The sequence below is a fragment of the Cavia porcellus genome, unplaced genomic scaffold (genome assembly GCF_034190915.1).
Source record: "Cavia porcellus strain 051 isolate PalLab524CR breed Dunkin Hartley unplaced genomic scaffold, mCavPor4.1 scaffold_25, whole genome shotgun sequence".
In the NCBI taxonomy this organism is placed as follows: domain Eukaryota; kingdom Metazoa; phylum Chordata; class Mammalia; order Rodentia; family Caviidae; genus Cavia; species Cavia porcellus.
The window spans coordinates 41,128,598-41,200,686 of record NW_026947508.1 but is presented as its reverse complement, the minus strand read 5'-3'; the positions used below and the strand labels follow the sequence as shown (position 1 = coordinate 41,200,686).

General features: G+C 39.0%; 1 pseudogene; it reads left to right on the top strand.

Annotated features, from left to right (window-relative positions):
* Positions 1-18,162: 18,162 nt before the first annotated feature.
* On the top strand, positions 18,163-69,388 carry LOC100715458 (cytochrome P450 4A6-like; annotated as a pseudogene).
* The last annotated feature ends 2,701 nt before the right edge of the window (positions 69,389-72,089 follow it).

Sequence of the window (72,089 nt, the reverse complement as noted above, 5' to 3'; positions counted from 1 at the left end):
GTCAGAGAACCTGTATATGCCTTAAGCCTCAGAAGCTATTTATCTCTAACAAAAACCAAACCAAAACCACAAAAACTACAAAACCGTCTAATTTTTAAAGTTCCATTTCACAATGCCAGCTATAATTATAGTAGGAGGAAGTTTGCAAAACCACACTCACAAATTGCTCCTTCTCAGTTGCAGCCCAAATAGACCAAACTAGTTAGGGCAGTCTGTAAGCTGAGCTCCAGCCCTCTTTGCTGGAATGGGCTAAGGCAATGTTTGTTGTGGGGTAGATTCATTGCTGTTTTCTCAGAATTCTTGAAAAAACAGGGATAGGGGCAGGACTAAAGTTGGAGCCACCCTTTAGTTTCTCTCTTATCCAGTCTGTGGACTATTCTCTGCTATGGGATGCAAGTTCTGAAAATCTCATGTCTAAGTGCCAGCAGCATAAACTCCAAATGCTCTAAACAGGGCAGAGGCTGCTGGACTCATGAGGTTTGCACTGGGTTCAAAAGCCACAAATAACCAGCTTTCTGCCAGTCTACCTGTAGCTCTCCTAGTCCCAGCTCCCACTACCCCTATGAATCCATACACAGCTCGTTCCTTTCCCTGTAACAATATTTTTTATTTCCATTTTTTTAATGTGGAGGCAGTTTTGGCTTCCTTCTGACAGAGCACAGTCCCTTCTGCCCATAAACCAGAGCTTATCTGGGAGAGCACACATTTCATTGCCCAGAGTTCTTAGCTGATCTGTATTACTACCACTATTTTCCTGGGCCCAAAATGACTCTCAGGGTAGGCATCTTCTGTATCACTGAAGAAAATGGTCATTGCGTATTGGAGACAACAAAAATGCAAATGTTTCTGTTTTCTGTAAAGGCCGCCCAGACCAAGAGAAGTTTCTTCAGATTGCTGTCCATCATAGTGGTACTGATTGTTGGGTCCCAGGGTGGATTCTTGCCACATTCTTGGTGTCCTGAACAAAAAACTGGGTGAGACATACATAAACTGTAGTGAGGATATTCATTTCTTGAACATGAAAAAGAAGTACACAGTACAGAGCAAGATCAAACCAGTGAATAGACTGATAGTGACCATAAGGATAAGGGAATGTTTTTTTATCCAAAATTCCTGGGTTGGCTTCTTTCACATGCAAGTAAGGCATTGGAACAATTATCTTTTCAAGAACTCACAAGACTTAAATTGCCCTATTTAAAGATTCATTTGGCTTCCCACAAGATGTAAATTAAAAATTGAAAATAGCACCTTTCTGACTGGTCCTGCACACAGCATGAGATTCAAATGAAGGAATGAAAATATCACTTTCTGATTGGTTCAATGTATAGTGCTCAGGAATCATGTGATTATTATGTTTCTTGTGTTCTGAGCATGTTCTCTGAGTTTTTTTTTAATTTTATTTAAGGAGAAAAGAAAAAAAAAGCAGAGAAAGGGTACAAGTTATACAGATTTACAGAAAAAAAATAAACAGTAGGAAATCACTAGTTAATGGATTACATATTGTCATCTTAGAAATAATTGTTCAAGTCACAAAATTAAAGCTTGTAAAGTGGACATTCCAACAATGATACTGCAAACAGTTATGTTCAATGATCCAATAAAACTCTGTGATATCATTTTTCTATCTTATACACTTAAATATAGATGCAGTTATATAGTTCAGAGCACTTTCTTTTCCTCTCTTTTGTACAATGACTATTACACATTTTGGGTTTCATTGCTCCCACGGTTCTTATTACTTTTTTGGAAGAGGGTAAAACCAAATGTGACATAACAGAACAGAATCGGTCAAGTCAAAAGAGTGGACATAATAGATAATGTAAAAACATAATACAAGGTGATCAACAATGGTTACCATAATGCCTCCTGCTATCTCTAATAGAATTGCCTATATCATTAGTTATAATACAATTGAACAAAACCGTAAAGAATAAAACCGACAAAACCAAAACATTGGAGACATTGTAGGTCTTCAAAAGTAGATAAAAGTCAACGAGAATGGGTGTTATAACGAATCTCATTATCTTCACAGCTGATGCCTAAACTTTCGAACCTGATACTATCCAGGAAAACAAAATAGGGGAACATCAGTCAAAACCAAGATGGTGAGAGTAATACAGGGCTTTAAATCGAGATAATGGAAAGTCAAAGTGGGTTACTATAATATATCCTGCTATTTTTTCCCTTTAATTAAAAGGATAAAAATAAAAAAGATAAAAGAGGGCATAACAGCGAAACAGCGCAGATCAAAACATAACCATTTAAGCAGAATAGTGTTTCACCACCAGATAATCCTGACCTAAAAGTAGTTACCATATTGTCTCTTTCCTTGAAATCCTTGAGTACAACTTCATATACTGTAGCATTAAGTATATCAAAACAATGTAAAACCATTTAAGAGAATGACAGCATTACAGAATATTTAGAATCGACTAACAGAAAATGAACCATGGTTTCTGTATAATCTCCTTGTCTTTAAAAGGTTTTTGCTTATACTATCGTACATAATAAAATCCAATAAGATACAACCTATTTAGACCATTGGAGACAGAAGAACAAAAGCTAGATGAGACTTCAAAACAAGATGATACTAAATCAGTATTACCTATTAAGATGTCATTTTCTCCAAAATAGCTGTTCCTATCATCCAATCTTCTCTGCCTCATTTCTGTTGAGCTCTTTTTCTGTCAGTAGCTGTCAGTTTGTCTTCTTCATTTTGTTCTCTGCTCCATTCGTTGTGGCCTCCCTGCCACTATTTCTGGATTCTTTGTATTTTTCTTTTTTTAGAATATCCTGCAATACTCTTTGTAGAGTTGAATTGGTGGTTGCAAATTCCCCCAGTTCCTCTTTATCCTGGAAGCACCTTGTTTTTCCATCAATTTCCAGGGACAGTTGTGCAGGATATCTCAATCTTGGCTGCAGATTATTATCTTTCAAAGCTTGAATTATTTCCCCCCACGCTCTTCGTGATTTGATGGTTTGTGCAGAGAAATCTGCTGTAATTCTGATGGGTGTTCCCTTGTAAGTGGCCTGTTTCTTGTCTCTGACAGCTTTTAATATTCTGTTCTTGTATTGAATTTCTGGAATTTTTATTATTATATGCCTGGGTGTTGCTCTGTTTGGGTTGTAGGTAGCTGGGGTCCTGTATGCCTCATACATCTGAGTATCTTTACCTTTTGCTAAATTAGGAAAATTCTCCTGGATTATTTCTGTGAGTAGTTTTTGTAGTTCACTTGTTTGTGTCCCTACTTCTTCTTTTATGTTCTTAATCCTTAAGTTATGGATCCTCTTATCATCTTCTTGTCTTTGTATTATTGCTGTTTGTTTCTTTGTTATTTTTAAGAAGTTTTCCATTTCATTCTCCCATATTACAAGTCTGCCCTCCAGTTCAGATAGTCTGTCCTTAGTTTCTTTCAAGCTGTTATGCCAGTCTTGGGTAGACTTCTTGATTTCTTGATAGTCCCTTTGCACCTGCTTCACATACTCAATGCTTTCTCTGTTTTCTCCATCAAGCAATTCTCCCCTCTTTTTCTGTTCTTCCATTCCACCATCTGTTTTTTCTTGGGTGGTGCTTAGCATTTCTCTAACTATTCTGCATACTTCTAGCTTCAGGTCATTAATAACTTCATTCCTGAATTGATCTATGAGGCTCTCTATATGGCGCTTTATGTCTATTGGTGCAGTGTCCGCTATTGCTTGTTTCTCAGAATTGGGGGCTGAGGAGCCTTTCTTGTTGCTGCCTCTTTCCATATTCTCTGTTCCTTATATATGCAAGCTTATATAGGAGACCCAGCTTCTCTCCCTGTCAGCCACAGCCTGATCGAATTGCGCCCGTTAGGTGTTCCCGCCCACCGCAGCACACCAGGGAGTTACGGACCAGGCAGCCTACGCGGGGGTCGCCCCTCCCGGCCACCGTCAGGCTCTGGGATCTGGGTTGGGCCAGCCTACCGGGTCCACCAGCAGCGTCACGCAGGCCAGGCACTTTTCACCAATCCCGTCCGAGATGGGGATGTGTGGCTGGAGTCACCACCGCGCCCTACTCCTGCAGGACTGCCCGGGCCCAGAAAGTCCTCCGCTGTAGTCAAACTTGTAGAGTGTCAGTTTCTCTCACTCGCCTCACCACAAGTCAGTGCATGCCTCCCTGCCCGTCCTGTTTTCGACTCCGTTCGCAGACCCCCGTTCTCAGAGCTTCCATGCGTCTCTCTCCTTGCCGAGCCACTGTAGAGGCGGGAAACCCAAATCGCGGCTTCCAATGGCGCAGGGTCCAGCCTCCACACTGAGGCTTTTCTGTTCCTGTTTTAGCACCAGGACTGCATTCCAAGTTGTTTTCTCTCAGACCAGTTCGTTCCTGAGTCAGCAGAGCATATCTCCACCTGCTTATGTCTCCTTACTCCACACCCTTCCTGACTTCTGAACCAAGCCTTTCAGAGAGCCTCCATAGTATCTGTTATCTGTCTGCCATGTTCTCCCCTTCTCTGAGTTTTTATTACTTTGACAGATTCTTTCTAGTTATTTGTCTGGTTTGCCCAACCCATAAGTTTCTACCACATGCTGAGTCTGCATATTTGCCAGGTAGCACAGTCTGCTTTCTTAAAATACTCTGGGATTCTGTCAGCCTGATGAAGGGAATCTTTTCCTTCCTCACCAAACCTCCTGCATTCACCCGGTTATTGACTTTATCAAGTTGCACCCCAGTGTTTTCTAATGGCCCCCATACCTCATCATGCAGATGCATGCTGGTTGATTTTGTTTAATCACTGTAGCTATATATGCTGTTTGCTTTTAGCCTGCCACTTATATTTATTTCTACAGGTATATCTTTCTTATGGTGATTTCATTTCCTGTAGATATATATACAAGACTGTGGCAGTGGGATTGCCTGGTATATGCCTTTTTAGTTTTTTGAGAGGTGCACATACTGAAGAAAATTTTGTAGTATATTTTATGATATCATCTTTATTAATAAACTTCTGCACTTGCAGAAATAAAATTCATTCACAATGTAGAGTGCAATTTATTTACAATAACACTCTTTAATCCAATTGATACATTGATATATCTGTAATTTACATTGTTCATGCTGCACTTTATTTTCCACCTAAGTCATGGCAATTTGTTCATAATTTTTTGCTCCTTTGTGTTGGAAAAGCATGCATCTTTTTAGAAAAGTGTGAAATTATGTTAAAATAATATTAATAAAGTATTCCTCAAGAAATAACATATCTTCAAGTGAGATTACTTTTCTTGCTGTTATAACCTAGTTCTAACCCTTGTGCCTCATTTCTGTTTTGTATGCGCCGCTCAGGCCCCCCCCCCCCGCTTCCCTTCCTATCTTTCTAGGTTAAGTTTCAATTTCCTGAGAAAGGTATAAAAGCCTTAGGTATCAGTTTCCTGTAAACCCCTCCCCTACCCCTCATCCAACTATCTGTAATAAAATGTGCTGTTCTTTAAGAAATGTTCTCCTTTGTAAAATTATTAAATCTTACCTAATTGATATGTTAACCATTGTTGCCCTCTACAAATAACAGATGTGGTGCTAAAATAAGCTAACAGGGGTTTTTAATTACTGCTAGACTTCTCTATTCTCTGCTAAGGGAAAGAAGATGTTTGCCCAATCTAAACTTGCTTGTATGCAGGGAGACTTGCCTGTTGCTCTCAAATGTTCAGAAATGAGTCTGGGGTCTTGCTCCCATCCCGGATGAGCCCCCAAATGTAATAACTCAGACCCTGGTATAAAATCCAAGGAAGCAAGAGACTGAAATTTCGGGAGCAAAGGCTTTATTAGGCCAGGCCTGGTTACGGGTCTCCAGGAGCCAATTTGGAGACTGTGTGCCAGAGATTGAAGGGAGGACTTTAAAAAAGAGGCTGGAGGAAAAGGGGGGAGAAACAAAGAAACCTGCAGAGCCATCAATTTTTTTGACCCGAATCTGGAAACTGTATAGCTGTCCACTTAGTTCTGACAACCTCGGGAGCCTTTGGCACCTTTTGAGTTACTCCCATCCTGCAGATAAGAATTATCTGCAATAACATTTGGAGAAGAAAGTAGAAAACTAATTATCTCAGGACAGCTTGTTAACACTAACAGGTGGGAAGGGGTCGAAAGTTATAAGAAGCTGAAACTTAAGGCTTCACAAGGATTTGGAACTTAACCCTTTTGGTGCATTAGGGTTAAGCCACAACATTTTCCTGTAATTTCTTTGAAGCTAAGACACATTTTATGACAGACCACCACCGGGTCAGGAAGAGGTCACCAGAAACCCAAAATCTTTATGGCCTAGCCTAGATAGATAGGTAAGGGGGGGAGGGGAGGCAATAAGGTGCCATACAGAACAGAAAACAGCGGTTATGTTTTTGTTTCTTTCTGGGGAAGGCAATCAAGGTCAGGTAAAGGGTTATGCTAATAAGCAAATCTTCCTGCACACAAGCAAGTTACTTCAAACAAGCATAAATTAGAGGGCCATCTTAGTTTTTTTTTAGCTCTTTAGTGGAGAATAGAGACACCTAATAGTGATTAACAACCCTTGTTAGCTTGTTTTAGCACTACTTCTGTTGTTTGTAGAGGGCAACAATGGTTAACATATCAATTAGGTAAGGTTTTACAATTCTTTACAGAGAAGGGCATTGATTAACATATCAATTAGGTCATCCAAAGACATAAGAAGGAAAACACATGCAGTAAGCCCATGTTACAGGTTTTGTTATAATACACATATAACGAAGCTATTTTCTTAGAGTACAACAAAAACAAATCAGAGTAAGAGGTACAATAATAGTTATCATAATGCCTTTTGATGTCTTTAAAATAGCTGCAGATAACATAGTAAAATCAAACAGAACAGAGTAAAATAGAAATAATAAAAACAAAATAGTGAATGCAATATAGAGCTTCAAAACAAGCCTATAGTGAATGTAAAATTGCTACCATAATATATCTTGTTATCTTTGAAAGAACTGCTCCTACAATCAGATTTGACATAATCAAACAAAACAAGAGAGAGTACAACCAAACCCAATAAAACAATGGAAACCATATAGAAGTTCCAAAACAAGACCATAGGGAATCAACAGTGGCTACAACCCTCAGAAGAAAATCCCCCCTAGATGTCACACTGTGTACCACTATCCTCTGAACCCCTCCTCAGACCACTGGCCTAGACCTGCAATTTCAGTGAAACACCAAAGCACCACAGGCATCCAATTGCATTTTACCTCCATAACTGTCATCACAACCTGTGTTTCTTCTGATAAGCTGGTCGCTTTTGGTGGGGTTGGGTGTGGGATATGCTACTTCTTGTTTGTCAGGCTTTGGGCCAGAAGGGGCTAGGGTCTGGCTGTTACAGTCTGGCAGGGGTGCATTCATGGCACTGCTTTCCAGACTGGGTTTGCTTGCTTGCTAATGTGTCCTTTGTTTCCTCTACCCCCAGACTGCAAATGACAGATTTTTTTTTTTTGGTAACTTCAGGTCTGAGTTTTTCTAATATTTTATAAAAAATTAAGAAGTCTTGAAAAACTTAATATTTATTTATTACATTTAGTTTTACATGAAAAATTGCCAAAAACTTTACATGTATATATATTTAATTGATTAATCTTTGATTGTTGGCTTAAAACTATAGACTCATTCAATTAACTTAATACAAGGTAGATATTCATTTTTGCATTGCAGCAAGTAGTTCCTGTATGGTTTGGTTCCTAGTCATGAATTCTCTACCTACCCCTACGTCTTCAAGATGTTTATCTACTTTGTCTTCCAACAGATTTAGTGTTTCTGTTATAATATCCAGATCTTTGATCCATTTAGATTTTAGTTTACTATATGGTGATAGGCATGGTTCTAGTTTTAATTTTCAGCATATGGAGAGCCAGTTTTTCCAGCACCATTATTAAAGAGACTGTCACTCTTTCAGTGAACATGTTTGGTTCCTTTATCAAAGATAAGGTGGTTGATTGTGTTGTGGTTGTATCTATTCCATTGATCTTCAGATCTGTTTTTATTTTAGTACCATTGATTTTATTATGGTAGCTTTGTAGTATAACTTCAAGTCAGGGATTGTGATGTCTCCTGCCTTGCCTTTGCTGCTTAGAATTGCCTTTGCTATTCTAGGTCTCTTCTGGTTCCAGGCAAATTTTAGGGAGTGATTTATCTATACCTATGAGGTATGGTGATGGTATTTTTATTGGGATAACATTGAATCTGTATAACAGTTTTGGGAGAATGGCCATTTTTGCAATATTTATTCTTCCTATCCATGAACAAGGGATGACTTTCCATTGTCTGAGATGTGCTTCAACTTCTTTTTTCAGGGTATTATACTTTTCCCTGTATAGATCTTTTACTTCTTTTGTGAGATTAATTCGTAAGAATTTCATTTTTTTGGATGCTAGTGTGAAGGGTGTGGCTTCTCTTAGTTTTCTCTCTGTGATATTGTTGTTAATGTATAGGAATGCTATTGATTTTGTATCCAGCTACATTGCTGAATTTATTTATCGTGTCTAGGAGTCTTTCAATGGAGTTGAATGTAGTTCTATGTAGAGTATCATGTCATCTGCAAATTATGATAATTTACCTTCCTCTTTTCCTATCTTTACCCCTTTTCTTTCTCTCTCTTGTCTAATTGCTCTGGCTAGTGTTTCCAGTACTACGTTGAATAGGAGTGGTGATAAGGGATATCCTTGTCTTGTGCCTGATTTTAAGGTAAAGACCTTCAGTTTTTGGCCATTTAATATGATACTGGCTGTTGGTTTGTCATAGATGGCCTTTATCATATTAAGTTAAAGACCATCTATTCCAATTTTCTGTAAGGTTCTTTTCATGAATGAATGTTGGATCTTATCAAAAACTTTTTCTGCATCTACAGAAATGATCATGTGATTCTTACTTTTGGCTTTATTGATATAGTGGATTGCATTTATTAATTTATGTATGTTGAACCATCCCTGCATACCTGGGATGAATCTCACTTGGTCATGGTGTATAATCTTCTTGATGATTTGCTGCATCCTGTTTGCCAATATTTTATTGAGGAATTTTGCATCTATGTTCATTAGGGAGATTGGCCTGTAGTTCTCTCTTAGCTGGGTCTTTTCCAGTTTTGGTACTAGAGTAATATTTGCTTCCAGGAATGACTTAGGAAGAATTGCATCCCTTTCAATTTTATTAAAGAGTTTGAGGAGTGTTGGCATTAAGTCTTTTTTGTATTTCTTGTATAATTTCTTGTATAATTCCACACTGAATCTTTCTAGGCCTGGGCTCTTCTTTGTAGGTAAGGACTTAATTACAATTTCACTAATAGACATTGGCTTATTCAGCAGTTTTACATCTTCTTGACCCAGCTTTGGTACTTCATATAATTCTAGGAATCTGTCCATTTCTTCTGTGCTATCGATCCTATGAGAGTAGAGGTTTTTGAAATAGGTGTTGATGATCTGTATTTCCACAGAGTCTGCAATGATTTCACCTTTTCCATTCCCTATTGAATGAATTTGAGCTTTTTCTTTCCTTTTTATCAATAAGTTTGGTTAGGGTCTTATCTATTTCATTTATTCTTTCAAAGAGCCAACTCTTTGATTCATTGATTTTTGGATTGTTTTCTTAGTCTCTATGCATTAATTCCTGCTCTGATTTTTATAATTTCCTCCCGGCTTTTGGCTTTGGATTTGACTTGCTCTTTTTCTTTCCAGATGTTTGATGTGTAATATCAGGTTGTTTATTTGTATTCATTCTGTTTTCCTGATGTGGGAACTCAGTGCAATAAATTTTCCTCTGAGGATCACTTTCATGGCATCCCACAGACTCTGGTAAGTTGTATTTGCATTTTTGTTTGTTTGTAGGTATTGTTTAACTTCTTTAATTTCCCCTGTGACTCACTGATTGCTCAAGAGTATATTATTCAATTTCCATGTGTTTGTGGGTTTTTGCAGTTCTTTTATCCTTAATTTCTAGTTTCATGGTGCTATCATCTGATAATATGCGTGGGATAATTTCAACTCTTTTTCATTTACTTAAATATGTTCTGTGGGCTAGTATATGGTCTATTTTAGTGATTGTCCTATGTACTGCTGAGAAGAATGTGTATTCTGATGTTGTTGGATGGAGCACTCTGTATATGTCAAATATACAAATCAAGTCCATTTGTTCACAGGTGTGATTCAGTTCTTTTATTTCTTTGCTGATTTTCTGTCTGGTTGATTTGTCCATTGGTGTCAATGGTGTGTTAAGATCTCTTGTTATAATTGTATTACTGCTAATTTGGTTTTTTATTTCTGTTAATACCTGTTTTATATAACTGAGTGCTCTGGAATTTGGTGCATATATATTTAAGATTGTTATCTCTTCCTCTTGAAGTTTTCCCCTAACTAGTATGTAATTACCTTCTTTATCTTTTCTGATCATTCTTGTTTTGAAGTTCACATTGCCTGTAAACAGAATAGCTATCCACACTTTTTTGGGGGGGAGGAGATTCCTGTTGCATGAAGTATTGTTTTCCATCCTTTGGCTTTCAGTCTCTAAGTTTCCTTTTGGATTGGATGGGTTTCCTGTAGACAGCATATGGTTGGAGGTTGTTTCTTGATCCATTCTGCCAGTGTTTCTTTTAATTGAAACCATTTACATTAATGGTTATAACTGTTACATGTTGGTTTATTATTGACATATTATCTTTCTACAGCTGCATCTTTGTCTTTCATTCTGTTTAATTGTCTGCCCTGCTTAGTGACTTTTCCCCATGTGTGTCTAGACTGTCTTTCAGAATTCTTTGCAGGGTTGGTTTGGTGATCATGAAGTTCTTCAGCTATTCTTTGTCATGGAAGTATCTGATTTTTCCATCCATTTTGAAGGACTGTTTTTCAGGGTACATCAGTCTAGACTGGAAATCATTTTCCTTTAGGATCCGAAATACTTTATTCCATGCCCTTCTTGACTACATTCTTTGTGTTGAGAAGTCTGCTGTGATTCTGAGAGGTTTTCCTTTATAGGTGATCTGTCTTTTGTCTGTAACAGCTTTTAGTATTCTATTGTCATGTTGGATTTCTGGGACTGCGATTATATGTCAGGGTGTAGTTTTATTTTGGTTATGGGTATTTGGAGTTCTATATGCTTCAGTAATCCTAATCAATTTCCATTCTCATGTTTGGGAAATTTTCAGCTATTTCTTCCATAAATATCCTCTTGATATCATTTGTGTTGTCCCCTTCTTTTTCATTTATCCCTATCAATCTTATGTTGTTTTTCTTTGCATCATCTTGCAGCTGTTGAATTGTTATTTCCTGATTCCTTGTTATTTTTAAAAGACCTTTCCTTTCCTGTTCACTACCTGCAATCTTGTCTTCGAAGTCTGAAATTGTATCTTCACTTTTATTGAGGCAGTTTTGACAACTTTCAATGGAATTTTTGATTTCCTGTATATATCTTTGAAAGTGCTTCATGTATTCTGTTTTCTTCTTATATTGCTCTAGGGATTCTATCTTCTTATATTGCTCTAGGGGTTCTATCTTTTTGTTTTGCTCCTCTAATTTTTTAACTGTGTCTTCTTTAGATGTATTCAGTTCTTTTTCATTACATTTATCATTTCTTCTTTTACTGGGAGATTATTTCTAATTTGAATTCCTTTAAAGCTTCCCAGAGTTGCTTCTTTATTTCAGTTGTTATTATTTCAGGTATTTCAGGTGTATGGCATATATTTTCTTCTATGTATATGGCTCTTCAGTTTTCTTGGGATGGGCTTGAGATTTAAGATTGCATTTTTGTCCTTTGTTTCATCATTTTCCTATATTTCTGTGATTCAAGTGATTCTCCAAAGCTCCCCCCAGGTGTGTTGGAAGTTGTCTCTTATGCCCTTGGGTCCTGAGACTGAATCAAAGTTGCTGAGCATGGTTCAGTCAGGACCACATGACCTCCCATGCCACCTCCATTGTCCCAGAAAGCTGGGTGGGCACCTAATCACTGTGGATGATGTTCCAAAGCTCTCCCTGGGAAAGTGCCAATGTGCCAGAACTCACTTCACATGCCCTCAACTCCCCTGATTGAAGAAGGTCGCTGGGCATGGTCTAGTCTGGCTGCAAAACCTCCCAAGCCTAGTCTAGCATGGCTGGAAGCTGAGCGGGTCCTTGAACACTGTGTATTATGATCTTAAACTGTCCCAGGGCCTGAGTTGTTGTGCAGGAACCCATCTCTGGTCACCCAGTTACCTGGATTGTAAGGTCACTGGGCATGGCCCAGGCAGGCTGAGAAACCTGCAGAGCCCAGTCAAGTGTGGCTGGAAGTTGGGTGGATCTTTAACCACTAGGAGCAATGATCTTCAACTCTCCCTGGGCCCCTGCCATTGGTGTGCAGGAACTCATCACTGATAGCCCAGCTCCCTGGACTGAAAGAAGATCCTTCCAGAATATTCTTATATTTTTGGAATTCTTCCAATCTCACTGGTGCTACTGTTGAAGCCACATATCTGAAAATTTGTTATCTATTACAAAAACAGAAGGAATATTGTCTCATATATTTTCAGCTTTTGACCCCCCAAAACTTTATATTCTTACTGCATATCTGTGTTAGCTAACTCAGCAAATCAAATACTGTAAGTGAAATGAGATTGCTACACATTCACCTAAACCAACTTTGACAAAAACACATGAGTGAGCTACTAAAATGCTGTTGGCAGTAATGTAAACTAGTACAACCACTGTAGAAATTAGTATAGAGATCCTTCAAAAAACTAAAGCTAGAAATTCCTTTTCCCCAGGTAGTTCCCTTCTGGCATTTCCCCCAAAGAGTTAAAGACACAATGTCACAGTGAAACTTGCCTCCCCATGTTTTTTTTTTTAATTTAAAAGAGAAAAAATATCCACAGAAAACAAAAAACAAAAGAGACAAACTTACAACAACAAGCAACAAGCCTAAAACAATATCAATGTATGTTTTTAAAACAAAGTGATATGAATTTAACAATGGTTTTTATGTCTCCCCATGTTTATTGCAGCATAACTCAGAATGACTAAACCTTGGAAGCAGCGTATAGTCCATCAAAAGAAGAGTGAATCTCTTCAAACTTGGTATTTACAATGGAAGACTACTCAGTCATAAAGAAAGATAAATTTGATTTATTTGTAGGAAAATGAATGGATCTTGATATTGTAATACTAGATGAAATAAGCCAGACACAGAGGATTAAGTATTTTATGGTTTCTCATATATAAGAAGTCTAAAATATAATAAAAAAACAGCAAAAAGGACAGAAATAATGCAGAATTTAAAAATAACAGGAAGAAATCAACATTATTTAATATATTATACCAGAGAGAGAGCAAATAAGCACCTCCCAAGAACCAGCCATGGTGTATCTTGGGGGACTGACCAAAAAAGCAATGAGTCAACCTTCCTGTATAGCAGTGCAAGTGAAGCACAGGAGTGCCAGGAAGAGAATAAGTCATTGTCTCTCATGAGCCTAACTCCTCAGGGGCTGAGAATCAAATGCCCCCACCCCCACCCCTATCCCTGTTAACAAATGGATGGCTTCCAGGACATCCAGAATTGATAGCCAACTAAGGCACACAAAGCAAGTAAATGCTTGTATTGTTGGGATGATTATGCTAACCTGGGGCTAGAGGTCTGTACATCTCTTGGAAGGATGACAGTATGCAATATTGGTTTTATAGTGTTCTGTTTTTGGTTTGATTTTGATTTTGCTATACCTGATTTAATGGACAACTGTTGTGAAGATAACAAGATGTATTCTGGTACCTACTACATTTTTGGAGTGGGTCTTTGAATTTGGAGGCTTGCTGTTTTTCAACTCTCTATATTTTCTGGATTTAAGTCCTTTGTCTGAGGGACTGCTGGCTAAAATTCTTTCCCACTCTGCGAGTTTTCTTTTCACTTTGTTGGTGATTTGTTTTGAAGTGAAAAACTTTTTAATAAGATGAGATCCTGATTGTTGATTCTTTGAAGTACTTCCAATACAGTTTCTGTTTTGTTCATGAACTCTTGGCGTACCTCATGTATCCAAATTTTCTAACTAATGTCTTTTCCAGTAGATTTATCATTTCTGTTTTAATATTTAGATCTTTGATTCGATTTGATTTTAGTTTAGTGCATGGCGATAGACAGGGGTCTATTTTCAGTCTTTTGTATGTGGAAAGCCAGTTTTTACAACATTAATTATTGAAGAGACTATCCTGCCTCTAGTAAACATATTTATCCTCTTTTTCAAATATAAGCTCTGTCTCCATCTTCTAATCTGGTCTATTGACCCTCAAGTCTTTTTCTTTGCCGCTAACATACTTATTTTGTCACTGAAGCTTTGTTGTATAATTTCAAACCACAGATTGAGATACCTCCTGCCTTTCTTTCATTGCCTAGAATTGCCTTTGCTATTCTAGGTTTCTTCTGTTCCCAAATAAATTTTAGGAATATTTTCTCTAGATTGGTAAAGTATGGTGATGGTATTTTCATTGGGAATGCATCAACTCTATACAAGAGTTTTGGGATTATGACCTTCTTCACAAACATTGTGAATACTACCCAAGTAGTATTCCATTGTATAAAAATACCACACCTTTTTCATCCACTCTGCAGTTGACGGGCACTTTGATTGTTTCTAAGATTTAGCTATCACAAATTGTGCTGCTATGAACATGAATGCACATATATCCCTGTGACATGATATTTTCAATTTTTCTGGGAAAATACCCAGGAGAGGAATAGCTGGATTGAATGGAACTTTTTTGAGGAATCTCCATACTAATTTCCACAGTGGATGCACCAGTCTGCACTCACACCAACAGTGGAGAAGTGTTCTTTTTATTTCTCTTTCTTTTCTGATTACTCTGGCGAATATTTCTCAAACTATATTGAATAGAGTGAAGGCTTTCAGTTTCTGTCCATTTAGTAAAATGTTAGCTGTTGGATTGTCATAAATGGCCTTTCTGAGATTGAGGTACATACCGTCTTTTCCAAGTTTCTGTAGGATTTTTTTCATGAACAGGTGTTGGACTTAATCAAAAGCTTTTTCTCCATCTATTGAGATGATCATGTGATTTTTACTTTTGGCACTGTTGATGTGTTGTATTACATTTATTGATTTGCATATTTGAACCATCCCTTGCATTCCTGGAATAAATCTCACTTGATCATGGTGTATTATCTTTTTGATGATTTGCTGCATTCTATTTGCCAGTATTTTATTGAGAATCTTTGCATCAATGTTCATTAGCAAGATTGGTCTGTAATTCTCCTTTCTGGTTGGGTCTTTCTCTGGTTTTGGCACCAGGGTAATACTTGCCTCCAAGAATGATTTAGGGAGGACTGCTTCTTTCAATTTCATTGAGGAGTTTAAGGAGTATTGGCATTAAATCTTCTCTTAACTTTTTGTAGTATTCAGTCATGAATCCATCAGGACCTGGGCTTTTCTTTGTTGGCAAGCTTTTAATCATGTCTTTTATTTCAGTAGCTGATATTGGGTTATTCAAAATTGTTATATCTTCTTGTTTGAGCTTTGGTAGTTGATATATTTCTAAAAATCTGTCCATTTCCTCTGTGTTTTCCACCCTATGTGAGTAGAGATTTGCAAAGCAGGTGACCATGATTTTTTGAATTTCCATGGAATCTGTAGTAATTTCCCTCCTTTCAGGCCTTCTTGCATGGATTTGAATTTTTTCTTTCTTTTTCTTGATAAGATTGGCTAGAAGTTTAATAATTTTGTTTATTCTCTCAAAAAACCAGCTGTTTGATTCATTAATTCTTTGTAGTTTTATGTTTGTTTGTTTCAATTGCATTAATTTCTGCTCTAATATTTACAATTTCCTCTCTTCTATGAGCTTTGGGTTTGACTTGCTCTTCCTTTTTTAGGAGCTTGAGATGTAGCATTAGGTTATTTATTTGTGCTCATTCCATTTTCTTGATGTGACTATTTATTGCTGTATATTTTCCTCTTACAACTGCTTTCATTGCATCCCATAGGTTACAGGATGTTGTGTCTGCATTTTCATTGTATTTTAGGTATTGTTTTATTTCTTCTTTAATTTCATTTGTAACCCCCTGGTTGTTCAGAAGGTTGTCATTTAATTTCCATGTATTTGTGCAGGCTTTGCAGTTTTTTGGCCATTGATTTCCTACTTTAATGCACTATGATCAGATAGTATGCATGGGATAATTTCCCTCCCTTTGCATTTACTTAAGAATGTTTTATGAGTTAATATATGGCCTATTTTGGAGAATGTCCCATGTGCAGCTGAGAAGAATGTATATGTAGTTGGGTGGAACACTCTGTAAACATCCATTAAGTACATTGTTCACAGGTGTGATTCAGTTCTGTTATTTCTTTGTTGACTTTTTGTCTAGTTGATCTTTCTCTTTGTGACAGTAGGGTGTTAAGGTCTCCTATTACAATTGTGTTCTTGTGTACTCAGTTCTTCATTAGTGTTAGTCTTACATAGCTGGGTGCTCCTGTGTTTGGTGCATATATATTTATAATTTTTAGTTCTTCCTCTTGAATTTTTGCACTAACGAGTGTGTAGTGGCCTTCTTTATCTCTTTTAATCATTTTTGGTTTGAAGTTCACTTTGCAAACAGAATAGCTACCCCTACTTTTTTCTGGGTTCCTGTTGAATAGAATACTGTTTTTCATCCTTTGACTCAGTCTATGAGTTTCTTTTTGAGTCAGATGTGTTTCTTATATATAGCATATAGTGGGGTCCTGTTTCTTGATCCATTGTGTCAATTTCTTTTGACAGGTGAATTGAGCCCATTTACATTTATAGATATCACTGATATGTTCTGGCTTAACTTTCCCACATTATGTTCCTGTTGTTGATTTCCCACTTTCCTCCCTTGTTTAATTTCTTGTCTGGCCTGGTGGTTTTTTTCTGTTGTTGTTCTGGAGATTGTGATCATTTATACCTCTTTCTAGTATGTCTTTCAATACTCTTTCTAAGGTTGGTTTGGTAGATATGAATTTCTTCTGTTGTTCTTTGTCATGGAAGTAACTTGTTTCTCCACTAAATTTGATAGATAGTTTTTCTGGGTACATCAGTCTGAGTTGAAAGTTGTTTTCTTTTAGGGTTTGAAATACTTCATTCCAAGCTTATCTTAACCTGAAGGTTTATGCTGAGAAGTCTTCTGTGATTCTAATAGGCTTTCCTTGATAGGTGAGTTGCTTTGCTTCTCTAACAGCTTTTAGTATTCTGTTTTTAGTTCTGATCTTAATTATTATATGTCTGGGCATAGATTTATATTGGTTATGACTGTTTGGCATTATTCTATATGTTTCACTTATTTATATGCAAGATTTTTTCCCCATGTTTTGGAAATTTCCTGCTATTACTTCTGTGAGCAACTTAGTTATGTCCTTTGTGTTGTCTCCTGCATCCTCACTGATGTCTATTAGTCTTACATTGTTTCTCTTGGTGTCATCTTGAAGCTGCTGGATTGTCATTTCAGGCTGCTTTGTTGTTTTTATAAGTTCTATCTTTTCATGGTTGCTATCTGTGACCCTGTCCTCAAAGTCTGAAATTCTATGCTCAGCTTCATTTAAATGGTTTTGCCAGCTTTCAATAGAATTTTTTGTTTCTTGGATGTCTCTTTGCATTTGTTTCATGGATTCTGCTTGTTTTCTACATTGTTCCTTCAAAGGTTCAATTAATTTCCCATGCTCCTGTATTTTTTTTTATCTATTTCTTCCCTAACTATGTTGAGTAACTCCTTTACTAAGGTTGTTATTTCTGTCTTTATGTAAGACATTATTTCTAATTTGATTTCCTCTATTGCTGCATGGATTTTTTTTTTTTTACTTCATTTGCTATGTCTTCAGAGATTTCTGGTTTATGACTTTTAATGTCTTCCTTTTCACTGTTGCTTATTCTTGCACCTGATGGACTAGATGTTTGAGATTGCATTTTGGTTTTTTTTGTTTTGTCATTTTATTCTTCTGGGCCAATATCTGGTTATTTAATCACAATAGTCACAACTGTCAATAGTGTATGTCCCAGGGTCCTACTGTGTGGTTGATGTCTGCCCAATTGTTGTGTATATAGTGATTGGAACCTACTGGGGTCCTCTATCTGAATGAGTGACACCATGTCTCCCATCAAGCCAGTACTACCAGTCCACTGCAGTTCAAAGTTCTGGGAGGGAGAGTGGGAGTCAAACATTCTCAGCAGTGCTTGGTCTAAGAGATGGGAAGCATAGCCAAGGGCAGCAGGTCGAGCCAGGGTGGGTGCAGTGGTCCTATGGGAGGAGCATGCTGGGTCATAGACATGGCTCAGTGGCTTGAGCCAGGAAGGAGCATGGCAGTTGTCCTCTGTGTGGTGGAAGTGGGAGGGCACTGACGGGAGCAAGTCCAGCTCAGCTGCCTGATCTTGGACAGAGCTCAGTATTCTTCCACAGGGCAGTGATGGGGAGGCACTGAGGTGAAGGCAGGCCCAGTGGCCTATGCAGGGGCAGAGCTTGGTGTTCTTCCTCCATGCAGCTGTGGCTGGGAGCAGCCAGGGGCAGTGAGGCACTCAGGCATGCCCAGTGGTGGGAGCCAGGACAGCTCGGTGGCTTCCTCCATGTGGTGCCTTCCTCCTCACTCCATTTCCTCTCTTCTGTGAGTTTTGGGTTTTACTTGCTCTTCTTTTTCTAGAAGTTTGAGATGTGGCATTAAGTTGTTTATTAGTGATTGTTTTGTTTATCATGGTGTGACAATTTACCACTATATATTTCCCTCTTAGAATCACTTTCATTGTGTCCCATGGGTTTTAGTATGTTGCGTCTGCATTTTCATTGAATTGTAGGTATTGCATAATTTCTTGTTCAATTTCACCTGTAACGCATTGATTGTTCAGGAGGTTGCTATTTAATTTCTAAGTATTTATGCTAGTTTTGAAATTTCTTTTCCATTAATTTCCAATTTCAGTGCACTATGGTCAGAAAATATACATAGGGTTATTTTAATCCCTTTGCATTTACTTAAGAATGTTCTTTGGGCTAATATATGATCTATTTTGGAGAATATCCCATGTGCAGTTGAGTAGAATGTTTGTTCTGATGTGGCTGGGTGGAACATCCTGTAAATTCCTACTGAGTCCATTCATTCACAGGTTTGATTCAGTTCTGTTATCTCTTTGTGCCAATGGGGTATTAAGTTCATCTACTACAATTGTGCTGTTGCTTATTTGGTTTTTCATGTTTATTAGTATTTGTCATATAGTTGTGTGATCTTGTATTTGGTGCATATATGTTTATGATTGTTAGCTCTTCCTTTTGAATTATTCCCCTAACAGGTATGTAGTGACCTTCTTTATCCCTTTTGATCAGTTTTGGCTTGAAGTTTAATTGTCTACATTCAGAATAGCTACACCTGCTTTTTTCTGGGCTCCTGTCACATGGAATATTATTTTCCATTCTTTGACTTTTAATCTATGAGTTTCCTTTTGAGTCAGATGTGTCTCTTGTATACAGCATGATGTTGGATCCTATTTCTTGATCCATTCTGTCAACCTATTTCTTTTGATAGGTGAATTGAGGCCATTAACATTAATGGATATAATTGTCATGTACTGCTTCAATTTTGTCATGTTATTTTCCTGCTGTTGGTTTTTTGCTTTTCTCCATTGTTTAATTGCTTGTCTGGTGGTTTCTTTCTGTTGTTGTTCTAAGAATTGTAGTCATTTTTATATTTCTGTAGTATGTCTTTTAGTATTCTTTCTAGGGTTGGTTTGGTGGACATGAATTTCTTCAATTGTTCTTTGTCATGGAAGTATCTTATTTCTTCATTAAATTTCAAAGAAAGCTTTGCAGGGTACATCAAACTGGGTTGAAATGTTTTCTTTCAGGACTTGAAGCACTTTATTCCAAGTTCTTCTTAGCTTGAGGGTTTGAGCTGAAAAGTCTGCCATGGTTGTAATAGACTTTCCTTGATAGGTGAGTTGTCTGTTTTCTCTGACAGCTTTTAGTATTATCTTTTTATGCTGTATGGCTTGGACCTCAGTTATTATATGTCTTGGTGTACATTCATTTTGATTTTGACTGTTTGGCATCCCAGGTCCTGGCATTGAGGCAAAAAAGCAGTAGACCATCCATAGCCATCCTATGTCTAGGGGCAGAGGGTGACAGGCAGCTGAGGATCAGGGGCTATCTTAGGCCTCTGAGGAGGTTGAGGGTGAGGGGTAGCCAACAATCTGCAGCTGTTCCAGGTCCAGAGCTAGAGTTGGAAGGGCAGGCAAATTCCTGGCCATCCCAGGTCTGGAGGTAAAGGAGGATGGGATGTCCTAGCTCCAGGGTGAGTCAGGAGCAGGAGGAAACTGCTCTTTCATTATTCTTCTGTCAGTTCTGGAAATGTCAACCTCCTGGTTCTTTTCTGCCTTATTATAAGGAATAGGTAGATATGCATGGACAAGTATGCACAATGAAACTTGCAATTCTGTGCAACTATTCTGTACTAATAAAATCTCTTTTAAAAAAAGGAAGAAGAAAGAGCAAAAGATCATAGAGTGAGAAAAAAGGGAGATGATGCTAGAGGGACAGGGAAGGAGGGGGAAGACGTGGGAAAATACTAGTGAAGAAGGGTGGAGAGTAAAAGAAAGTAGATGGGAGAATTAAAGATAGAACTGTTCAATGAGCTGATGCCCCTAAGCATTCCTCACCTTTGATATTTGGTACCTGTCTGAAGTACATGATGTTTGCATTTATGTTAGAGAGAAAGAATACATATGGAACATCTTAATTCTTTCATTCCCCTCCCCCTCACTACTCACATGTCTCCCTAAGTCTTTAGATCCTCTTTCCTCATAGTGATTGTTTTTGTCATCATTGCTATTGTTTTTTTGTAACATGTAAGACAATAGTCATTGAGGATAGCTGGTACACATACAAAATACATTTTCAATCTTTTTACATCTCCTTTTGTTCCCCTGCTCTCACATCTTGCTTTCTATCTGCCCACCTGCTCTTTTTCAAATCTACCTACTGCTTCTGACTTATAGCTGTCTGGTTTTCTCTCCTTCACCTTCTCCCAGATCCTCTAAGTGATTGTCTGTCTCCTTGTTTCTCATTTGCCGTTTCACTGATGACCCAATTAACAACTTCTCACCTGCTTATCCTTCTCATGCCTGCCTATCTGCGTGAGAATATACTTCCATCTGCTCACGTTTGTATGAGCTTGCTAATGTTTTGCTCTAACAAATTATGAAAATTTTGTAGCTTGAAGTGAAAGAAATTTTGTTTTTCTAGTTCTAGAGATTATAAGTCTAAGACATGCTTCACTGGAACACAAAAGATAAAGATGATTCTGAATTGTGATGGTTCATCTTCCAAATTTTTAATTTTTTAAAATTTTATTTAAAGAAAGACAATACAAAATGAAAATGGGTAGAATTGGTACATAATTTCAAAGGAAAAAAATAAACAGTAATAAATCACTAGTTGATGCTTACATATTGTTCTCTTACAAATAATTGTTCAAGATACAAAAGTGGAACATATAAATGAGAATTCAAATATGGAGGCTGCAAATAGTTCTGTTAAACTATCTAATAAAAACTTAGTAATATGGTTATCACTCCTATACACTTAAACATACATGCATTTATCCATATCTTCATTTATGTTGAGATTAAACAAACCAAAGCAGACTAAAATCACTCTAAACAAAGAATAATAATATTGCTGGATTTCACATTATGACACTCTAGAATCAGCATTGAGTACTGTAGTGCCTTTTTTCCATTAAAGTCTTTGTTCATTTCATCATGTGTCATAAGATCAATTCTTGTAAACTGTTTATAGGTTTTATGCAAGCATGAGCCTTAACATGTATTTCTATCCTTTCTATATTACAGGGAGAAACAGAACAAAGTAGGACAGAAAAAAACATATTACTATAGACACATAAAACTAAAAAGATATATAAAATTGTTGTACCAGGAGTTCTACCATGGTTACTGTGTTGTCTCTTGTTATCATCAATAGATAACAGATAGCTGGTACTCTCTGCCACTGTTCCTGAAATCCTGGTGCTTTTCTCTCTCTTTAAAAGGTCCTGCAGTATTCTCTGTAGAGTTGGATTGGTGATTGCAAATTCTCTCAATTCCTCTTTATCTTGGAAGCATCTTGTTTCTCAATTAATTCCAAGGGACAGTTTTTCAGGGTACAGTATATAACAGTATTAATGGAAATACAACTTGTAGGTAGGGTAGAACTACAAAAACAGGTAGTAGTCAAACCAGAATGGGTACCATAGTGAATCATTGTCATTTTCAGTATAGTTGTCTATACTCTCTGACTTGATACTATCAACCTTAACAGTTTTGAATAAAATCTGTCAATAACAAGCAGAAATAAAACAAATCAGATTTAACTAAGATCAGTCATGATATAACAGTATAAGTTATACAGGGATCCAGATTAAGTTAATAGGAAATTAAAAGATGATTACTGTGCCATATCCTGATATTTTTGGAATAAATGTCTGTGCCCTCAGATCTAGTGCTTGTATACAAACTGGGATGGAATAAGTTCTATCTAAGCAGAGTGGTGCAAGTAATATGGGTTTTAATTCCTGATACACTATTAACAATATCTTCTGCTGTCTTTTTAAAGACTATTCCTCCCCTTTCACTCCCCCAGGGTGTACCGTGTATTTTTGGGTCTCCCCAACACCCTCAGTTTTGTACTGGGGGGCAACCTGCTACTTACCTAAGTGTTTCCAAACTTTCTCACTCCTGGGCTTGATCTCTAGTTGTATTTCTTTACCTATTAAAGCCTGTCTTTCCAACCTATCCATAAATACTGGTCCAGTTGCCCCTATTACTCTCTGGTTCCCTGTCACATAGAGTTCTGTTTTCTCATATTTGATTTTTGGTCCATATGCCCTTCTTCAGGTTAATTATATTTCCTATAAAGAGCATCTCAGTGGACCCTACCTCTTAATCCACTCTGCCTGTGTTTCTCTTTTTTTTCATTAATTTAGTATATCTAGGCCATCTATATTAGAAATTATATACAACCTTCCCTGCCTCATTTCTGTTGTGCTCTTTTTCTGTCATTAGTTGTCTGCTTGTCTTCTTTATTTAGCGTTTTGCTCCATTCATTGGGCCTCTCTGCTACTGTTCCTGAAATCCTGGTGCTTTTCTCTCTCTTTAGAATGTCCTGCAGTATTCTCTGTAGAGTTGGATTGGTGATTGCAAATTCTCTCAATTCCTCTTTATCTTGGAAGCATTTTGTTTCTCAATTCCAAGGGACAGTTTTTTAGGGTACATCAGTCTGGGCTGGAGGTTATTTTCTTTCAAAGCTTGGAATACTTCACTCCATGTTCTTCTTGATTTGATGGTTTGTGCCAAGAAGTCTGCCATAATTCTGATGGGTTTCCCTTGTAAGTAATCTGTGTCTTGTCTCTGACAGTTTTTAATGTTCTGTTCTTATAGTGGGTTTCTGGGATCTTGATTATTATATGCCTGGGTGTAGTTCTGTTTTGGTTGTAGTTGGCTGGAGTTCTGTATGCCTCATACGTCTGAGCATTTTTTCCTTTTCCTATGTTGGGGAAGTTTTCCTTAATTATTTCTGTGAATAGCCTTTGTAGTTCCTTTGTTTGTACCCCTGCTTATTAATTACATTCTTTATTCTCAAGTTATAGATCCTCTTGTTGTCTTCTAGCCTTTGTATTGTTACTGCTTGTTTCCTTGTTATTTTTAAGATTTTTTTTCCTTTTCTGATCCCACATTGCAAACTTGTCCTCCAGTTTGGATAACCTATCCTTAGTTTCTTTCAAGCAGTTTTGCCAGCTTTCAATGGAGTTTTTAATTTCCTGGTAACCTCTTTGAACCTGCTTCATGTATTCTATGTTTTCTCTATTTTCTTCATCAAATAATTTCCCCCTTTTTAAATGTTCCTCCATTCTTCCATCTGTTTTTCTTGAGAGGTGCTTAGCATTTCTTTTATTATTCTATTTATATCTTGCTTTACTTGGTTAAATACTTAACTTTTGAACTTGTCTATGAGGTCCCAAAGATATCACTTTATGTCCACTGGTGCCATGTCTGATATTGCATGTTTGCTGTCCTCAATCTCCTTTGCATTTCCCTTTCCTGGATCAATCTTCTCAGGGTTGGGGGCTAGGGACCCTTTTTGTTGCTTCCTCTTTTCATATTTTTTTGTTCCTTCCATACAAGTGTATGCAGGAGGCCCCAGTTTCTTTCTTTGTTGGTTACAGTTTGTCTGAAGCCCACTGACTAGGTGCTCCCACCCACTGAAGTATACTATAGAGATACAGACCACGGAAGCCTATGGTGTGCCCTCCCCTCCAGGTCAGTCAACCTGCTGAGGGCCCACTGCATTAGCGTGCATTGCTAGGCATAGGGACTTGGTTTGGGTTAGCCCATTGGGTCTCAGTCCAGGATGTGACCCAGGTCAAGTGTTCTAGTGCTGCAGTGGAAGCACCGAGACTTTAGCTGTTCCAATAGAAGCACTGGAACTGTATATTTGATTGGTTTCTCTCAGCTTAATTTGTTCCTGGGTTGGGAGGATTTATCTACTTCTGTTTGGGATTCCCCACACTGTATTGTTTTGGAATCCAAGTTGACTATCTCAAGGAGCCTCTTTAGCCTGCTGTTATCTATCTGCCACCTTTTCTCTGTTGAACTGATGAGACCTTTCTTAATCAGTTGGCAATAGAATGCTTCTCTGGTATCTTCAGCACCCCATGTCAGCTTATTTTCTCTTTCATGTTAAGGAAACTTGAAAGATTTCTACAGGAATTTTTGTTCCACATTAGGGTATGCCTACCTCAAAGTCTAGTTCTTAGAGGTTTCAGTCCATACTCAGTTGGGTCCAAGGCAGCATGGTGTGGCAGGGCAGCCATTCATGGCTGGTGCAAACAGCAAGGTGGAAACCAGAAAGAGTCAAATTTTTTAATTTTACCATGGTGTGAAAGTAATGTATTTTCAGTGAAAAGTATTCTTCAAGTTTTAAAAATTTTGATAATTTTCTGAACTAACAATGTGCAGTACAAAACTCAGCGATTTTGTGAGGAGTGATCAGCCACACTCCCAGGAGGGCCAACAACTAATACTCTACAGTTTTTGTGTTGCTAAGCCAGTGTGATTGGTTCAGCAGATGCATTAAGTGCATTTCCACTCACTGTATTTTCATCTACTGATGGGTTTATTGGAACCTAACCTGTATTATAGCATCTGTATTGGCAAGGATATGCTTCCTCCAAAACTGGAGGGATATCCTCTGCTTTCTTCTTAAAAATGATAAGCATGACATTCACTTATAGACGGTAAATAGAGTAATAGCTACTAGGGACTTGGGGAAAGAATATGTAGACTTTTTGGTACCACTTCCACTTAGGATGACGTAAAAGCCCTAGAGAAAGATAGTGTGATGGAATGCACAACAGTTTGAAAGTACTGAGTGTCACAGAAGTATGCACTCAAAAATAGTGGGTGGTAAGTTTTATGCTATGTATGTTTTATTATGATAAAGCGTATTTCCATGTTTCTCCTCATGTTCTTTTATATTCTGAAACAAATTTCCAATTTATTTTAGGATGAATCTTAGGGTGCCTGCAATGTCAGAACTAATTTCATAATACTAAGATATTTTCATTCATTAACAATTAATTTTACTGGTAAATTTTAGATATGCATAATGATCATATTCATCATATGGAATTTGTACTGTACATAATATTTCTTGATTCTTCTTTTTTCCCTGATCACTTCCTCTCCCTTTAAGGTCTCTTCCCCACTTTATCTACAAAACTTTGTTTCTGATTTTTCTTTCTATCCTCTTTCTTCTCCTCCCTTCTTCCCTTCCTCTTTTCCCATTTCCCCTCCCTTGTATCCCTTGCAATTAGAACATTTTGTTATTATGTCCCAATATCTACTACACATTTTGGTCCTTATTTATCCTTTCAGAGAAACAATGGCAGCAGAGAACAATGCCATATTTAAACATGTGCTTGATTTACTTCAGTTAAGAATATCATCTCAAGGTGTGATATTTGCCTAGAAATGTCTGAAATTCATCCTTGTTTATATGAAAGTAGTACTCCATTGTATAAAAACATCTTTTTAATAGAAAAATATAAAATATCAAAAGAAAATAATAGGAGAGTAACAATAGATAATACGCTATACTGTTATCTTCAAAGTAGTTCTCAGAGTATAAGACATGGGCATAAAAAATTCCCCAAACGGTGTTAGCACAAACTTTTGTTAGAACCTAGAATTATAACTATGTAATGTATTCAGTTTTTCTCTTTTCATCTCCCTTTCTTCCTTACCCCTTATCCAACTCTAGTTCCTCTTTCCTTTTGAACAATTTCTTCCCATTTCACAATATTTATTGTACAGTTTCTCCCTTATTTACTCTTTCACTTTCTTATGCTGGGGAGACAACAGATGTTTACAAATCAGTCTGATTTATTTCATTTAAATGTATGATATCAAATTGTGTGTATTGACCTATAAATGTCTCCAGTTTGTCCTGCTATATGACTGAATATACTTCATTGTAAAAAAAAAAGACCAAATCTTTTTTCTAAGTTGGTGAACATTTTCTAAGTTTCCAGGATTTAGTTATTATAAATGAGCCATTATAAACCTGGGTGCACACATATCACTGTGGTATGATGAGTTGAATTCTTCCAGGAAGATATACAAAATATCTGGTTTGATGAAACCTCTAATCCTAGTGTTTTGATGAATAATCATAGAGATTTTTGTATTGGTCACAGCATCTGCACTCCAAGCAACAGTGGAAAAGGGCTCCTTTCTTCAAAGCCCCTCCAGTATTTGTTATTGGTTGATTTCTTGGTGATAGCCATTCTCTGTGGAGTGAAATGGAATCTCAGTGTTGTTTTAATTTGACCAAGGATGTTCAACAATTTTTCCTATATTTATTTGTGGATTGTATTTCTTCATCTGAGGAGTGTGTATTCATCTCAGATGCCCATTTTGGACTGGGTCTTTGAATTTGAGGGGCCTAAATTTTTTCAATTCTTTATATATTCTAGATATAAGTCATTTGTTTGACAGATAAACAACTAAACATTTCACCCCTTTGCAGGTTGACTTTTCAATCTGCTGGTGATTTCTTTTGCTGTAAAAAAACTTTTTTTTAATAGAATGAGATTCCAATTATTGAGTTTTGTGTTGTTTTTCATGTAATTGGGATTTTGTTAATGAATTCTTTGTCTAAATCTATGTCTCTAAGGATTCTACATACTCAATCTTCCACCACATGTAGCATTTCTGCTTTAATATTTAGATCTTTGCTCTGTTTCAATTTTAGTGCATGTTGATAAACATAAGTTTAGTTTTAGTCTTTGGCATGTGTAGAGCTAGTTTTTCCAGCACCATTTATTAAAGAGGTTATTTTTATTCCAATGAAAGTTTTTGATTCCTTTATCAAAAATAAGGCATCTCAGTGTATTTGGAGGTGTTTCTGACTTCTAATCTGTTCCACTGGTCATGTGGTCTGTGTTTTTGCCAGTACCATGTTGTTTTTGTTGTAGTAGCTTTGTAGTGTAATTGTAAGTCAGGGATTGTGATGCACCCTGACTTGCCTTTGTGGCTGAGAATTGTCCTTACTCTAGGTCTCTTTATTAAAAGAGGAAGGACATGGGCACATATTAATTAATGGTTCACAACTTTCAATCTCTCTTCTTCAATGGACTACCAAAATCAGAAAGTCATCATAAAATCCAATGAAGTCTTCATTTGATGCTCTCAGAAATGAAACTTAGAGTGAGGGTTGCGATGTCACATTACTATGTTATTTAACAAATTTTCAAAGCTGACCCTGATTTTCAGGAAATAAGATGAAAATGGCAGAATTATCAATCTGAAGATTCAAAATTTGGAAGAGGAAATCACTGCTCTTGTGGAATACCATCTCAATGTCACTTGCAAGCACAGACTGCCTGACACATGGGTAACATCAGTTTTGGGAGGTGGATGTAAATAGGTCTCTGGGCTTAAGGCAATTTAGCCTATGCTGCTGGTAGTAGGAAGAATGACATAAAATGAACTGGGAGATTTTCCATTCCATAGAGCATTTATGCCAAGGTGCATAGTGTCAAACATCCTGGTTTCTGGCTGTGAAGCTGGAACCAAGTTATTCAGCCCACAATTGTTCAGGTGCCTCTTGCAGACTTGAACCTGGTTCCCTGACCTTGGGTGTCTCTTATGGCTGTGCCTCAACCTGACACTGCAGATCCCTAGATGGAGCCAAGCCCCAGAGGTTCTGACTCTTGGGTTCAGTTTGTCCCTTTCCAAAATAGTGAACAGTCACACCCTTTCCTGGGGGCATTTGGGATCACTCAGTAATCACTGCAGCCTTCAGCATCTACTGCTATATTTCACTGGTATGTTTCTCCATGGAGGTCTCTGGAATCACCCATCATGCCTCTGTAGGTTCAGGTCACCATTCTCATGTTCTGGCCTGGGACTTCGCAAGAAAGCACTGCTTGCCTTCTCTCTCTTTTGCATGAAAGTCTCTCTCTTTGCTCTCCACGTGGCTCCATTTCTTGCTTCAGATCCTTGCAGGGACCCAAGGCCTCACTTCTCTCCTTCTCTTCTCCTCATTGCTATATTCTAATGTCTAGGCTCCAAAGCTCAGAAAACCTAATTTTCACTGTTCAACACATTGCCATCTTCTCAGAAGTCTAGTAAAATATTTTAAATTTAAGTCTAATGTGATATTTATATTATCAAAAAATGATTCAGCAGATACAACTCCTAGATATTTGTCCATTTATTTTGTAAAAATATATTCACTTAAGGTTCTCTGTGATATTTTCATATATGCCTTGATTATATGTATTCACACTTCCTCTCCCTTTCCCTACATTCTTCCTTTCAATGGCATCTTTCCTATCCTTAATAATTCATTTTTTGCTTCCAGATTGTTCCTCCTCTTCCCACTTCTTGTTCCTCCTTCTCCTCCTCCTTTCCCTTCATGTGGATCATTCTGGTCAATTTAATTTGAATTCTGAAGTTAAAGTTTGCCCTCTTGTTTCTCCTTCTCACTAGTAGGGAGGGAAATGCTGTTATGATTTAGGCAGGAGAGACTGAGGATTTCAGTGATAGTAAGGAGAATCTGAAATCCAAAAGACACTGCACCCTGAGCATCTCTGCACTCAATCCCACCAGATTTCCAGGTGGCATCTCTGGGCTGCTCCAAGTGGCCTCCCTCCTCTGCCTGCTTCTGCTGCTGTTCAAGGCAGTCCAGTTCTACCTGCGCAGACAATGGCTGCTCAAAGCTCTCCAGCAGTTCCCATGTCCACCCTCCCACTGGTTCTTTGGGCACAAACATCAGGTAGGAAGGAGATGAACAAGGTAATGGGAAGGCAGAGAAGTACAGAATTCTAAGACACTGGTAGGTGAATATACAGAAAAAACTTCCAAATTCAGTACTTCACATGCTGTGCAAGTATTCTAATGCTGAGCTACACTTGCATCCTATAGGACAAACTTCCTATATGATGAACACATGTCTTCTAAGGAACACCCAGTATAACTCTCAGAAGAGGATCATCAAAATGATGAAGAGTTTGTTCCTTCACAAGAAGCCTATCCTGCTGTTACTCAGCTCTGAGGCATACTCCTTTCTTATGCAGATATGTTGTATACTTTGTCAGCCTTGTAGTTAGAGGACTATTCTTGAATTTCTTCTTCTCCAGGCTAAGCATCTCCAGCAGCCTCAGTTGTTCTAAAAACAAAACAAAACAAAAAACCCCAAAACACCCAAGACTTCTAGAGGCGTCCTTCCACATATCATTGAATTCATTCTTTATACATATTCCTCAGCTTGCCTAGGAACAGAAGTATCAGTTTGTTAGAATCCCTGCTCTATGAGTTTCTATGGGGGTAACAATACAAAAATCTCAGAAGGTATCAAACTACCTAAAAATCTCAGAAGTTATCTGCTGGAGTGAGTTAGAAAGACTACTCACTACATTTGCCTGAGAGTAAGGAACTTTCCAGAATGGGTAGTTTTTATGGAGGTGCAGTGCTCACAGTGGTAGACACACATAAAGTTCTAAGCTGCATGATGCCCTGAAGGTGAAGGGGATAGATATTTGAGCTGCAAAATTAAACAGGAGCTATTAACTTAATTTTCCTATACACATAGAATTGTGAGTGCTTTGGAGTTCAGTATATTTTGCCCTTTCTGTATCAGGAAAGAGAGAGAGCCTATTCCAGTTTCTTAGGCTCAACAAGGAAGTAGGGTAAAGGGAAACCTGAACTCTGAGTGTGAATTGTACTGATCCCCTGTACTGGTCAGTCCTGCAGGGAGAAAGGGAGAGCTATACCACTCTTTTCTACAAAGAGGTGAAATGATTGACAGCAAAGGGAAACCAAATATGGAGACTATTATCATTAGTTAGAGAGAAATATCTAAACTCTAATAGACAATGCTTGATCATACAAATTTTAACACTAAGACTTTCACATTATTTGTTGATTTTAAGATATTGTGACTTTTGTTTCATATAATTATCACAAGCTGAAAGATGCTCTTGAGTGACCTAGACTATTTATCGTGTAAACTTTTTACATAACTAATACTACTCATGGTGCCGAATCACCTCTCAACTGCTATTGGCTAATAGAAATTCCAGCCAAATATTTCCATCTCTTACAATATTGAGATTTTTTATTAATTTATTTTGTTATTTGTAATACTGAAACTTTTATATTAACTCTAATGGCTAAGGGACAAAAATGTCACATGTAATTAGGCTGAACCAATGGCAGTGTTCAGGAGCATGGCTTGAAGGAACCAGACTTAGAAAAGACACCAAGTACTTCAAAGGAGTATTGAACAAGGTCTTCCAAATCCCTTTAGAGCCAATGTGAAGGGATCCTAAGTGACAAACATTGTGTTTAGGGGGTAAAGATTTCCATGGGGCAGTCCTGGCAGTGGATCTATTGACAATGAAGTTTTATAAAGGACATATCCAGGGACTATAAATCAGCCTTCTTAAGGAATATAATTCTCAGATCAGGTTAGCACTGACTGTCCTTCATGCACCTCACTAGAATATAAGCTCCATGTAACCATGAATTGTGTTCATTCACTGACTACTCAGGGAATAACTGGCAGAAAGTAAGTGCTTCATAAATAACAGGGAATCTATCCATCCTTCTATTCATTCATATATTTACTCAGTGCTTGTTGTAGAAATATTTTTATAGCTCTGGTTAGTTTTGTCTTCTTTCAGACTTCTACTTCCAAAACAGATTAACCCTAAGGCCTTCTGTAATCCCAGCCACAGGTGATCAAACCAGATAGCCACCATGACTGGCACAATAAGATTATCAGGACAGAATTTAGCATGCCACACAGACACAGGGAGCACATGGTGGACAAAGGCCAAAGGTTCCCTGGTCACCATGCAAACCTGAACTTCAGGAGGGCAGTGAGTGCTTTATTGATTCATGGTTGTCTCGCTAGATTGTGACATATTAGTTCTTTCATTTTTAAAAAATATAACATGATTCATGCAAGCCTTGCTGTCTGTGGTACTCTATAAACAGAGGTGACAGATATCAAAGGTGAGTTTTCCAAAACAGGTTAAGGATTAGAACACTGAGTAAAACTATAACAGAGACGCACCCAGGAGTACATGGAAAGGACACTGTGGGGTAAGCAGGTTTGAGTTTAATGTAATCACATGAGCAAATGAACACTGTTTTCCTCATTCTTTCATGAAATAAGTAAACTAATAACCCATTCCTGACCAAAGAATGGACCTGAGCATTACATAATTAGATCACTTTATTGGGGCTACCATAATAAAGTCACAGACTAGTTGCATAAAGCACCAGCAAGGTACTGACAAGACTGACTCTTGTGTGGACTCTGCAGGAGCACACCTTCGGCTTGTAAATGAGCCTCTTCTCTCTAGCTCTCCACATTCTTTTCCCATCCATTTGATTGCATCCAAAATTCCATTCTGGGTAAAGACATCATTACCCTGGATTAGAGCCTACCCTAATGACCTCATTGATATTGGTTACCCAACTAAAGACTATATCTAAATAATATCACATATGATATATTAAGTGTTAGCAATTTGATATATTTATTAATGAAGAATGTAAATTTTCTATAACTCTTGATAGGATTATTTCCAGAAGATGAAAAATATTTCCAAAAGATGAGGAGTATAAAACAAAAGAGGCCTTTATTCTGGGAACACGGGGAGAGAGGACTGGCACGCTGGCTGCTGGAATCTGGCAATCTCTCTCATGCAGACACGTGGTGTGGGAGAATATAAGTAGCCTAAGCTTAGGGCAGTGCCCTAAGGCCATTAGAGATGCACAGGTATTTTATTGGCACACGTTTGGCACCAGGGGCAGATTCCAAAGGGTGGGGGGTATAGGGTTACAGGTAAATCTCTAGGAGTGGGGGAGACAGGAGCTCCCTAATTCTGGCTGAGGCTTTTTCTGGCTACAGTGTCCGGTCTGGGTCAGCAACCCTTTCATATCCCATCTTATGATTATTAGGAAAAGGGGTAAAGATTTCTCTCTTTAACGACTTCCTGCTGGCAGGGGGCGCTGTACTGGAGCCTAGGGGAGTCGACGGGATGAAGGTTGATGCCCAGGTAGATGCTGACGCCAGGTGTTTTAGCCAGGACAACTTCACTGGTTAATGTACGTATGTTAGACTGGAAAAACAAAGAGACATGATGCTATTATGAGACATGGCACTATCATATTTAAGGACCCAGGTGAGGTAGAGAGGAAGGTGCCTTTGATTTAGACATGGTATTTTATTAGGATGACGTTGAGGTAGGATCATTATCATGGTGAGGTAGAATTCTGAAAAATAAGTGTGAGGTTAGAAGGAGTGAAATTATGAGAGGTCATTACTCCCCCATCCGAAGGCATAAAAGATAAGAGGGTAGGTGTGTAAAACTTGTCTCTGGTCTAGGAGTTGAGCTGGAAAAAATAGGGGGAGTATGGGAGATGGTGGCTGTACCAGTATAGGGAAGATAAGGGATTAGGCTTTCAGGGATATCACATTTAACCAGACAGCTGAGGGTAGAAAGAACCATGACAGTTATCACATAGAACATTATAAAGATGATCTTATGCATGATGTGGGAGTCTCTAGGAAAGACTGTCAAGAGTCCTGCTGTAAAAATGATCATTAATAGAGCGTAAGAGATTAGGAACCAAATTGGATAACAAAACATGACTTAGCCTGTTAACTGCGGCTGTGAGGCCTTCGTAAAATGGAGACAGGTGGGTGACAGAAGATGAGATGACCACTCAGAATGATCAGATTTGGGGCTGGGAGGGCACCTCTTAGCCTGAGTGATGTGAAACCAGGATGGGAGTCCAGCAACTTTGACCACTGTAGGGGTAGCCAAGTAGACTAGGTAAGGGCCACTCCACCTTGGTTGTAGTCCTGTGGATTTAGAACATTTGAGATAAATTAGATCTCCTAGGGATATGGGAGGATCTGGTTTGGCCTCTCCAGAGGGTTGTGGAAGGCAAAAATCAGCATGTTGTCGCAACAGGTGTCGGAGGAAGGAGAGGACTGGGACATAGTCAGCCAGGGGAGGGAGATTTTGGGGAGCAGGAAGATTGTGGAGTAAGAATGGCCTGCCATACATAAGTTCAAAAGGACTTAAGAAAGTAGGAGCCCGGGGAAGTGCCCTGAGCTTGGCTAAGGCTAAGGGCAAAAGTTGAGGCCAACGTTGGTGTAGTTCTAAAGTGAGTTTTGTAAGGTGTGTCTTCATGAGGCCATTTGCCTTTTCTGTTTTTCCTGAGGATTGTGGATGGTATGGTAGGGGCCAGGTGATGTGTAAGCTCGAGGACACCTGTTGAGTGATCTGAGAAATAAAGGCATTTCTGACTGAATACCACTATCTGACTGAATACTCTGAGGTAGACCAAACCTCGGGATGATTCCTTGTAATATAATTTTGGTAACTACATCAGCAGTTTCCCTGGTTGTGGAAAAGGCTTCTATCCATCCTGAAAAGGTACAGACAAAGGTGAGAAGATATTTGAGAGTCTTGTGGCGGGACATGTGTGTAAAATCTATCTGCCAGTCCTGACCAGGGGTGTGTCCCTGAAATTGATGGGTAGGAAAGGAAGGGGGTGCCATGCGTCCCTGAGGAGAGGTCCTGGCACAGAGATAACAGGTGTGAGTGGTCTTAAGAATGATAGCTTTTAGAGAAGGGTGTGTGACTATTGGGGCCAAGAGTTTGTACAGGGCCTGTGATCCTATATGAAAACAGTTGCGTAAGTCAGTGATGATGTCTGAGGCCTGTTGATGTGGGAGAACAAGTTTAGATCCCTGAAAAATCCATCCCTGAGTGTTTTGTGTGTAACCTGGTTTATGAGGTAACTGTAACTGCTCTGGTGAATAATTGAGCTGAGGTAGACTGTTTGGGACTAACGGGAGAAGATGAGAAGGACAGGGCCTTTGTGCAGCTAACTTGGCTTGTGAGTCTGCAAAGGCATTGCCTTGAGCAATAGGATCTGTAGAGCTTTGGTGTCCTCTGCAATGGATGACTGCTGCCTGCTTTGGAAGTTGGGCTGTCTCTAGAAGCTTAAAGATAGGGGGAGCATTAATAATAGGGGTTCCTTGAGTGGAAATAAAACCCTGTTCTTGCCAGATAGAGGCATGAGAGTGCAAAATTCTAAATGTATACTTTGTGTATATATTTATAATCTTGTCTTTTTCTAGTGTAAGGGCCCTTGTAAGGGCAATAAGTTGGGCCCTTGTAAGGGCAATAAGTTGGACCCTTGTAAGGGCAATAAGTTCTGCCCTCTGGGAAGAGGTCCCAGGTGGCAGTGGATTTGCCTCTATAACTTTTGACTGGTTAACTATTGCATATCCTGCCTTTTTTGGGTTGTCTGTGTTGTTGAACTGCCATCTATGAACCATGTGTCAAAGGCCAAGGAGAGAGGTGTGCTACTGATGTGAGGGAAAGGAGTGGGAGTCATCTGTAAAAACTCTATGCAGTCATGGTGAGGACGGCCCTCTGAAGTGGGAAGTAAGGTGGCTATATTAAGAGGACCACTAGTTGCAATAAAGATGCAAGGGTCTTGAGAGAGAGCTAAGTGTACCTGTTGAAGGTGAGAAGGGGTCATCAGGGCAGGGAGCACCTTATGTGAGATAAGGTCACGTAGGTGATGAGGTGAGTGTATTGTAATAGATTGTCCTAATGTAAACCTTTTAGCTTCCTGTGTCAGGAGGGCTGCAGCTGCAAGAGCTTGGAGACAAGGAGCCCATCCTTTTACTGTGTGATCTAACTGTTTTGATAAGTAAGCCACTGCTTGAAAAGAAGGTCCCTTTTTGTGTTCTATTATACCTATAGCATTGTGTCCTGACAAGTAGTGTATAGGATGAAAGGTTGGGTGGGATCAGGAAGGGTAAGAGCTGGAGCTTTTAGGAGAGCCTCTTTTAATTTTTGAAAGGAGGCATGTATGGGCCTAGTAGAGTCCAGGTATTCTGACAAGGGACCCTTAGCAGCCTTGTAGAGGGGTTGAGCTAGGGCTGCAAAGTTAGGAATCCAGAGACGAAAGAAATTAGCTAAACCTAGGAAAGATGTAACCTGTCATTTAGTTGTGGGCACCTGGAGATCACGAAGAATTGCCTTATGATCTGAGGTGATGGAGCGAGTGGTGGGGGTGAGAGCAAGACCTAGGTATTTGGCTTTTGGGGAGGCTATCTGGGCTTTGGCAGGAGACACCCTGTATCCACGGCTAGCAAGGAAGGAAATTAAGAAGACTGGCTGAGTGGCATATGGCTAACATGTAGGATGGAGAACATAATAGGAGGTCGTCTATGTATTGAAGAAGAACACTAGGTTTGAGATCGAGTTCTGTGAGGTCAGTAGCAAGAGCCTGACTAAAGAAGTGGGGACTATCCCTGAACCCCTGGGGGAATACTGTCCAAGTAAGTTGTTGAGACCTGAGAGTGTCTGGGTCAGTCCATGTAAATGCAAAGAGGTTCTGGCAATCAGGGTGTAGGGGGATAGTGAAGAAGGCATCTTTAAGATCTATAACTGTAAAGTGAGTAGTGGAGGGAGGGATATGAGAGAGCATGGTATAAGGATTTGATACCACTGGGTAAGTTGGGGTAACAGTACTGTTAATTACCCTAAGGTCCTGTACCAGGTGATAGGACCCATCAGTCTTGAGTACCAGGAGAATGGGAGTATTGTGGGGTGAGTGGGTAGGTTTAAGAAAACCATTGTCTAAAAGCCGCTTAATGATGGTTTAAGTCCCCTTAAATGTTGGGGGGCTATGGAGTATTGGGGAATGCAGGGAAAAATTGAGTGATCCTTGAGACAGATTAAAACAGGTGTGGCATGTGTAGCCAGAGTGGGATTGGATGTGTCTCAAACCATGGGGTCAACCAGAGAAGGAAGAAGAGGGGGGGATGGCTTTGCAACACATTGTGAGGCAGTTTGGAGGATTAGGGCTGTGGGGAGAGAGAAAGTAAAGGAAAAATTGAGCTTTTGAAGAAGGTCTCTACCTAAAAGGGGTGTGGAACATGTTGGAATTACTAGGAAGCTATGGATAAAGAAAAGAGTCTGGAATCTACATGGGATAGGCCCAGTCTGCAAAGGTTGATTTGGCTGGCCGTCAATGCCCACAACAGAAATCAGAGACTTAGTACAAGGTCCTGAAAATTCAGGAAGTACACTATAGGTGGCCCCCGTATCCACAAGCAGAGATAATATTTTGCCTGAGACCTCCAGTGAGACTCGGGGCTCCATCAAGGTGACTGGAGTGGGGGCTGTGAGCCCCGAGTCCCATCAATCTTCCACAGCAAGTCCAAGCAGGTCATTCAGTGACGAATCTTGCATTGACGAAGTCTTCTGTGGACGAGGGATTACAGGATTGCCTAGTTGCTCACTGGTGCTTAGGACAACTGCTCTTCCAATGCCCTTCATCTTTGCAGTATGGGCAGGGCCCAGGAGGAATGCCAGGGTTGGGGCAGTCTTATGCCCAGTGTCTTTGTTTGTTGCATTTGAAGCATGGTCCAGGCAAGACTCTGGCAGCCACACCTTGTTGTAGATTTTTTGTTTTGGGAGCCCCGAGTGCCACTGCTAAGAGGTCAGACTGATATTTAGCAAACTTTAACTTCTGAGCTTGCTTTTCCTCTTTCTGAAGCTTGACTCTATTGTTGAAGATACAGAAGGTTAATTTAAGTAGATCTCCTTGTAGAGTTTGAGGGCCATGTTCAACCTTTTGTAATTTTGCACGAATATCAGGAGCAGACTGTGAAATAAAATAGGAGTTAACAACAGTTATCCCTTCATGAGAGTCTGGGTTTACATTGGTATATTTAATTAAGGTTTCCCAAAGCTGATTTAGAAACACAGCTGGGTTTTCATTAGCCTCCACTGGCCCTCCAAAAATCATGAAGTGTTTCTAGAATTGAAGCATCAAACGTTCCTTCTTGAGGCCAGCACTTGCCAAGGAGTGGGTACGTAGGCCAAACTTCCTGGCAGTAAAAAGTTAATAATTTAGTTTTTATGGTACTTTTAATTTTCAAAGTACGTAAATTGGAGATTAAGCATTGTAACGGTGTTTTCTTGGATGTAGGAAGTAAATTTCCCGTCGTTGATTAAGGCAAGCAAAAAAGCTGGTGGCCCAAAGGAAAAGCTGTCATTGATCCTGTAGCGCCACGTAGCAGGGCTAAGGTTCAAAACTCATGTATTCCAGTTCTCACTGAGAAATGTACGAGTGGAGTTCGTGGAAGGTCAGTAGCAACTTTGCCAGTGAAAGCACGAGGCTTTTAAGGAAAGCGAGGTATTTTTTTAGTGGGCGGTCCAAAAATTTCTGCTTTGGGCTATCAGAACCCAAAGAATGTGAGAAATTTTAGTGTGGACACAGGCTAGCCCAGAAAAAAAACCTGCTCAGGGCTGTCCTAGGGACATGAAAATGCTAGAGACCCATGCAAACGAGAGGGGGGGGGGAGACTAGTCCACTGGGGCCTGGCCCAGTGCCACGAGTCTTCCGAAGTGTGCTCACCTTAAATCAATCTGGGCAGTGGTGCATGGAGACGGCTGGCGAGAGGTGAAACGCGTGTCAGCAGAAGGAAAAGCGCAGAATCAAGCCAGGATGTTACCCGTTCGTGAATCGGCCGGGGACCCAACTGGGTGTGTGTCCCAAGAGTCAATCGCCTGCCTATTGAGTCACATGGCACCAAATGATAGGATTATTTCCAGAAGATGAAAAATATTTCCAAAAGATGAGGAGTATAAAACAAAAGAGGCCTTTATTCTGGGAACACGGGGAGAGAGGACTGGCGCGCTGGCCGCTGGAATCTGGCGATCTCTCTCACCCAGACACGTGGTGTGGGGGAATATAAGTAGCCTAAGCTTAGGGCAGTGCCCTAAGGCCATTAGAGATGCACAGGTATTTTATTGGCACACGTTTGGCACCAGGGGCAGATTCCGAAGGGTGGAGTGTATAGTGTTACAGGTAAATCTCTAGGGGCGGGGGAGACAGGAGCTCCCTAATTCTGGCTGAGGCTTTTTCTGGCTACAGTGTCCGGTCTGGGTCAGCAACCCTTTCAACTCTAAGCCTCTGAAAAATCTTGTGCATCATGGAGTTCATTCCTGAGCACTGCTTGAGCGCTTGCTATGTGAGGTTGTAAAGACAGTTCTAAGGGAAACCCAGTGATAGCACAAGGGGGGGACAGAACCTCAGCTTGAATCAAGTCCTAAGTAAGAGTAATAGTCTGGATCAGAATCCATAGCCTCAAGTAGAGTCTGAGTCTCTGATCCCTGTTTACAGGTTTGGTACTACAACCCCATGATCCTTTAAACATTCACCCCTGCTCCAAGAAATAAACTTTTAAGAATGGCATTATTAGATTTCTTTTCCTCCATAACAGTTCCAAGAGGGCCAGGAGCTGCAACAAGTGTTAAAATGGGCAAAGGAATTCCCAAGTGCTTGTCCTTGCTGATTCTGGAGAAGTAGACTTACCGTCTTGCTATATGATCCTGACTACATAAAAATGATTCTGGGGAGATCAGGTGAAAGTTAAACCCCATCCCAATAGTAGCATTTTTTTCCCTCCTGAGTCCATCCCTAGAATCTGTAAAATTTCAGGAGACAGTAGCAGTTCAAATGTCAATATGTGAATTTTCTGCTCACCTCTCTTTCTTCCCAGCCTACATCTCAGCCTAAAGCCAGTAATACTTACTTAGTACTGAATGTTTAAATTGGATCTGTGTGTCTGAATTTATTTTCTTCTTTTCTTAAGTGAGGTGATCTGTCAGCATATTGCGCCATATACAAAAGAGTAATTTCATCTTTACAGGGTTAGTGGTTTAAAAGCTCTAATTTTCTCCTTTCTTCAGTAACAAAACCATTGCCTACTGCCAAAAAATCAAAAGGTTTTGTCTTACTCTTGAGCACTGAGAATATGGCTTGCAGTTTTCACCAACTTTTTATCTATGTCATTGGTGTGTTCATCTGCTGGTACTCAGGTGTGACATTTCTGAGTCCCATTGACTGTTAGAACAGAGATAGAAGAAAATGAAAGATCATGGGAAAAGACATGGGACAACTTGTCAACTAAGTGTCATCAGAAACTCATGGAAGCCCATATCCTCAAACCTTAGCTTTCTTGAGGTTGTGTTCATTGGTCAGAGTTAATTTTCTATACATGTCAGTTTCCACTTGTTTTTCTTTCAGACCCCAAATCTTATGGTATGTATAGGTTACTGTCTCCCTGGATTGGTATGTATATCTAAATACAATCATTCCTCAGTTAGGGTTCCTGAAAAATATCTCTCTGGCTCACAGAAAGCAAGCCCTGATGGGTCACCACTCTAATGTTCAATCTGTAAATTAAGACATATTTTTCTCCTTCTAACCACAAATTCAGAATCTATCATTCTGGTTGGAATCTTCCTGAGACTCAGCTCCCTCTATATTTCTTCCTATTTCTCTGCATTCTCAGACTAGTGTTTATTGGACTGTTTCCTTTGCCTGTCTTCAACATTTTACAAACTTTATGTCCCAGCTATCATAATCACGTCAGATTACCAGAATAATTGGATCATTTACATTCTTGAAAACGATTAATCTTATTGTCTTCAACCAGGAAATTCTGCTTTCCTGATTTTTTCCCCTGAATTTCACCATTTATGTGAATCAAATTGTGCCCATTCTTCCTTTTGATCTCACTGTTCACACACTCATGCACACCCCTGTCTCCTGCACAGGCTATGGTTTGCTTCTGTTGAATGGACCAACATGATTCCAGTGCCGGCAAATGTTGACCCAAGCCTTCCACTATGACATCCTGTAACCCTATGTGGCTGTCATGGCCAACTCTGTCCAAGGGATACTGATGAGTCTATTACTGTTCCCCCTCCACTCACAGCACACATTCATATTCTACTCTCTACCACAGACAGCCCTCCATCATAATTACAGGCATAACACCATCAGGCCATGGCTCAGTTAGCTCCTCAAGTCAGATGTGACAGTAAGGCATGGCAGCACATGCTTGTAATCATAGCACTGCATAGACTAAAGCAGGAAAATGATGAGTTGAAGCCCAGCTTAACTTCACACTGAGTTTGGGACCATCCTAACCTACATAGCAAGATAATAAATAAAAACTTAAATGAGACATACAGGGATCTGGCATCAAGATTAAACCACACCAGAAAGTTATGATGGGACGCCTAATCTCCAATATTCAGGTCTTCATTATGGTGAACAGAGGTAGTCAGTCCCACCACATGACAGTACTTGTCCCTGGCTGTCATGGGCAATGGCAATTTCAGTGACCTAAGAACCTCACAGTGTGACATTTGATGACGGAGAATCAATTATGTCTCAATAGTTGACTTCAGCCCAACTCTTCTCAGCAAATTTATATAAGGAAGCAGAAATGAAAGTCCCTGATGGCCACCATTAAAACATCCCATTAGTGGAATATTAACCTTGACATATTTACCTCCTTATATTGGAGTCCTGCCAATCCCTCAGGCCAAGCTTAGTTCTCAGAACACTGAAGAAGTCATTTTCTCTTTATATATAACTGGTTTCCAAAATTCAACTTTTTTTCAAGTCTTATGGGATACTATACTTAATTTTTAAATAATTGTGAGAATATAGGTATAATTTAACAAAATCTGCTTTTTCAGTCTTTGGTGCATCCGCTTTCTGAAGTAAGGAACTCAGAACAGGTTATATGAAAATGTAAGGGGAAAGCTTGATCTATTTATCACAGAATTTCTGGGGATAAGAAGGTCAATGCCACCTTCCTACCACAGGACAGACAGGACCAGCTCCTCAGTGAGGACATGCCTCTGGAGATCTTTCAGCATGTTTCCTTGATGACACTAGACTCAATCGTGAAGTGTGCCTTCAGTGACCAGAGATGTGCCCAGTTCAACAGGCCAGTGACAGCACTTCACCTAGTAAGTCCTTTTTACTAATGGTAAGGACCTAAATTCTTTTTACTACATAGAGGCAGATGAGACAGTTTCAGTGCTGATCTTCACAGAAAGCAAGAATCTGACTGCAGCCCCAGTCCAGCTCTAAATCCTTCACTCTCCCAGCCACATGCACTTGATCCCTAGTTTGGTTGGAAGCCTGGATGTTTATGCTTTGTTCTTAGGGTCTGAGAGTTACAAGGGCTGTGAAACAGAAGTAACATGTGCTTCTGTTTTGTGTTTCCATCATGAAGATAAACACCGCTCTAGATTCATCAGACCTTTTCAGACTTAAATCTGTTCTGCATCTTCTTCCTCAGGTATTCTCACTCCTACATCCAAGCCATTGGAAATCTAAACAGTCTGACCTTTCCCTGTGTGAGGAATGTCTTTTACTAGAATGACATCATCTACAGTTTGTCTTCAGATGGCCAATTTTTTAAACAAGCCTGCAAGATTGCCCATGAGAACACAGGTTGTCTCCTATTTCTTCTCCTCTAACAAGCACAAACCAATGGAGTTGGCCATGATCCCTCAGGCAAAACGGGGGACCCTGATGCTCCTGGAGAACCTGGGACCCACTTGTGTTGCTACTTCCCTTATGCAAGAAAGCCATGATACTGGTGTGTCAGGTGATGTGCAGAGGATTACTTGTGACCTCACATGGTGATGTTCAATGACATCATCTCAGAAACATTCAAGGGGGCCTCTGTGTGTTGTGCCCCTGCACAGAGAGCTGACCTTTATCGAATGATACCACAGACTCCGAAATCCTGACTCACACATCGACACTCATGTCAAGCTCTGAAAGACTTCCAGATGGGGAAATTGGACAGACATATGGGGCTACTGTGGGTTTTGGTAGCTCTTTTCTATATTTGGTAAACTCTTTTTGCAAGAGACTAGGTAATCAAGCAGAGGAAGTCTCAGCTAAAGGATAAGAGACAGTTAAAGAAGATCAAGAGGAAGAGGTGTTTGGACTTCCTGGACATCCTCCTTTTCGCCAAAGTGAATATGAGTGAGAGAGGCCTAAGACTTTTCCTAGAAGCACAAAGGGAGGGAAAAATCCTGATCACTTACCTGTATCTGCCCCAAGATCAACTATGGGAGCAGCTTATTTAACAAGGACCTGCATGTTGAGGTGAACACTTGCATTTCAGCAGGCCATGATACCACAGCCAGTGGCATCTCCTGGATCCTCTGTGCTCTAGCTGCGAACCCCAAGCAGAAGTGCAGAGAGAAGGTCCAGAGTCTCTTCAGAAATGAAACTTCCATCACTTGGTGAGTAAGAACTCAAAAGGTGGGAACCCATAGCCTTTTCAGTAGGGGGACACTTAGTCTTTCCAGACACTTTCTGACCTTCAGGATGGGCTTCATTTCAGGGAGCACCTGGACCAGGTGCCCTATACCACTACGTATATCAAGGAAGCCCCGAGGCTTTATCCTCCTGTATGAAGTGTGAGCAGAGAGCTTAGCAAACCTGTCACCTTCCCTGATGGGCAATCCTTACCTAAAGGAATGACCTTCCAGACTCACTTAAGCAATGACAAGGGAAGATTGGAAGTCAACTTGTCCTTAGGAGTTCTAAACCTTGTGGAGTCTCTCCTTTCTCATCTGTAAGTTGGATCTTTAACTGCAAATTAGGAAAGGGACATTCTTGACCTAGAGTTTGAATTCATCAACATCTCAGCAAGTCAGAGTGAAGCTCTAGATTAAATGTTGGCTTTAGGACATTAGTCCTTAAATGTCCTTACTCAATCTGCATAAACAGAATCAGATGAGAAATAAGGAGATCTGACCATTTCCATTTATTAAATATGGGAGATATTCGTCCTCATGTCATGGGTAAAATAGGGTCCATTCTCTGAAAAGCCCTTGGGTTAACTGAAGGGTGCAGCTGATGATCTGATCTGGTACCCCATCATGAACAGTATTGTCCATTGATTCATGGATCTGACTCCAACCTGCCACATCCAAGCTGTGTGGACATGAGGGAGACCAGCCATTCATGGAGACTTTAGCATCTGAAAAATAGGTGTAGAGCAGTGTCTTTCTTGGAGTTTGCTTATGGGATACAAAGCAAGCTAATATATGTTTGGCAATGACTCATGGACACCTTTTGATGGATGTGAGTTGTCATGAGCTGTAATCCTCCAGTTGTTTCTTGCTCTTGTTTATCAGTTTGCCTTTTTCTGCTCCTGGCCTATTCTAGGTTATTCTCCATGCCCACTTTTCCTCCCCATAATAGGATCATCCTGCCAAAAGTGATGATTTGCAGCACTTAGGCCATTTGTGTATGTATGGCCCTTACTAACTCAGGCCAAGGACCTGCCTCATGGATGTAATCAATCTTCTTTCCATCTCCTACCTGCTCCACAGGTATCATTGTGACCAAAGATGTGGCCAAATCCAGAAATATGAGGTCCCTGGAAGAGTGGAGGGGTCACCTGTGAGAATGAACAGCCCCTTGTTTGTCTTCCTGCAATTCCTGTTCCCACCTTTTGGCTTCCTGTCTCCTTAAGATTTGGAAGCAGGATATTGACTCCTCCTACCCTGGCCCTGGTTCTCTCTCTGCCGGTGTATCTGTGTATCTTTCCTGGTTTGCACTGGATTCTACCCAACACAGCCACACATTCCTTTGGAGGAGGATCAAGATGTGGCATCTCATGTGTAATAATGTATATGAGTGTGTGTGTGTGTGTGTGTGTGTGTGTGTGTATGAGTGTGTGTGTGTGTGTATGAGAGAGAGAGACAGAGACAGAGACAGACAGAGAGAGAGAGATAGATAGAGAGAGAGAGAGAGAGAGAGAGCTCCTCTTGGCAAGTATCTAATATTTATGACTCTCTGTGTTCCTATGTGGCATCTGGTGTGTCTCTGTTTGTGTTTGATGGTAAGAAGCATCATGTGGGTGAGTCTGTGGCATTTCAGGACACACCATGGAGATTCTGACATACTGGTCTTTCCAGTGGCCAGCCAAAAATCCATGTGAGTGTATGTTTAAAACTCTGTGTTTTACTGTTTTCATACTTTTGAAGTTTGCATTTTCAGAGTTATATTTATTCATGCAAACTATCCTTAAAGTGTTAGATGTAATCAATTTCCAGGCATCTTAAATGTTAGCTATGTTTTTTCTCACATTCTAGAACAGCCCACCACATTCAGTCCTTAACTCACCAGTCACTGGAATGAATCATTGAAATTTACTTTAAATCACAATTTATTTAAAAGTGGGAAAAGGGGGAAAAGAGAAATGACAGACAGCTGCTCTTGTCAAGTGAAGACAATTCAAAAATGAACTTTTCCAAAATCCTCTTATATATTTGGAATTCTACCAGACTCACTAGTGCTACTGTTAAAGCCACACATTTAAAAGTTTGTTGCCTATTACATAGACAGATTCAATATTGTCTCATGTATTTTGAGCTTTTGGCTTCAGAACTTTATTTTTTTATTGATACTGCATATCTGTGTTAGTTAATTCAGTCAATAAAATACTGTACATGAAGAGGGATTGCTACATATTCACCTAGAACAACTTTAACAAAAACACAAGAAAGAGCTACTAAAATGCCTCTGAGAGAAAACTCACATTTTAACATCACCAGGCCTTTACCGAAGTGTGCATAATGGATAAACCCAAAATAGTTGGGGAGTTGAATAAGCACACTCCAAGTGGTTGCTGTGAAAATCCACAAGGGCTGCAGGACTCATCATGAAGAATATTCATTGCTATAATACTTGTAAATAGTAAGAGGATTTTTCTGAGCTGATTCTGTCAGTACTACCATGCTATATAAACTTGTACAGAAGAGAATTTAAATTTGTTGTTTTTCCAGAAACCAGTTTTCCAAGAAAAGTTTCCCCAAATTTGAGTACATCTTAATACACGTTAGGTACAAATCAGCACATTATCATTGGAGGACAAGATAGTATGAGGGAGCTCAGTTACTAGCTAGAAAAATTTACCCTCTCTCTATTCCTTCACATGTTATGTTATGTTATGTTATGTTATGTTATGTTATGTTATGTTCTGCTATGCTATGTTATGTTATGTTGTGTTAATGTTATTTCTTTAAAGTTCAATTAACTTCATGAAAATACACAGGCATTTCTGTGCAAAGTTCTATGCTAAGAAATAGGAAGGCAGAGCTTCAGGGTTCTTGCCCTGGTTCAGTGAAAAGAACACAAGGGGTTATGCAGGATTAGATACCTATACACAGTGTGGATCATTTCTTCCATTATTCTTTCACTCTCTTATGTGGAATATTCCATGTTCCTGACACTGTCCTGGACACTGGATAGTGGTGTGTCCCTTAATTACCACTAATGGTGCCATGGGGGCCCACTGGAGAGAGGAACAACAGCAAAGAGTTGAGGGTAGGCTTGTCATTGGCATGAGCCTTGAGGGTATGCAGGCAGAGATAGAGGGAAATTAGACTCAATAATGGTCAACATGATGAAGAATGTATGGTTCAACCAGTATACAGTGGGTGAGTTGACAGCACATACAGGAGAAGGGATATAGCTTAGGTATTTGGACAGAGTCCTGACTGATGTACAGCATAAGACCAGTGGTGTGTGTGGAAGGGGAGATGAGCACAAGCAAATTCTAGAAGAGAAACTCAAAATAGCAGGCAGGGACACTTCTGAAGTAAAATTAAAAGGTTATTGATGCTGGTATACAGTGTGGACAAATGGGAAGCAAGATACTGACCAAAGGCCAAGATGCTGATTATTGAGTGAGAGGCAGATGGGCTGTATGTATAAGGTTCCTCATCCCAAAAGCCTCTCATTATCACCTGACTGCTCTTATGAATGTAGATGCTTTGTTCATATAGACAGTGATCCACTCAAGCCCACTCTTTCCTGTCTGGCCTTGATCAGTGATCTTCACACTAGGAGAACAGAGTGATGTTCCTTAGTGAAGACGTGAACTACCTATGGGATAAGACTCTCTCCTTTAGAGCATTGACCCTGTCCTAAAGGAGATTTAATGCCTCTGACAACAAAGAAGAGTCAGGAAAAGCCTTTGTAGGCACTGACAATCATGAATTATGATCTGGAATAGGTTTTGGTGACTGTGAGGAAAGAGGTTGGTTTGGGCCCATGAAGGTGCAACCTAGATGCCCAGCATTGGGCTGTGACTTAGGGGCCAAAGACTGACCTTGTTTGAACAGGGCCTAGGATCACTTCTCATGTCATTATCCCTTTCTGACCCAGGAACTGCATTGAGAAACAATGAATGAATGAATGAGCTGAAGCTCTGACCCTGCTACGCTTTGAGCTGCGGCCAGATCCCACCAGGACTTCACTCCAGGTGACATGAATTGTGCTGAGGTCCAAGAATGGGATCCACCTGCATCTCAGGAAGCTGCCACAGTCCTAGTGGGACAAGGAAGCTCTGTCTGCTGCTGACATCCCATTTTCCCACATCTGCTCCACTTCATTCTTCCACATCCCTCTTCTTATCCTCCTATCCTCTACCAGCCTGCTCTGTGCTTCCTGTCTTCTTGGAGCTCTCTGACTGCTGTCTCCCATCTGCATTTATCTCTGCCTATCTAAGCTCTAATTATCTTCTCTTTTACAATCTGCCCTTCTACTTTACGTTTTCCTTTCTACTTCTTGACTATCCTTGTATTAGCTTCCACGAACTGCTATAATAAACTACAAAAAGTCTAGATGGCTTTAAGTAACAAAGTTCTCCTTTAATTCTCATGATCAGAATCACAACTTAGATTTCATTGAGATGCCGTCAAAGTTATTACAGAACCATGCTACCTCCAACCTGTTCATGTCCCTTCTCTTTTTCCTTTTCAGTTATGCAGAGCTGCATTCCTGGGCTTTGAGGCTTTTCCTCAACTCCTGCAACATCTTTGAATCTCTCTCATTCAGTCTTCACATCACTTATCTATTATCAAGGATCTTTGTGGTCACATTCTACAGGACATATTCATAGTTGTCCTATGATTAAGCTGTCTGCATCTTGGGAAGCCATTCAATCTATGCATCGGTTAGTCCCCAGTGTCATCCAGTCTCTACAAGTCTCTCTCCATGATCTCAGAATACCCAATTATTTCTCACTCAAATCTCTGGCCCCTTTTCCCTGTAATAAAGTTTCCAAAGTCACATGTAGTGCTTATCTTTTCCTGGAAGGAGAGAGACCCAGAATGTATTTCCAGTCCCATCTGAAGTAAGATAAGGAGTTGGTGCCCACTCCATGGTGTCAGAACCTCATGACAATCTGACCCACCCTACTCATCCCAGGTTACTTTATCTTATGACTCCAAATAAGCCACATCCACATAGCTTCTGAGTCTCCCAGTGTGGCTGCGTATAGAGAAAGGGAACCTTGTCTGGGAGATCAGTGGGAGATATACCAAGTCAGGGAAAAAGACCAGCTTTCATTCCACTTAAGGGTTAACATTTCTCACACTAGATTTTTCAGAATAGGTTCCAGCTAGAATCCATTTTGAGCAGAGCAGGAAATCCTTCAGATCTAGTCTGACATGAAGACCTCAGGGATCCTATTCTGTACAGACACACTGAGGTCTAAGAAGGGCACCCAGCTTGTCACCAATCACCTACTGGCCACTTTCATTCATAGGGAGAGAGAGAGACCTCTCATAAAGCTTCTCAGGAGGCTTCAGGAGTGCACAATATCATTTAAGGGCTGGGTTGATCCATCCCAGGTAAACAAAGGGGTCAACCCCTAGGAGAGGATCTCAGACAACAGCAGCTTCTCCAATAAAGGGCAGCCCCTGTGCAGCCTCTACCTCCTTAATTGGGAAAGGAGATTCAGCAAAGCTGTCCATCTTTGATGACTCCCTGAGTGCTGGTTCCCCATCTCACATACACCCACACCCCCCCCCCCACACACACACAGACAGAGAATAGATAGATAGATAGATAGATAGTACAGAAGTAAAGAAATCTTTTTTCAAAAGAATGGGAGAAACAAGAGATGGAGGGAGAAGGGAAAAGTGATAGAAAAAATAATGGATGGGAAAAATGATGATGAAAATACAGCTTTTACAAATGAGACGAGGACCAAGAGTTGGAGAGAGCAAAGGTTTGGGAGAGATGAGGAGATAAGGAATGAGAAGAAAACAAAACATAAATGTTTTGTGCACATGTAGCAAATCCCTCAAGAAATGTAATCATGTATTGTGATGTGTACTAATGAAAAAAGAGTATATATCCTTTAACTGTTGTATAGAATGTTCTAGAAATATCCATTAAGAACTATAGTAGAGTTTAATTCTGGTGTTTTGTTGTTGATTAATTTTTGATCTGGATAATACATTTATTAGTATAAGTGGAGTATTTTAGTCACACATTATTAATGTAATAAAGTTTGTGATATATCACATGATGTTTTTATGAACTTGGGTGCACTTCTGTGTAGTGCATATATCTATAGCTGTTACATTTCTTTTGTTACATTTCTTTCTTGCTTTATCAATGTGTATTGACTTTCTTTGTCTCTTCTGACTAATTTTGCCTTGGAGTTTGCCTTATCAGATATGAGTATAATTCTTGCTTGTCTTTTATTCCATTTGCATGCTCAGAAGAAACACAAATGTCCAGTAAATATGTGAAAAATGTTCTGCATCTTTTCCATTAGAGAAATCAAATCAAAACAACACTGCGATTCCATCTTAATTCCAAAGAGAATGATTTTCATCAAGAAATGAAATAAGAGCAAATTCTGGCAAGGCTTCAGGGGAAATGGAACCCTTTATATTGTTGACAGTAATGTAAACTAGTACAACCACTGTAGAAGTTAGCATGACGACCCGTCAAAAAAGTAAAACTAGAAATTCCTTTACCCTGGTAGTCCTCTTCTGGTACCTTCCCCAAAGAAGTAAAGACACAATGTCACAAAGGAACTTGCCTCCCCATGGTGTTTTTAATACAGAATTTAAAAAATAACTGTAGGAAATCAACGCTAGTTAATATATTACACATTGTTATCTTAAAAGTAGTTGCTCAAGTTACAAAACCAAAGCATAAAAAAATGAACAGACAATCAAGCAATGACAGCACAAACTCTTCTTTTTGATAAAATCACAAAGAATTAGTAGTATGGTTATCTATCTTTCACACTTAAACGTACATACAGTTTTATGAGTATTCATACAAGTCATTGTTTTTTTTGTGTACTTTCCTTCCCTTTCTTTATTACAATATCTGTTGTACATTTTGGATACCATCACTCTTTTAGCTTTTTATTATTATTTGTTTTTTACCCCAGAGAGACAACCACAATATTTACAACATGTGAGTCTGTTTTATTTTACTTGTGAGCATAGTCTCGAGTTGCCTCCATTTTACCTATAAAACATTCAAGATCATCATTTTCATAGCTGACTTAATATTCCATTGCATAAAAATACCACATCTTTTTCTTCCATTCTGCAGTTCATGGACATGTTGCTTGTTTCCAAGATTTTGCTATTACACATTTTGCAGCTATAAACATGGGTACACATATATCACTGAGACATGACATTTTCAATTTTTCTGGGAAAATATTCAGGAGTGGAATAGCTGGATTGAATGCAACTTCCAATCCTAGGTTTTTGAGGAATCTCCACACTGATTTCTACAGTGACTTAATCAGTCTGCACTCCAACTTGAAAAGTGTTTTGTTTTCTCCACAGCCCAGTCAACATTTGTTATCGGTTGACTTCTGGAATGCAGCCATTCTTTCTGGAGTGAGATGGAATATCAATGCTGTTTTAATTTTCATTTCTCAAATGACCAGTAGTGGTGAGTATTTCTTCATGTACTTACTCAAATGACCAGTAGTGGTGAGTATTACTTCATGTACTTCATGTACTTGTTTATCTTTATCTAGGAAATGCGTATTCATTTTTGGAGAGGGTGTCTGAATTTGGAGATGATGCTTTTCAATTCTTTATAAGTTCTGGATATGAGTCCTTTATCTGAGGACTGCTGTCTAAAATTCTTTCCCATTCAGTAGGTTTGCTTTTCACTTTGTTGATTTCTTTTGAAATACAAAAACTTTTTGATGAGATGATATCCCAGTTGTTGATTCTTTGAAGTGCTACCCAAGCAGTTTGTGTTTTGTTCATGAACTCTTTGCTTATCCATATGCAGCCAAAATTTCTACCTAAGTTGTCTTCCAGTAGATTTAGTGTTTCTGCTTTAATATTTAGATCTTTGATGCATTTTTATTTTAGTTTAGTGCATGATGATAGACATGGGTCTAGTTTCAGCCTTTGGCATGTGGAAAGCCAGTTTTTCCAGCACCGTTTATTAAAGAGGCTATCCTTCCAGTGAACATATGTAGCTCCTTTGTCAAATATAAAGTGGCCGAGTAGTCTTTGTAGTTGTGTTTGCACCTTCTAATCTGTTACATTGATTCTCAGGTCTATTTCTTTGCCAGTACCATGCTCATTTATCATTGTAGATTTTTTTTTGTACCGATGATCAAACTCACAATCTCACGCTTGCCAGGCAGGCCTTACATCACCGAGGTAAATCCCCAACCCTATTTGTATCTTTGTTGTATAATTTCAAGTCAGATGCCTCTTGCCTTACCTTTGTTATCCAGAATCACATTTGCTATTCTAGGTTTCTTCTGTTTCCAAATGAATTTTAGGAATATTTTTTCTAAATCTGTAAGTTATGTTAATGATATTTTGATTGGGATTGCATTAAATCTGTACAATGGTTTTAGGAGAATGGACATTTTCACAATGTTGGTTCTCCCTAAACCAAGAGTAAGAGATATCTTTCCACTCTCTAATATACTATTCAATCTCCTTTTTTTGGGTTGTATAATTTTCAGTGTATAGGTCCTTCACATTCTTTGTTAGGATGATTCCTATTCACTTTTTTGGAAGCTATTGTGAAAGGTGTTATTTCCATAATTTCTCTCTCAGTGAATTTGTTTATGTACAGGAATGCTACTGATTTTTGAGTGTGCACTTTGTATCCAGGTACACTGCTGAGCTTACTAAATAATTCTAATAGTCTTTTGATGGAGTTTTTAGAGTCTTCTATGTAGAGGGAGTATCACGTCATCTGCAAATAGTCATAATTTCTTCCTATCGTTATTCCTTTGTTTTTTAAAATTTTATTTAAAGAAAGACTAAATAAAACAGAAAATGGATAGAAATAATACATAGGTTCAAAGAAAAAATAAACAGTAAGAAATCACTAGCTGATGTTTAAATACTGTCCTCTTACAAATAGTTGTTCAAGATAAAAAAAAGTGGAATATATAAAGTGAGAATTCAAACAGCGAGACTGCAAACAGTTTTGTTCAACTATCCAACACAAACTTGGTAATATGGTTATTAATCCTATACACTTAAACATACATGCAGTTATCCATATCTTCATTTATGTTGAGATTAAACAAAGTAAAGCAGGCTAAAATCATTCTGTACAAAGAATAATAGTATTGATGGATTTCACATCATGACACTCCAGGAACAGCATTGGGTACTGCAGTGTCTTTTTAAAAAATTTTATTTAAAGAAAGACTAAACAAAACAGAAAATGGGTAGAAATAATACATACTTTCAAAGAAAAAATAAATAGTAAGAAATCACTAGTTGATGATTACAGATTACCCTCTTACAAATAGTTATTCAAGATACTAAAGTGGAGCATATAAAGTGGGGATTCAAACAGTGAGACTGCAACCAATTCTGTTCAACTATCCACCAAAAACTTAGAAATATGGTTATCAGTCTTATACACATAAACACACATGCAGTAATCCATATCTTCAATTATTTTGAGATTGAATAAACCCAAGCAGGCTAACATCACTCTGAATAAAGAATAATACTAATGCTGGGTGTCACATTATGACACTCCAGGATCAGCATTGAGTACATTAGTGTCTCTTTTTATTCAAAGTATTTGTTCATTTCATCATGTGTCATAATATCAGTTCTCATAAACTGTTTATAGGTTCTACACATACATGAGTCTTAACATATATTTCTACCCTTTCTATATTAAAGGGAGAAATGAAACAAAGCAAGACAAAATAAAATATATTCCTATAAACACACGAAATAAAAAAGACATATATGACTGTTGTACAAGGAATTCTACTACAGTTCCTGTATTGTCTCTTGTTATCTTCAATAGAATCGGCTATATCATCAGACATAGTATAATTGAATATATCAGTACATAACAGTATTAATAAAAACACACCTTTGTGTGTAGTATAAAATTTCAAAAACAGGCAGTAATCAAACCAGAATGTGTATCATAGTGAGTCTTGTCATCTTCAGTGTAGTTGCCTATACTCTCAGACTTGATACTATCAATCATATCAGTTTTGAATAAAATCTGTAGACACCAAACAGCAATCAAACAAACCAGATTTAACTAAGATTAGTTATGATAAACCAGTATAAGTCATACAGGGCTCCAGATTAAGTTAATAGGAAATTAAGATGATTACTGTGCTATAACCTGATGTTTTGGGGATAGCTGTCTGTGCCCTCAAATCTAATGGAAGTAGACAAACTGGGACAGAATAAAATCTATCTAAGCACAGTGGTGTGAGTAATGTGGGTTTTAAATCCTGATACACTATTAACAATATCTTCTGCCATCTTTTTTAATACTCTCCCTCCTCTTTCATTTCCCCAGGTTATACTGTGCATTTTGGGGTCTCACCAAGACCCTTGTTTTTAAATTGGGAGGGGGGCAACCTACTATTTACCTAAGTGGTTCTGAACCTTCTCTCTCCTGGACTTGATCTATACTTGTATTCCTTTACCTATTAAAGCCTGTCTTTCCAACCTATCTACAAATACTGGTCTAAGTTGCCCCTATTACTCTCTGGTTCTCTGTCACATAGAGCATTATTTTCTCATATTTGATTTTCAGTCCATGTACTCTTTTTCATGTTAATTATATTTCCTATAAATAGCATTTTGGTGACCCTACCTCCTGATCTACTCCACATGTGGTTCTTTTTTTTTAAATTTAGTGTATCAAGACCATCTATATTAGAGAGTATAACCAACCTTCTCTGCCTCATTTCTGTTATGCTCTTTTGCCAACAGTTGTCTGCTTATATTCTTCATTCTGTTTTCTGCTCCATTCATTGAGGCCTCTCTGCCACTGTTCCTGGAATCCTAGTACTTTTCTCTCTCTAGAATGCCCTGCAGTATTCTCTGTAGACTTGGATTGGTGGTTGCAAATTTCCCAAGTTCCTCTTTGTCTTGGAAGCATATTGTTTCTCCATTAATTTCTAGAGATAGTTTTTCAGGGTATATCAATCTAGGCTCGAGGTTATTTTCTTTCAGGGTATATCAATCTGGGCTTGAGGTTATTTTCTTTCAGGGTTTGGAATATTTCACTCCAGGCTCTTCTTGACTTTATGGTTTGTGTCAAGAAGTCTGCTGTTATTCTGATGGGCCTTCCTTTATAGGTGATCTGTTTCTTGTCTCTAACAACTTTTAATATTCTGTTCTTATATTGAATTTCTGGGATCTTGATTATTATATGCCTGGGTGTAGCCCTGTTTTGTTTGTAGTTGGCTGGAGTTCTGTATGCCTCAAACATCTGCATATCATTTCCTTTTTCTATGTTTGGGGAGTTTTCCTTAATTATTTCTGTGAATAGCCTTTGCAGTTCCTTTGTTTGTACCCCTGCTTCTTCATTCACATTCTTTATACTCAAGTTGTAGATTCTCTTGTTGTCTTCTAGCCTTTGTATTGTTACTGCTTGTTTCCTTGTTATTTTTAAAAAGCTTTTCCTTTCATAATCCCACATTGCAAACCTGTCCTCCAGTTTGAATAATCTATCCTTAGTTTCTTTCAAGCAGTTTTGTCATCTTTCCATAGAGGTTTTAATTTCCTGGCAATCTCTTTGAATCTGTTTCATGTATTCTGTATTTTCTTTAATATTCTTCATCAAATGGTTCTCTGCTTTGTTTGAGTTCCTCCATTCTTCCGTCTATGTCTCCTTGGGGGTACCTAGCATCTTTTTTATTAATCTTCTTATAGCTTGCTTTATTTGGCTAAATATTTCCCTTTTGAACTCATCTATGAAGTCCTGAAGATATCTCTTTATGTCCAGTGGTGCCGTGTCTGATATTGCATGTTTGCTGTCCTCATTGTCCTTTGTATTTACCTGTCCTCGGTCAGTGGTCTCAGAGTTGGGACCTGGGGACTTTTTCATGTTGTTTCCTCTTCCCATCTTTTTTGTTTCTTCCAGGAGGCCTCAGTTTCTTTCTTTGTTGGTTACAGTTCTTCTGAAGCACGCTGGCTAGGTGACCCTTCCCACTGTAGTGTGCTAGTGAGTGGCAAATGGGCAGTATACGCTGACCCTTCCCCCTCTGGATCAGTCAACTTGCTGAGTCTTTCACTGTATTAGCGTGCACCACTTCTCCTCCAGGTCAGTCAAATTGCTGTGTGCCACTGAGCATAGGGAATTGATTTCGGATAACCTATTGGGTCTCAACCAGGTTGCATGATCTAGGCCTAGCTCACTCCCCCAACCCCGTTCAGAAGGGAACAACTGACTGAAGTCACTGTGGCCCCTTGTTCTCGCCAGTCCTGCCTAGTCCCAGGATGTCATCTGTTGCAGCCCCTCTTTCTGTGGAATAGTTTTATTCCCATCACTCACTACAGGTTGATGTAGGTTCCCCACTAGCTCAGCCCTCCATTTAGCTGGCCGATCCCTGACCTCAGTGCGACTGCATTTCCAGTGAGTTGAAGTGGCAGAATTTTGGATTGCTTGGTAAGTTACCACTGCACAAGTTTGGGTACTGCAGTGGAAGCCCTGAACCTTTAGCTGTTCCAATAGTAGCACTGAGACTGTACGTTTGATTGGTTCTTCTCACCTTAGTTTCTTCTTGGGACGAGAGAATTCATCTTCCCTGTGTTCAGGACACTCCATGCTGTATTATGTTGAATTCTGAGTTGACTATCACAGGGAGCCTCTGTAGCCTGCTGTTATCTATCCACCATCTTTGCTCCTATCTCTCTCCTTATTCCTTTGATTTCCCTCTCTAATGTAATTTCTCTGGCTAATATTTCCAAAACTATATTGAATAGGACTGTGATAGTGGCCATTTTTGTCTTGTTCCCAATCTTAGAGTGAAAGCTTTCAGTTTTTGTCCATTTAATATAATGTTGACTGTTGGTTTGTCTTAGATGGCCTTTATAAGATTGAGATTTATACTGTCTATTCCCAGTTTCTGTAGGGTTCATGAGCAAGTTTTGGACTTTATCAAAAGCTTTTTCTGCATCTATTGAGAAGATCATGTGATTTTGCATTGGTTCTGTTGATGTGTTGTATTACATTTATTGATCTGTATATGTTAAACCATCCCTGCATTCCTGGGATAAATCCCACTTGCTCATGATATATAATCTTCCTGATGATTTGCTGCATTCTATTTACCAATATTTTATGTATAAACTTTACATCAACTTTCAATAAAGGGACTGGTCTATGGGTGGAGTTTTCTCTGGTTTTGATATCAGAATAATATTTGCCTCCAGGTTTGAGTTACAGAGGATTGCTTCCTTTTCAATCTCATTGAGGAGTTTGAGGAGTATTGGCATGATGTTTTATTTAAATTTCTTATATAATTCAGCTGTGAATTCATCAAGACCTGGGCTTTTCTTTGTTGGTAAGTTTTTAAACATGTTTTCAATTTCAGTAACTGATATTGGGTTATTCAAAGCTGTTACATCTTCTTGAGTCAGTTGTGGTAATTCATATGTTTCTAGAAATCTATCCAATTCATTTGTGATTTCCATCCTATGTGAGTAGAGATTTTCAAAGTAGGTATTCATAATCTCTTGAATTTCCATGGAGTCTATAGTAATTTCTCTCTTTTCAGTCCTTCTTGTATGAATTTGAGTTTTTTATTTCTTTTTCTTGATAAGGTTGGCTAGAGGTTTATCATTTTTATTGTTTCAAAAATCACTCTGATTCATTAATTCTTTATATTGTTTTCTTAGTCTCAACTGCATTAATTTCTACTCTGATAAATTTTAATTTTCTGATAATTTTAAATTTATAATTTCCTTGCTTCTATGAACTTAGGGTTTTACTTGCTCTTTTTTTCCCAGAAGCTTGAGTTTTAGCATTAGGCTATTTATTTGTTCTCATTTTGTTTTCTTAATGTGACAATTTTTTTCTCTTTGCCTATAAAAAATTTTGTTTATACTATTGCATATAGTAAAATATAGTAAGATACAACATGTTAAAACCCATGGAAACAGATGTACAACAGCTTGATGGGACTTCAAAACAAGATGATATTAAATCAGCACTAGCTTTTATGATGTGTTGTTTTCTTTAAAATAGCTATTCGTACTATCACAGATACTAAAATCGAACTACCCAGGTTAAAACCACTGTAATTGATGAGTGAAAACATTATATGGCTTCAAACCAATATGATTGGGAATCATGATTACCACATACTTTTATGTATTCTTATCATTTCTTTTTGTTGCTATATATTTCTCTCTTAGGATTGCTTTTATTGCCTCCCATAGATTTCAGTATGTTGTATCTGTATTTCATTGAATTGCAGATATTAATTAATTTCTTCTTTAATTTCACTTGCAACCAATTGATTGTTCAAGAGGTTGTTATTTAATTTCCATGTATTTGTGCAGGTTTTGCAATTTCTTTTGTCATTAATTTCCAATTTCAGTGCACTATGGTCAGATAATATGCATGGGATAATTTCAATCACTTTACATCTATTTAAGAATGTTCTGTGGGCTAATATATGGTCTATTTTTCAGAATGTCTCATATATAATGAAGAAGAATGTGTATTCTGATGTGTTTATGTGGAACACTCTGTAAACGTGCATTAAGCTAGTTGAAAGTTGTTTTCTTTCAGGGCTTGGAATACTTCACTCCAAGCTCATTTTAACTTGAGGATTTGTGCTGAAAACTCTGCTGTGATTCTAATGAGCTTTACTTGATAGGTGAGTTGTATGTTTTGTGAAACAGCTTTTAGTATTCTGGTTTTATGCTGTATGTCTGGGATCTTTATTATTATATGTCTGAGTGTAGATTTATTTTGGTTATGACTGTTTGGTGTTCTATATGCCTCACTTATCTGTATATCAGATTCTTTCTCCATGTTTGGGAAATTTGCTGCTATTACCTCTGCAAATAGTTTTCCTGCATCATTTGCATTGACCCCTGAATATTCTGCCTATAAATCTTATATTGTTTCTCATTGCATCACCTTTAAGCTGTTGAAATGTCATTTCATGCTGCCTTGCTGGTTTTAAAAATTCTTTCCTTTTATGATTTCTAACTGCAATCCTGATCTCAAGGTCTAAAATTCTATCTTCAGCTTCATTTAAATAGTTTCACCAGCTTTCAATAGAATTATTTATTTCTGTGGTGTCTCTTTGAATTTGCTTTGTGCATTTTGCTTCTTTTCTATATTGTTCATCCAATGTTTCCATCATTTTCCCATTTATCTATCTCTTCTCTAGCTATGCTAAACAACTCCATTATTAAGGTTGTCATTTCTGTCTTTATGAGATTATTTAAATCTGATTTCCTCTGTATCTTCATGGATTTATTTCTTTATTTCACTAGCTGTCTTTTCAGAAATTTTAGGTGTATGACTTTTAATGTCCTCTATTTCAATGTCTCCTGTACTTGTTCCTGATGGACTAGATTTTTGTTTCTTTGTTTGTTTTTGGTTCTGGGGATTGAACTCATGACCTCATCCTTGCCAGCCAGGCACTGTGCTGCTGAACTATATCTCCAGTCTTTGGACTAGATGTTTGAGATTGCATTTTGCTTTTTTGTTTTGTCATTTTCATCTCTTGGGCTAACATTTGGTCTTTTAATCCCACTAGTCTCAACTGACAGTAGTGTGTGTCTTAGGGTCCTACTGTGTGGTTGATATTTGCCAAATTTCTGGGTCCCAAAATGAAGGGTAGGGCCAGTCACCTGAATTCCTTTTGAAGGCCTGTTGGGTGAGGCTTATATTTTTCCTAGGCTGACTAGCCTAGGAGTATTGATGTAAGTTAACCCTTAGGTCCTACTGTTACTATGTCTTCAGGTTGTTTCAGACCACCAGATCTAACTGGCTATAGTGTTTGCTTCAGCTGAGACCCTACTGTGTCACTGGGTGTCTCATAAGCCCTTTTGATTTCCTCTGGGCTGAGGGAGACTTTATCAGCACTCTACTCAACCCACCTGGTATTCTCTGTGTAGAGGAAGAAGTCATCCACACTCTTGCAAGTCTTGCCAAGATCCTACAGCTGGGAGAGACTTTGCTATTGCTTCTGTTTATCCACTGAAGTCCTCTATTTGAGGGGGAAACTCACCACACTGTCACAAGTCTGCTGAAGTCCTCTGTTTGGATGAGAAATTACTCAGTCTCCCATCAGCCCAGCAAGGTTCTGCATGTGGTGAAGGGGTTGTTCATTGTTAGTGGGCTGCTGTGTACTTTTGGATTGGGGAGAAGGCTGACCTAAAATCCACTGCAGTCCAAGATCCAGGGTCAAGGAGGAGAAGGAGGGGCAGTCAACAATCCCTGGCTGTCCTAGGTCCAGGGGTCAAGGGAGAAGGGCAGCCAATGATCCAAGGCTTTCCCAGGTCCAGGGGTAGAGGGGGAGGGGTGGCCAATGATCCAAGCCTGTCTCAAGTCTAGGGGTGAGGAGGAAGGACCGCTGACCACTGCCATTACTTCTATAAAAAAGATTTATAATGGGTTTGGCACTGTCTCCAGTTTTCTCACTGACTCCAAACAATCTTAGGTTGTTCTTTATTGCTTCATTTTGTAGCTGTTGGATTGATTTTCCATGATCCCTTGCTATTGTTAAGCAACCTCCCTTTTTTCTAATTGATAATCACTGTCCTGTCTTCTAGATCTGTTATTCTAACCTTGCCTTCATTCAATCTGCTGCATATATTTTTAATGGAGTTTTTAATCGCCTGGATTTTTGTGTTTCTGTTTGGATATGTTGCATCAATTCCTCTTCTTTTTTGTGTTGGGTATTCATGATTTCCATCGTTTTCCTGAGATCTTATCTATCTATCATCTCTAAGTAGTTTTTGAGACAGGGTCTCACTGTGCCATTCAGTAGTATGTGTGACCTTGAACTCACTATGTAGCCCAGGCTGGCCTTAGACTCATGGAAATCTTCCTGCCTCAGCCTTCTCGGTGCTGTGATTACAAGCATGTGCTAGCACACCTGGTTCAAATGACAAACAGTATATATATATATATATATATATATATATATATATATATCCAGGAATTGAACTCAGGACCCTATGCTTGCCAGACACTTATGCTGCTGAGCCATATACTCAGTTCCTATGCACTTTAATATCATTAATTTTGACCTTCATTTCTTATTTCACCTCAAGAGATTATATTTTCTATTTTATCTTCCATTTGTTTTTGCACTCCTGCTGCTATCATTTCAGAGCAGTGCTTGTTTTCTGATTTCCTCTGCTTCTTTATGCTCTGGATTTGTCCTGGGTAGGCTGGACATTTGAAACTGCATTTTGTTTCTTTGTCTTGCCATGTTCTACTTTCTACTTCTTGTTTTCTTTCGCTTTCTGTGTTGATGCTTACAGATTTCCTATATTCAGCAGTTTTATCCATGATGTAGAGGCTTCCATAGGAAATATCTGTTCCTCAGGATGTCTTCTAGATGTAGATGGTTCTTGGGCTTTGTGTCTACTCCAAGAACTTACCTTCCCTATATATTCAGAATGTGAAGTTTCTATCTATCTATTTGATTCAGGGTCCATTTTGTTTTTGTTCTGGACTAAGGTTATATTTATGACCCCTTACAATCACAGTATTTTTATACAGGGAAGAAAATGATTGCAACAGGTATGAAATACCGGTTAGAATAGTACTGTTAGCAATAACAATAGACTCAAAATTAAAGGAAAAATTGGACAGTTCTTACAATTAAATGATAATGAAAGTACAACATCCTGAACTTATGGAACACAATGAAAGCAGTCCTAAAAGAGAAATTTGTAGCAGTGAATATTCATATCAGGAAAAGAAGGCAAGTGTAAATAAACAACTTAGTATTACACCTCAGTCTTCTAGAAAAAGAAGAGCAGATTAAGCCCAAAGTTCCTATGAGGCAGGAAATTATAAAAACCAGGGCAGAAACTAATTCCTTGGACACTAAGAAACACAATAGAAAGAAATGAATAGAAAACTAAAAAATCAATGAATACAAGAGTTGATTCTTTGAAAGGTTAAATAAAAACAGACAAGTCCTTAGCCAACCTTATCAAAAAAGGGGGAAAAAAGACTCAGATCCACCCAATCAGAAAAGGGGAAAATCACAAAGACTCTGAAAAAATCCAGACCATCTATACCTACTTTGAAAACTTGTATTCTAATAAGATGAAAAATGCAGAAGAAAAGGACAGATTTCTAGATATATGTAAATTGCAAAAGCTGAATCTAGAAGATACAAAAATTCTAAACAAACCAATATCAATCAATGAAATTGAAGATGCAATTAAAAACCTACCAAGGAAGAAAAACCCAAACCCAGATGGATTTACTGTTTAATTCTACAAGAAATTTAGAGAAAACCTAAGCTACTGTTCTAAAACTCTTTAATGAAATTGAAAGGGAAGCTATACTCCCAAATTCATTTCTGGAAGCAAGTATTATCCGGATACCAAAATCAGAGAAGGGCTCAACTAAGAAAGATAATTATAGGCTAATCTTCCGAATGAACATAGATGCAGAAGTTCTCAATAAGATATCAACAAACAGAATGCAGAAAATCATCAAGAAGAGTATACAAATGTGATTCATCCCAGAGATGCAGGGATATTCAACATATGTAATTCAAAAAATGTAATACATTAACAGAGTCAAGGACAAAAACCATATGGCCATCTCAATAGATATAGAAAAAGCTTTTGACAAATTCCAACACCTATTCATGATTTAAAAAATAACCCTACAGAAAATTGGAATAGAGATCTTTACCTCAATCTGAGAAAAGCCATCTGTGACAAACCAATGGTCAACATCATCCTACATGTGTAAAAACTGAAAGCTTTCACTCTAAAATCAGGAGCATGACAAGGATGCGCACTGTCTCCACTCTTATTAAACATAGATCTGGAAACTTTAGCTATAGTAATTAGACAAAAGAAAGAAATAAAAGAAAATAATGATAAGAAAGGAAGAAGTTAAACTTTCATTATTTGTGGATGACATGATTCTCTGCATGGAGGCCCCAAAATTCCACTAAAATCTGCTAGATTTAATAAGCAAATTCAGTAATGTAGCAGGATAAAAAGTAAATACTCAAAACTCAATTGCTTTCCTGTACAAAAAATAAAAAACTCACTGAGAAAGAAATTAGAGAAACAATAGCTGACATGATAGCATCAAAAAAAGAAAGAAAAAAAAGAGATAAGGAAACCCTAGGAATTAATCTAATGCAATATGTAAAACACAGCTACATTGAATACTACCATATTGTAAAAACAGAGATTGAAGAAGTTATCAGAAAATTTAAAGCTATTTCTTGATCTTGGGTGAATTAATATAGTGAAAATGGCCCTCTTCTCAAAGCTGTTATACAGATTTAGTGTAATTCTAGTCAATATTCCAACATCATATCTCACAGAATTATAGAAAACAATCCTAAAATTCATTTGGAACCAGAAGAGACCTAGAATAGGAAAGACAATTCTGGATAACAAAAGCAAGGCAAGGGACATCACAATTACTGATTTTAAATCATAGTATAAGGCTACTGTAATTTGAAAAAGCATGTGGTACTGGCAAAAAAAAAAAAAAAAAAACCAGAACAAACAAACCAAACAGACCCACAGATCAATGGAACAGATTAGAAGATGCAGAAACAACTCCAGACGTATTCAGCCACCTTATCTTTGACAAAAAACACATTCACTGAAAGAAAGACAACCTCATTTAAAAAATGGTGCTGGAGAAATGGCTCTGTTCATACAGAAGATTAAAATTGAACTTCTATCTTTTACTATGCACTAAGATAGACTAGGTAAAACTCTTGAAGACATTGGTGTAGGCAAAGACTTTATGAATAAAAATGGTGTTACAGGGCAGCCCTACTCAATCATTTCTATGTCATGTGTCTTTGTCTACAAGCACCATGCTGGTTCACCTAATTTACTTCCTGCTGATTCCTGTTGTTACTGTTGCTTTGGACTTTTCATGCTGCTAGACCCACCTGTCCATCGCATATGCCTTACATGGAGTCCTATTGTGTCACTGATGTTCCTGCCCGTCTGCTGGTGTTCCTGCCAGTCTACTGGACCCATGGATGTAAAAAAGGAGGAGTCCATGGCCTTCCTGATAGTCACCATTGGGTCTCACTGATGGAGGGCACTTCACTTTGTTTTTAACATCAGACCAAAATTATATCCATCTCTTGCAGTCAGAAAACCAAAACTCACTCATTTACTCTCCCACATGTTCATACCTATTCCTTTATTCATTTACTCATTTCCTTAAGAACAAAGCACAATTTCTATCCCATGCTGTATGCTGGAGTTTTAGGAACACATAGATGACAGTTATTGAAGCTGAGTTTGCCAGAACAGGATTAGAAGATTAGAAGACTAGGTTGAAATTCAATAGTAGAAAGGTACCTGTGGTAATGAGAAACATAGGGTCAGCCAGATTGGATTTAATGCAAGCACACAGCATGCCAGTGAACATTGGTTTCCTCGTTCTTCAGTGAAATAGGTACACTAATACTCCTGCCCTGACCACACAGTATGGCCTTGAGCATTGCATAATTGTACTAGCTTGCAAAGACTTCCGTAAAGAAACACCACAGATGGGGAGGCTAAAACAAAACAAAAGGAGTGTGTTGGCTCACAATGTTGAGACTAGAAGTGCTAGGTCATAGTTGCAAAACAGCCACCTTTGTTTGCAAGTGGGCATTTTCTCCCTATATCTCTTCACACTGTCTTCTTGCCATCAATATCACTGTATCCAAAATTCCTTTTATTAATAAACATATTATCAATCTGGATTAAAGCTCACCCTAATAAAATAAACTTACCTTGATTACCTCCATAAGGACTCTATGTCCAAGTAAAATTATGAGCCAAAGTATTAATGGTTAACACATTAATATATGAATTTTCAAGGAACAGGGTAAATTCATAATTCTAAGGTAAATCCATGAAAAAGTTTTGTGTGCTGTGGAGTGCATTCCTGAATATTGATCAAGCACTTGTTCTGTACAAGTTTCTAAAAGCAGCTGTAAGTGAGTGTCTTCAGGTGGCACAAAAAGAAGACAAAACCTGAGCTTAAGTCAAGTTCTGGGGAGACAGAGTCTAGCTCAGAATCCATGGCCTGTGATCCCTATTATAGATCCACTATTATAGCTTCATGGATGTTGAAGCATTTATTCCTGCTCCAAGAACTGGACATACAATGAAAGGTTTTATTGAGTTTATTTTCTAGTTCCAAAGCGATCAGGAGCTACAACAGATGCTGAAATTGACAAAAGAATTCCCAAGTGCCTTTCCTCACTGGTTCATGGGTAGCAGAGTTCACCTTACCATGACTACATGAAGGTGATTCTGGGGAGATCAGATGAGTGTAAAACCCTCACAGTGGCAGTCTTCTTCTTTGAGTAGATGCTTTGGAATCCACAAAATTCTAAAAGACAGACACAGTTCAAATGACAATATGTGAACCTTCTACCTTCCTCCAACCTCCACCCAGCACACAGCTGAGCCTATGGCCAATAATATTTACCAAACACTGAATGTTTAAAGCACCCCCATGTATGGATTTATTTTCTTTCTTGATTTCTTAAATAGGGAGATCTTCTACATATTTGCTCCATATCTAAAAAAAAGAAACTTTAGACCCACATTGTTAGATACCTTTAATTTTCTCCTGCATTCAGTAATGGTATAACAAAGCCACCACCAATTGTAGAAAAACCACAAAGCTGTTTTATTGTTGGGTGTTTGAGGACATGGACTATGTATTTAGCTAATTTCCCATGGCAGTCCATGAGGTGTTGAGATGCTGTTCTCAGAGTCTGCATTGCTGAGCCCAATTGATGATTAGGACAGAGAGAGAAGGGATAGGAAACAGTGGGAGGTGACATGGGACAAACTGCCAATAAAGAGGCATCATGAACTCCTGAAAGTCCAGGGTCTTAATCACAGTTTCCTCAGGGCTGCCTTATTTGATTGAAGTCAATTTCCTAAAAGGCCCTTACTTTTCTTTCAGACCCCAAATCTCATGATACCTATAGATTACCGTCTCCCTGCATTGGAATATACATCTAAACACAATCATTCTCCAGTTCACATTCCCCAGACATAGATTTCTGACTCACAAAGAACAAGTCCTGATGGACCACCACTCTGATGACCAATCTCTAAATCAAGGCTCATTTCTCTTCTTCTAACAAGACTCTCACCTTAGCCTCATTCTTCTGTGAGTTCTTCTGAAACACAGGTTCATTTATAGTTCATCCTCATTTTCTATAAACATTCTCAAATTGATATTTAAACACTTCCTTGCCCTGCTTTCAATGTTTCTCAACCTTTGCCTTGCAGCTGTCAAGATCACATCAGATATACCAGCCCAACTGGAATATTCACATTCCTGAGAAGTATCAGGCTTCATTCAATAAGTTTTTCCTTCCTGGTCCCCACCATTTGTGTCTTCCAAATAGTCCCTTGATACTGCTGCCAAATTACCTCCCAAATTGAAGTCCCTGATATTCCTTCCTTAGATGTCTTAACCTGGCATCATAGGCTTATGGGGCCATTTTTCCCTCTGATCTTATTGCATGCATACTTATGTTCACACCCATCTCCTGCACAGGTTATGGTTTACTTCTGTTGATTGGATCAAAATGGTTCAAGCACCACACATGTTGACTGTTCCACTATGACATCCTGAAGCCTTGTGTGTCTGTCATAGTCAACTCTGTCCAGGTGAGTCTGTCTTTCTCATTTCCATAGCACACACTCATACTGTATTCTCTACCACAGACAGCTGTCAGACGCAGCCACATTAACGACACTCTCAGGCACACAGTTCTTCATAAGTAGAAGTGACTGAGGGGACCCAGACATCAGGATCAAACCATTATGCTCATTGTCTGAGGAAGAGTATCGTGATGGAAACACACCCTATTTCTACTTCTAAATCTTTAGCATGCTGGTGTAAAGAAGTAATCAGTCCTGTCAGGTAGCCAGACTATCTGTCCCTTGCTGAACTAGGCAAAAACAACTTCTTCATCAGGGTACAGGCCTTCTATATTATCACCTGTTGCCATAACTTCCAGTTTTGTTACCGAAATGTACTCAGCAAAATTTGCAAAATAAAAATTAATTAATTTAAAAAATTAATCAATTACCTGATATTGGTCCCTTAGCTGTCTCCTACTGGTACTATGGGCTATATATTGCCATGGATCTTTATTCCCTCAGACAGGATCCTAAACTCTCCTGCCTTGCTCAGCTCTCAGAAATTTAGGGATTTAGCTCAGCGGCATAAGCACCTGCCTTACAAGCAGGCGGTCGTAAGTTTGATCCCTGGTACTGATAAAAAAAGAAAAAGAAAAAAAATTGAAGAAAAACAAGTGCTTCTGCTTTGTGCTCTCCAAAAACTGTTTTCTGTCTTATCAGAAAAATAATGATCAAAGGATGATTCTCATAATCACTTCTTCAGAAAATTTAAGCCTAGGATTACTATTAGAAAACATATTTAGCTTTAGAATAATAGATTGCAAGGAAATAAATATGAGCTTGCAAACGTGCTTTAAAGCCTTAATTTTCTACAATATGTCATAACATTATAAAATGAGGAAATCCAATGAGACCATTTAGAGATGTATAGGAGAGCTGCAACAGCAGCACAGGCCTCCTGGGGGAGTTTAAATGGTGTCCCCTTCTTACCACAAGAAAATAGGAGCAGCTCAGCACTGAAGACTCCCTCCTGGAGATCTTTCAATACATCTCCTTAATGATCCTGGACAGCATCATGAAGTATGCCAGGATAGTGTCCAGTTGGTCAAGTCAGTAGCATGCCTTTAGCTACAAGGTCTTTGTTCTTACCAATTGATGTGGACTCAAAAGAGAGGCAGGTGGGGCATCTCATGGACTCGCTGTGCTCTGGCTCCACAACTTACCTCCACACAAAGCAAGATTCTCACCCTAGCTACAGACCAAACTCTAACTCTGTCCTAGCTACATCCTTGTGATCCTTACCATAACTAAGGATTATATTGCCTATTCATGCCATTTTGTAAATGTCTATTGGTCACAAGGGCTAGAAGACAGAAGTAATGTGTGCCGTGGTATTACATGTACCCACAATTGAGGGACTCACACTGCTCTGCCTCTGTGTCTGACCTCCCATCTTCTATATGTTTTACATCTTCTCTAGGAATTCCCAGTCCTATATCCAGGCTATTGACAACCTGACCAAACTGGTGTCTACCTGTCAGAGGAGTGTTTTTCACAGGAATGACACCATCTATAGGCTAACCAAAGGGCCAAATGTACCTGCCAAATAGCCCATGAGCACACAGGTTCTGTCACTTCTTCATAGAGACCTTCCTTTACCAGGTTGAGATCAAACAAGCTGGTCATGACTTCTCAGGTGGAGCCAGATCACCAAGGTGGCTCTGAAGTACTTGAGACACATTCATTTTAGATACTTAATGCAAGTATTGAAAACTGAGACGTCAAGGTGCCAGGCAGCATGCAAATTGTTGCCTGTGCCTCATTCTGGTTGTGACAAATGAGACACATCCCAGAGCTTAAGCAGAGCTCCTGTGGACTGTGCATGCAATGAGAGAACTGACATGCAGCATACAATGCTTGACTCCCACCCCTGACCTATATACCCTCATACACTTTCATTTTGTGTTTTAAAAGGTGTCTAGATGGGGTAGGGGGTAAGCGACACGTAGCTACTGCAGTGAGCTCTCAGCACCACCAGTTAACTTCTGTTCTAGGTTAGACCAAGTGATCAAGCAAAGGAAGACTCAACTACCAGAGGAAGGAGAGCTGGAAAAGGTCAGAAGGAAGAGATGTTTGGATTTTCTGAACATCTTTCTTTTTACCAAGGTAAGCATCTGTAGAAGAGACCTGAGTTTTTTCCCAGAATCAGAGTGAGAAATGTTCCCTCATCTCTAACTGTGGTCTTCATCAGAACAACAATAGGAGCAGATTATCTGATGAAGACTTGGGTGCTGAGGTTGGCATATTCATGTCTGAGGGCCGTGACACCACAGCCAATGATATCTCCTGGATCCTCTATGCTCTAGCTGCACAGTCTAAGCATCAACAGAAGTGCAGGGAAGAGGACCAGAGGCTATATGGGGATGGATCCTCCATCACTTGGTAGTAAGAACTCAAGTGATAGGATCTCCCAGCCTCTCTGGTAGAGAGTAGGCCCAGGTCTATTTATATCCTGGCTGTCCTTTAGGAGAGCTTCATTTCGGGAACAACCTGGACCTGGTGCCTTATACCACCATGTGCAACAAGGTGACCCTGAGGCTCTGTACACCAGTATTCAGAGTAAGCAGGGAGCTCAGCAAACTGTCACCTTCCCCAGTGGGCACTTCTTACCCAAAGGTACAACCTTTCCAGATTCACTTGGGCTCTCCATAGGAACAAGCGGAGATCAGAAATGAATGTGTACTTCAGCATTTCTGAGCCTGGCTAAGTCTTTCTTTCCTTGTCAGTAAGTTAGTGCTTATTTTGTAGTTCAAATGATGTTTTTAAAATAGTGGCACATGACCAGACCGCAGCAAAAGTAACACTGATTCCCCTTGAGAACCTAAAGAACGTTTCTTTCTTAATTTGGCAAGTTGATATAAATTATCTGTCTTTTTCAGTTTTGGCCATTCTCAGGAATAGAATCACAAGTTTCTTTCATTATCGAGGGCCAATGCTCAATCACTATTAGAATCCAAGGTCCTATGACTCCAGTCACTTCCATTTATTTGGACAGAATTTTGGATTCTAACATTTTAGATTTTGATTCATGATACAGAGATTACAGTATACACAGACCACTTCTATCTTCACTGTCACACAAAAAAATTCTTTGCATTTGATAAAATGTGTAGATAACTCCCTTGTGATGTATGAAAAAGGATAAATATCAGGTAACTTGATGATGACTCAATCTCCAGAAACTTCTCCACATGGATACTCACAACTCTGGCCTCTAGGTGTGGTTTCAGGACTAAATTTTCATTTTCAGAAGTGTGGAGAGAACTGGACAGGAACAGAGAGAGACATCATTCTTTTTCTTAGGCAAAGGCAAATGAGTGAAATCAAGGAATATGTATCATGGATCAAATATAGCTTAGTATCTGAGGAGCTTTCAGATGGATGCCAGAGACCAGCTGATGGTCAGATTTAAATTCGCTATCATACTAAGACATCATGACCTCACCTGACACTGGGGCTGATCTCTGGCCAGCCAATATTTTATCTGAGTCACCATAGAAAATTTCCTCAGTCTCTCTGAGCTTCTGGTTTGCTGTCTAAAGAATGGAAATGCATGGATGCCTTTCAAGGAGAGTAGTGGTCAGTAAGTAAATTTCTGTTTTCTGGAGACTATGGAAGGCATTTGATAAATACAAGTGTCACATGAATTAGCACAAAGACAGTATACAATATAGTCTTGCTTCTCATTCTTGTACCATTATTTTCTGCTCCTCCTTATGCCTAGGTGCTTTGCCAACCCCTTTCAATCCCTTGTAACAGGATCATCTGGTCAAAGTGATCATTTTTGGCACTCAGACCTTTTGGATACACATGTACCTTGCTGACTAAGGACCAAAATTCACTCCACAGGCATAATCAGTTTTTATTCTGTCTCCCACCTACACTCAGGTGTCACAGTCACAATCTATATTTATGCTCTTCACCACAACCCAAAACTGTGGCCAAATCCTGAGATATGAAGTCCCTTAGAGGATGAGAGGGTGACTGAGAGGAAGATTTCTCAGCTCCAACACTTCCTCCCAGTCCTCCCTCTAGACTTTCTGTCTACTTGTGGTTTGGAAGCAGTGTTGATGCTTTGCTGTCCTGGACCTGGTTCTCTCTCTGCAGAGAATTTCCCTATTTGCACCTGATTCTGCCCAAAATCTTACCCAACATAACCTCTCATTCTTCCCTTCTCAGGAGGATCAAGGTGAGGTGTCCTGTGTTGGTCATTAATTGGGTAGTGAGGGTAATACCTGTAGCATACCCTGCTGTTTCTGACCTCCCACATTCATAAGTGGCATCTTCAGGTATGCCTTTCTTTGCTGTTGTTTGTGTAGAAAAAAGCCTCATGTGGGTGTGTCCATGCACAAAAGGAGATTACACCTCAGAGACGTTTGTCCATTCCTCTTTCCAGTAGACAGCCAAGTCTCAGTGTCAGTGAACATTCCAGACTTCAATGAATAATGTTATGAATATGATTTTATGAAACCAGGAACAGTAGTTTAACTTCAAGTGTTGTATTTTCTGATTTAAAGGTACCACAAATGGTTAATTCTTTTCTTCCCACACATTCTCTACCCAGCCCTGTGCTTTCTGGTTCATTCACTAATCCTCACATTAGTTTAGCAAGTTATTGTTTTTGGGAATCCTAGCATCTGCAACTGTTCATTCATATACCTAAATGCTACAAGCCTTTGAAGAAAGTTTTACATATTTGCACTCTCTCAACACAATTTTTAACTGCCTGTTCATAGTCACCTTCTTACAGCTTTCCCACTTGTTGAAACAAGAAATATGAAGTAATTACACTTAGAACCCATATTGTCCAAGTCAAAAACCATGAAGACTACTTTCGAAAGAAAATCCACTGTTTTGCACGTAACAGATAACATTTGAAAGGTTTCCAGTGTGTACAATACATAGCCATCTGAAGCAGCTTTAGAGCTGGATGGCTAAGTGTACTCCAAAGGACTGCTGTGATAATCCACAAAGGCTAGAGGCATTGTCTTGTGAAATATGAATTACCATAAATTTTCTAAGTATTAGTGGAAACAAGGATTTTCAGGATCATGATTATGTGCGTTACTCGAAAGCTAAATCAATTTTCATAGAACAGGCTTTGAGCAAATTGTTCATCTATAAATTGGGTTTCCAATATTTGGTTCACCCCAGGACTGAGTATTTTCTACTAGTCATTGGCCTCAAATAATTATGTTTATAGCAAGACATGGGAAATTATAGATATAGGTTGATCAGTTACTAATCTGGTGGAACTAATACTGACTTTTGGTGTATTCAAATGCATTTTTAAATTTAATTAACTTAATTCAAGTGCAGAGATTTAGGGCTGGAGATTTAGCTCAGTGGCATAAGCGAGGTCGTGAGTTCAGTCCCCAGTACAAAAAAAAAAAAAAATTCAACTCAAAAGTAGTGATTTAAAAGGCATGTTTTTCTGTGCTAAGTCCTATGATAAGACATAGACACAGAAGGATGCAGGATTCTACCTCTGGTTCAAGGACAACAGAAAGCTGTTGTGCAGAATCAGATACCTATACATGAGTCAGAATTCCCCTCTTTATCCATTCACTTGCTCACTACTGACTGAGAATCTTGTGAAATAGTCCAAGTTATTGACACTGTCTTAGGCTTTCGACACTGGTATGTCCTTGAGTAAAGCAAAGATTTTATTTCATTTAATCTTATTTTTTATTTTGTTTTATTTGGTGACTGGCTAGGGAAAGGAACAGTGGCAGAGTAGTGAGTGTCAGCTAGTCATTCGCCAGAGCCTTGACCAGGCAGACAGAGGTGGTAGAAGGAAATACTCAGTGACCTCAGTAACAGAAGCTTAGCTTATGAGTGGGCTTAGATAGCCCAGAGATGGGTGGGCAGCAGCCCATACAGGTGGTAAAGCAGCTGATGCATTTGGATAGAGCCCTACTTTCATGAATGGAAGAGATGTCCGACTTGAGCCATGGTTTCAGGGTGAAGGGCAAACAGAGAAACTAGAAGAGCCCAGGAGAGGAAGCTAAAGATTTTGAACAGGAACATTTCTGGAGTAAAATTGGAAGACTATAGGTGCTGGGGAACTGAGCTGCTGAGGAGGAGGGAGGAATCTGATCTCTATCTGAGTGAGAGGCAGATGGGGCTGTGCCTTGAAGATATCAACTGCCGGTGCTACATCTGACATCTGGCTCCCATCTCATGGTAATAGGTCCTTTGTCCCCATCAAGGTCATCCCTGAGAGTACGACTGACCTCTTCCCAGACAACCCTAACCACTTGTCTCCAAGTGAAGAACTGAAAACCTTAGGGAAGGGAGTAAACTACACCAGTGAGTAAGTGGCTCATGGGGTTGAGCTCTGTCCTTTAGAATGCTGGCCCTGTCCTACTAGAGATTTCACCCTTCTGAGAGCAAAAATAGCATTATGGATAGCTCTGGATGACTAGGCATCCTTGTCAAAAGTTAAGAAACTAGGAATCAATGCCTGGAATAGAGGTGCTGTAGCCTGTAAGGAAAAGAATTGAGATGGGCCTGTGAAGGAGGACCCTGAACACCAGCTCAGGGGCTAAGGCCAGCCCCACTGAAAAGGAAATCTGTAGAAATGTCTCTTCATAGGAACTGTACTGAGAAACAATTTGCCAGGAATGAAATAAAAGTGGCTGTGGCCAGATTCTTCTC